The 62415-nt window shown below is 37.7% G+C and overlaps 3 protein-coding genes, 1 long non-coding RNA gene, 1 other non-coding gene and 1 pseudogene across 7 annotated transcripts; 4 read left to right on the top strand and 2 right to left on the bottom strand.

The window, feature by feature from the left end:
- Positions 1-19956: 19956 nt before the first annotated feature.
- Positions 19957-20931, bottom strand: LOC147516745 (Adenine nucleotide alpha hydrolases-like superfamily protein). Its single transcript, XM_086589207.1, has 4 exons — positions 20723-20931; positions 20488-20594; positions 20249-20370; positions 19957-20163 (listed from the first exon to the last, which is right to left on the bottom strand). The coding sequence occupies exons 1-4, from the start codon at positions 20901-20903 to the stop codon at positions 20082-20084; spliced, it is 492 nt and encodes a 163-aa protein (XP_086445333.1). The 5' UTR covers positions 20904-20931; the 3' UTR covers positions 19957-20081.
- Positions 20932-23061: 2130 nt separating this feature from the next.
- On the top strand, positions 23062-24962 carry LOC147516744 (universal stress protein PHOS32-like). 2 transcript variants are annotated; one of them, XM_086589216.1, is made up of 4 exons: positions 23062-23513; positions 23609-23715; positions 23808-23926; positions 24730-24962. In XM_086589216.1, exons 1-4 carry the CDS (start codon positions 23336-23338, stop codon positions 24815-24817), a joined length of 492 nt encoding a protein of 163 aa, XP_086445342.1. In that variant the 5' UTR covers positions 23062-23335; the 3' UTR covers positions 24818-24962. The 2 variants fall into 2 exon arrangements, with proteins under 2 accessions (XP_086445342.1, XP_086445341.1); XM_086589215.1 differs by having other exon boundaries at positions 23257-23534.
- Positions 24963-35052: 10090 nt separating this feature from the next.
- LOC147516742 (uncharacterized) lies at positions 35053-36836 on the top strand. Of its 2 annotated transcripts, none has more exons than XR_015211132.1 (3): positions 35053-35158; positions 35358-35506; positions 35679-36836. It is a non-coding gene; the product is annotated as an uncharacterized LOC147516742 (long non-coding RNA). The 2 variants fall into 2 exon arrangements; XR_015211133.1 differs by having other exon boundaries at positions 35358-35826; positions 35936-36836.
- LOC147516743 (U1 spliceosomal RNA) lies at positions 35355-35514 on the bottom strand. Its single transcript, XR_015214575.1, has one exon. It is a non-coding gene; the product is annotated as a U1 spliceosomal RNA (small nuclear RNA).
- Positions 36837-38312: 1476 nt separating the features above from the next.
- Positions 38313-40004, top strand: LOC147516741 (uncharacterized). Its single transcript, XM_086594618.1, has 2 exons — positions 38313-39126; positions 39218-40004. Exons 1-2 carry the CDS (start codon positions 39043-39045, stop codon positions 39677-39679), a joined length of 546 nt encoding a protein of 181 aa, XP_086450744.1. The 5' UTR covers positions 38313-39042; the 3' UTR covers positions 39680-40004.
- Positions 40005-53466: 13462 nt separating this feature from the next.
- LOC147516740 (small nucleolar RNA R71) lies at positions 53467-53560 on the top strand (annotated as a pseudogene).
- The last annotated feature ends 8855 nt before the right edge of the window (positions 53561-62415 follow it).

The following is a 62415-nucleotide window of genomic DNA, read 5'->3' as shown; positions in this document are numbered from 1 at the left end:
ATTTCACGCAAGAGCAAATCATGCACAATGATTATAAACAACAATCCATTCAATAAAATTAACCATTTTCCATTCACAACTTTATCCAAAAATTAATAGTCTCGTATTGCAATGCCTCGATTGATATCTCACCGTCGGATAGGCCTAAAATATTAATGGGTATGACTACTGTGTGTTATAAATATACATCTCAAATTTGAGCACAATCCAGTATTGGGTCATCCTTCATCTACGCCTAAACGTATGACTGCGCAGTGCCATTTTTTGGCGTAGTATATACTACGACCAGCCACGCTTATGCGTGCCTCGACAGAAACTCCACTGTTGGATTTGTTTAATATTTATATATGTCAGAGTTTAATGTATAAGGTAACTAAGGATTAACTTTGAGAGACATCCGAATAAGGTAAGATCTCCATCTGAACAGAATTAAAAGGCTGCACAGACAGGTTTTATGGAATAATGTTTACTGTTAACTATTCATCTTCTTCACAAAACTCTATACAGTTCATTAATGGCTTTATACTCCCAATATACAATCCATATGATCACACATAACAAACAACATATCCTATTTCTATGGAAACAAAAAAAGAAAGAAATATAACTCACCTTATTAAATCTACAAGATGTAAACAACTAAGAATATCAATAGTACGGTGAGCCCAATACTTTGTGTTCCCCTTTTCTCTTTTCTTCTTCTCTTTTATTTTCTCCTTCTTTTTCAATAGGGTTTTTAGGGTTTTTTTTCTTTTGAAAACGTGGGAGAAAAAAAAGTTAGATACGTGAGTTATCCTTGATAACTATCCCATGTTTCTCTCCTAGTTTTGCTAAACCAAAATTTCTATTTTTTATATTTTTGAAATTTCCAAAAAAAATATATCAATAAATAAAACTAAATAAATACTAATACCACAATTAATTATAATCGTGAAATACTAAATATTTTGCTCTGTGAATCCGATCCGTAACTGATATAAAATTGACTCGCTGGCTTAGCCACCCCGTTATATAGGCGGGTTGGATTTGGGTTTAACAAACTCGACACAATTAGTAATTGGGTCGGGTTTGGATTTGCTCTCCTAACACGTGACCCGAATATGACACGACACGAACCCGACCCAACATGACTCATTGCCACCCCTAATTTAGGAGGACCAAAACCTAACAAATGATGAATTATACTTGAAAGTTGTTTATTTCTTCACTTATTTTCTGCTAGATTACAAGAGAAAGGGTGCGTAAGTGTCCCTTACTCAGTGCAACCTAGAATTGAGGGACATAAATATAATAGATAAGTTATGAAACATATATGAAGTTACTCACAAGGTGGAATCAAGAAGAGACTTTCAGTTGGATGCCCTCTTAAAAGTAATAGGTGTTCATCATTCACCATAATCAATAAGGTAAAGCAATGTAAACACGTACTGCTGCATTAAGTAAGGAACATTTTCTTATATGCACATCTTCTCTTTTAATCTTGCCGAAAATAAGTGAAGAAAGAAACAATTTTCAAGTATATTTCATCATTTTTTAAGTTTTAGTCCTCCTAAATAATTGGTATTTAGGGTTTGGTCCGCACTAATCGACTTATTAGGCTTTGGTCCTCCTAAATCATTTTGGCTAACGCCCTACAAACAATCAACCTAGTCAAGACGATTTAGGAGAACCAAAGCCTAATAAGTCGATTAGTGAGGACCAAACCCTAAATACCCATTATTTAGGAGGACTAAAACCTAAAAGACCCTTTAATATTTTCAGTAGTCTGCCCAGAGATATCTTGTTTGTAATCAGGAAAACACACTACAGTTGGGGACGCTACACACACTTACATCATTGGTTGTTTTAGCCCAAATAGTGCCCCGTAAAATGAGAACGATGGCATTAGTTAGTGTCTTTTTTTTTTTCCGAATCACATCACTTCCATTAGCATATAGCAAAAAGTTGATACAATAATTTAGTCTGGACACTATGAAAACTAACTTAACAGACATAGGCACCATTGTTAGCAATTCGGGATACGACAAAAATTCGGTACGGAAATAATTCGAAAATTATTCGGTGATTCAAAAAAATGGTACAGTCAAAATTTTGCAATACGGCAATTATGCGGTGTTTAATTAATATGCGTTTTAAACGTTTGGTTGCAAAAATTCGGAAGTAAAAAATTCGTGATATTATGTTAGTAAATATTAATAATAGTTGTCATTCTTTACCACATAACAAACATATCTAAACAATTTAGCTACAAAAATATTGAAACCAATTGAATGGTCCACATATGTATCTTCATTTATTTGTTCTTGGATTGAAATTACCATTCAAATTTCAAAATACACACACACCATGACATGATAATTTAAATATTGCCCAAAAAGTATAAAAGCAAAGCTTTTAGATTAATTTATCGCTAAAAAATGTAAGAGTGTGGGACTTAAAGTAAGAGTGAGAATATAAAGTACATAAAAAATAATAAAAATGCAACCGATTTTTTTTTTTTTTTTTTTTTAGAGCCGAATTTTTTTAAAAATTCTACAAAATCCGTATTATTCGTTTCAAGGCAAAAAATCACGAATTATTGCAAATCTTTCAAACATTCGGAAGTATTATACGTTTTGCCCTTCAAAAATTCGATTCGCGAATAATTCGGCGAATTGCTAACAAGGATAGGCACTTGCCCATTACAAACTAACTGAATATTAAAGTTTGCTAAGCCAAAAGGTGGGCATGGTGAATCAGTGCGCCGTCTAGGACAAAAGACACATTTACAAAAACTGGAAGATTGCTTATGAGCCACAGTTTCTAACAGAAAACTCAATAGACTCCGAGACACATCTAACGACACTCCATTAAACGCATTGACAATAGTCTTGTTGTCAGAGCAAACAACAACCTTGCTAATATTAAGCTGAGAGGCATGTTGCAATCCAAGCCTTAGAGCCTGCAACTCTACATCCTCGGTTGAATCTATTGCAACGTGCCTCCTTCCTGCAAGGAGAATTTCACCATTCCAACTATTAATAGTGTAACCGACACCTGTTTTTTTTAAAAATAGGGTCAAAACCTCCATCAGTAGCAAGCATGAAAAGAAGTGGAATGTGAATTTTAGGAATAGATATTTTAGAATAATAGGAGACTTAACATATAAGATAGATCTACAGGCTTGATTAAGGATATCGTTAGTATTTAGTTTCTTATAAGTAGAAACAAAGACAAAATCATTTCTATCTATCTATATAGTGTAAGTTATAGTAGCAAGAATCGTAAGATTCTCTATAGTACAAACCTTAGATTAGCTTTGAGTTATAATTCTATTAAACACGTACATCATTAATGTTGAAGTTCCTAGGCCAATTACTAAAGTTAAGAGCAAGAGGAGATGCAAACCAGATTCTTTCAAGGCATGAGCAACTAAAGAGAACATGTTCAATTGTCTCAGGTTTAGATAAACACCTAAGGTAAGCATCTGAATCACAATTGTGTCTATGAAACAAAACTTTTTTTGTTGGCAGAATACCCTTCATGACTTTCCAAACAAACAATTTGATTCTATGGGGTGCATGCAACTTCTAGATTAAATTCCAAACATTTTTTACAAAACTCAAAGAGAAGGGCACAACAAATTTAGGCAGTTGATTATAAAACCAATTGTAAGTTGACTTGACTGTAAACATACCATTTTTTTTCCAAAGACCAAACCATTTTTTGATCCATATTAGTAGGGTGAATCTAAGTTTTTAAAAGAAAAAATAGACGTTTTGTACCATGAACTTTGCTGGTTTTATCAATTTGGGCCAAGAACTTTTTTTTTGAGCAAATTGGGCCATGACCTTTCTTTTTTGTATCAGTTTGGGCCACCGTTACCATTCCGTTACTTCACATGCTTATGTGGCGTGCCGGATGTATATATGTCCGATCAAATGCTCATGTGTCACCGTTGAAGTGCACACCTAATCACCGGTGATGTGGCATCAAAATTTCAAAGTGTTTCGAACCTGACATTTCACAGAAGTTGCACATGTTTTGAACGCACGTTACATTGCACGTGGTTTGAACCTTGAGGCAAACTCGCACTTAGTCGATAGAAATCCCCAAATTCAGACAGAATTCCCTAATTCCCAAATTCATACATAAATCCCAAATTCCCAAATTCTTAAATTAAAAAACCTAATTAAACCCCAATCCCCAATCCCCAATCCCCAATCCACCAAATCAAGCAACTAATTAAGCATGGATCATTACTGTATAGAACTTTTCTTTGGTCGGAAATTTCAGAGAGACCCAACTGAGCTGTATGATGGGCATAAGTGGTTTACGAAGCACATCTTGTATTACAAGGGTGGGAGAGTTCAATACTTTTACAACATAGATCCAGATAAATGTCATATTTTGAGTTGAAGGGCATGATTGAGCAAGAATGTCATGTGAAAGATATGGTTAAGATGTTCTACACTAATCATAATAAGCCTCTAGACATTGGCCTTAGGATAGTCAATGATGATAAAGATATTATAGAAATGATGAAAATGGCAAAAAATGAGAGGGTAGCTGTTTATGTCGAACATGAGCAAGGTGATGATGTTGAAGAGTTTGAAGATGACAAAGAGGTTGATGTGGGTGATTGTTTGGAAGAGAGTGAGTCTGAGTTGAGCATGAGTCTGAGTCTGAAGCAGCAACTCTGGATCATATTAGTGAAGATGATGACGAATTGATTGAAGTTAGGAAAAGAAATATGGAAATCAAGTATAAGAAGAAGAAATCAGGTACTGAAGAAGTTGATCAAGTACCAGATGAACCACATAAAGAAGCAAGTGAAGCAGCGATTGAACAAGCAAGTGATGTAGCAAATAAACTACCAAATGAGATGGATACTAATGGTGCTGGAGAGGATGAGTCTGACTATGCTGCATCTGATGACTATTTAAGTCCTGAATCTAGTGAAGAAGAAGATGAGGATGTTGCTTCTGTTAAGGAGAGGAAGAGGAATTTGAAGGTTAAAAAGAGGATGTACCCAATTTTCAACCCCAACGTTGAGATGTCCAATATCCAAATTGAGCTTGGCATGAGGTTTGGTAATGCAAAGCAACTTAAAGAATGTTTAAAGAAATATGCAGTCCATAATGGGTATCCAATTCATTTTAACAGAAATGCTGCTAGAAGATTTGAAGCTGTGTGTGTTGGTGATGGGTGTAGCTGGTTTCTATATGCAAGTTACATGCAAAGTGAAAACAGTATGCAAATTAAGACTTTAGAGTATGAGCATAACTGTAAGGGAACATGCAAAGAAGTCAACAATCAAGTCAACAGTGAAACCAACAATGAAGCAAACCAAGAAGTAGCTCAGGAAGTACCACAATCCACCACTGTAAGTTTATGGTCATATATATTATTACTTTTAGAAATTTCTTACTTTTAAGATAGATAAGTTTTAGAAATCAGTTTTAAGTATTAAGCATTTGAAACTAATCATTTGAAATTAGTTTTAGAAATCAGTTATTAAGCATTTGAAACTAAGCATTTGAAATTAGTTTTAGAAATCAGTTTTAACAATAAACTATTAAGCATTTGAAACTAGGCATTTTATAATTCTTATAATTTTCATATAGGTGAGGAAGAGAGGTAAGGAGGTAGCTGTTGAGAAACCTGGGTCTTCAAAGAAAGGTAAGGAGGTAGCTGAGATAACAAAGAAGGGTAAAGAGACAGTTAAGAGTGGGACTACAAAGAAGGGTAAAGAGGCAGTTTAAGAGTGGGACTACTGAAGTCAACAATGAAGCCAACTAGGAAGCCAACCAAGTAGCAGCTGCCACCACTGTAAGTTTATGAAATAAGTTTTAGAAAGAAATTCTTTTAGAAATAAGTTTAAAGTTTATGAAATAAGTTTGTTCAATAAGTTTTGAAACCATAAGTTTTAAGTTTATGAAATAAGTTTGAATTTTGATATAGGGAAGGAGGGAGAATAAGGCTCCCTCATCTAATGTAGGTGAGGGCACGCCAACTGTGTCAAAGAGAGGTAAAAGGGTAGCTTCAACAACTATTGAGAAACCTGGGTCTTCAAAAAAATGTAAAGAGACAGTTAAGAGTGGGACTATTGATGATGTACCTCAGAGAGTTGGAGCTTCAAAGAAGAAAACAGGAGTAAAAGGAAGAAAGGATCATGTACCTGAGGGAGTTGGAGTTTTTACAGCTGAAAGTGGAAACTCTTACTTTAAGGTAATGTTATTTTACAAACTACTTTGCATTTGAAAGATTTCCATTTGAAATGAGGTAGTTGTTTTACATAGTGCATAAACATAACCTAATCTTTTGTCCTTCTTGTGATAGATGTCAGCCACTGGAGCACCTATTCTTATAAATGAAGCAAAGATTTCTGAAGCAAACAACAAAAGAAAAGGTAGACCTCCACTTTCCAGACGATCTAGTAAAGCTCCAGTTATTGGTTTACAGTAAAATCAAGTTTCAAGTGAAGCTCAAGTACCTAGCAGTCAAGGTTCAATAACTGCATCTAAACAAGTTTCAAAAACTTTAACTACTGCTTCTGCACAAGCTTTAACAACTGCTTCCAAACAATCACTGACAACTGATGTCGTGGCATCAAGCAGCAAGCCTAAAACTAGATCTGCAGCTGCCCTAGAAACTCACCATCAAGCAGTGGCATTAAGAAACTCACAATCACTGACAACTGATGCAGTGGCATCAAGCAGCAAGCCTAGAAACTCACCATCCAAGACTAAGCAGAAAACAACTGCTTTGACTGTGAGAACAAGAGCAAATTCCAAACCTAAAATTAGATCTGCAGCTGCCAAAGCCAAAACTAAAGTTTGGAAATAGTTCATGTTTGAAGACTTGGTGATGCAGTACAGATTCTGGGCTTTCTGTTGGGCTTTTGCGTAGTCAGTCTTTGTTTTGTTTGTTTCCTTTTGTAGTATTTTTTCCTTTTGTTGGTGTATGCTGTCATGTGTAAACACTGATGTAAACACTTGGTGTATGCTGTTATGTAAACACTTGGTGCTTATATTTAGGGTTTTTTGTGGTTCAGTGTCATGTTATGTACTACATTGATTTTCTAACTTTCTTTCAGTTATTGTATGCAGTGTATGTTGTTCAGTGGTTCAGTGATTATATTTAGGTTTTTTTGTGGTTCAGTGTCATGTTATGCTAGCTGTTATGTAAAGACTTGGGGCTTGTTGTGACGGTGGTTCTTGATGGTGGTTCAGTGTTTTGTTGTGATTTCTTTTGTTGTATGCCCGATCAAGTACTAAGAAACAAGCATCAAGCACTAAGAAACAAGCACCAAGCAATAAGAAAGAAACAACTAATCTTTGATGTCAGAACTGATCAAGCACCAAGCACTAAGAGCATCTTCAATTGTACTCTATTGTCTATGAAGTTTGCATTACTAAATCAAAGCCACATAATCAAACAAGCAACAAGCTTTCTCTTAAACGGATTATCCGTTAACGGACATGTTATATAGTGTCGTGAACAGCTTATGCAGTGTCGTGAACAGTTTATACATTGTTGTATTAATGGACATGTTATATAGTGTCGTGCACAACTTATACATTGTCGTATATAAGCTGCCTAGGAACAGGTTGTTCAAAACACTATATAAGCTGCCCCTCAAACATGTCCGTTAAAGGGAAAGCCTAAACAAAGCAATACCTCACATTCAGTTGAAAAAACCATTTCACATTCAGTTCAAATAACATTGAAATAATCACAGTGCACTCAAACTCCTTCCACTACTACAATACCACTGGAAATCACAGTGCACTCAAACTCCTTCCATTACAATACCACTAGAAATCACATTGCACTCATCTAATTTTACAATGAAACTGAAACTCCTTCGCCAAACCATCGTCGTCTATTTCAAATGTAATCTTGACTTTTTTTATCTCTTTTGATTTCATCTTTTTTTGAAGATGATATGAAGAGCTGGCTGGGGAAGAGCTTGAACTCGCTGCCGACTCAATGTTGTTCATTAACAGTTCCTCATACCATTGGAAATCACTCCCACACTCGGTGCAATTCACGAATTTCTTGCCTTCATTTTCATTTTTCTTTTTTGATGTATTAACCTTTCTAACCCCTGCGCAATTTGCCTTTCTGCATCTTAAACTCTCCAAAGATACCATTGACGATGCTCTCGCGTCTTCCAACCATTGGAAGTCTCTACAAATGCGGCATGTCAAAAAAAAATTCCCAAGAGAATGGCTTTGGCGAGACTGTTTCAGGATCCTACTTCCGCCACATTTTCGAAAACAACACGGTGTCGATAACCAACAACAATTGTTAGACGAATGATTTGACTCACCACACCTATTACAGAGATTTCCAATAGTTGATATTTTCAAAATTACACAAAATCAAAACCCTAAATTAAAATACCAATGAGAAGACTTATAAGATAATGAAGGAGATGGGGTTTGTTTAAGAGACAAATGAAGGAGACGGGGTTATTTCATCAGGTTCACAAGTCCAGAAACAAATAAATGGAGAGATGGTGATTTAGAAAGAAAGAAATGAAGTCAAGAAATTTTCACGAGTCCTTGAAATTTCACAAGCAGTCTTCCTTGAAATTTCACGTGCTTGTCACGTAAGCGCCACATCAGATTTTGTTAGCTGTCCATTCCAATACCGACACGCCATCTTCCGTTAGCACACATAAGTAGATGTGTGTACACATAGGCAATCGTTTGTACATATAGGCAAATTTTCTAACGGAAATACACCGGTGGCCCAAACTGATACAAAAAAGAAAGGTCATGGCCCAACTTTCTCAAAAAAAAAGTTTTTGACCAAAATTGATAAAATCAGCAAAGTTCATGGTACAAAACGTCCATTTTTTCTTTTTAAAATCTCATCTTGAATATCCTCAGTAAGCGGGGATTTTAACCTATCAATATTCCATGAGTAAGTAACATGATCAATGAGATCATAGACATACATGATGTTTTGATGCAACAATGGTTGAGAACCAAATGGCCTTTTACAAAGGAATGGATAGAATCCAATTATCTTCCCAAATGTCTATCCCTCGACCATTAGTAATGATCCTGCAAGGTATAAAAGAAATCTTATTTTTAATACTAATGATATTTTTCCACCATAAAGAAGCTGATTTTGAAGATTTAGCTTTAAGAAAATATACATTTTTAAAATATTTAGCGTTTATAATTTTTACCCATAAAGTGTCAGTCTCAGTAATAAGCTTCCAACAAAGTTTTGCTAGAATAGCTTTATTCTAATAAGAACTATGTTTAAAGTCTATTCTCCCCACACGTTTTTTTTGCACAACAAGCATTCCAATTTAACAGGTGCATTTTGTGATTCCCTTCCTCATTTAAACCCCACCAAAAATTAGAATTTAACATATTTAATCGATGACAAAAAAAAAATTGTTAAAAAGATTAGTTTGCTATATATAGGAGTAATAGAAGTAACACTTTTAAGTAAAGTTCTATGTCCATTCATAGAAATTAAGAAATTTGTTATTCCAAGATTTGAACTTATCTAGAATTTTTTTCATGATTATAGTAGTACTAATAAAATAGGGATTAGTAGGATTGAACATTGAAGTCAATACCTAGATAGGTGTTATTACAGTTAGATAAAGGGATCTTAAGAATTCTAGAGATAATTTTTTATGTCTATTATGCATATTATGACTAAAAATGGGAGAAGATTTACTAAAATTCACTGATTGACCAGAAATATCACAATACATATCAAGCCACTTAAGAACATTATGTGTTTCAACTAAGTTAGCACTCGTGAAAATAAAACAATTGTCACTGTTTCAACCCCCACCGACGTAGCAAACATCAATTGGTAAGGATCTCCACTTTATTCGTTTAATCGACAAGGCTAAAGCCCAATTTGCAATACCATGGATTGATGTACAGGCCCATTAACTCATGTGTCTAGGGCTGAACCCTAGCCACATGGCTTGCCACTCACGTACATTAATTTATGTCAAGATTCGTTTCTTATCAAAGAGATAATTATCAATTAAGAATTATATTCAATTATAATTACTTGAGCTACAATAAGTCTTTATTCTACACATATAAATACCAAACTTTTTTTCATACAGAACTATGTTCTTGGGATTTGATCACATCGATAATTTGGGTACGTAGGCAATCGAAAGGTACAGTCTCATCATTCACTCAATCACCATCACTTTTCTCACTACTTTTCTACGTTATTAATCTCTTTCGTCACCACTTAGTGTTTTGATCATATTTGGTCGAAACAGTTAGCAAACATTAAATGGGTGATAGGATTAGCAGAGTGAGAAATTTTTATGCCATAAGTGTTTATTAACTAGCAAATTAGAAATATGCCTAGAAAAAAATTCAGTACAAATAATGAACAAAAAAGAGCTTTTCTTATCCCTCTTGATGTAATGAATTTACCAAAGGGAGAACTATTTAGATTTACAGAGGAAAAATGAATTAACTAGATTAAAATCTGTCTTACATCAGTTTAATTGTTGATTCTTTCTAGTTTCTAACCATGAATACTAGGGCTGTCAATGGGCCGGGACAAGTCCGAAGTCCGATTGAATCCAAACCGATAAGATAAGGACTTAGACTTTAAATGTAGCCCGATAAAATTATTGGGCCAGGTCTGGACATACCTATGTCGGATCCGATAATGGCCCGGCCCAAAATCTATAATAATTTTATGTATTTTATATTTAATATTATTAATATATGTATTATATTTATTGAAAGTTGACAGAGAAAATTGGAATCCATATTAGTTAGTACTAGATTTTGGACCCGGGCATACGCCCGGGATCTATTAAATATTTTGTGTCCTGAAAAGGCTTTACAAAATGTCTCACACAAAAGTGAATAGGCTATCTCAATTTGATCTCTTAGTTTCCAAGTACTTATGCACCATAATCGCTGGTCATTAATGTATTTCGGTTTATTTTCAATAAAAATATATTATGATTCAAAAATTTGCCGCCGTAATTTTCAAATAAAATTATTTTCAATTCGATCTAGCTTGTACAATAGTTTTATTAGATTTATGGTGATTTAGCAGCAAATTTTCGAATCAGAATATATTTTTATTGAAAATAAACCAAAATACGTTAATGAGCAGCGATTATGGTGCATAAGTACTTGGAAACTAAGGGATCAAATTGAGATAGTCTCTTCACTTTGTGGTTTAGAATATTAATCCGTAATTTTTAAATGAAATTATCTTACACTCGATCTAGCTTGTATAATAGTTTTATTAGATTTATGGTGATTTAGCGGTAAATCATCACCGTTCGGCTTACATACTAATGTGTATAAATCACTAACACATATTGATTGTTTTCATATCCTCAAAGAATACACTACTCCCACTTGAAAAGATTTATCACATGAACATGTCCTACGAATGGGTGTTGTTATATTAAATTATTCTAAAAAATATTAGCAACTATGCATAGCTATGAGATATGAAAATTATATTAATTACTCATTTAAATTTCTTGCACCACTCTCTATAAAAATGAAGCATCAAACCTTGATAAAACTCATCGACTTTTTTTATTGTTAGGTTTAATAATAGAAGTTTGATTGAAGTTTTGTGAGAATGCCCAATGTGGCGAAGATAATATTGAAGCTACTTGAATAGCTAGGCATTCCCAATCACAATAAAAGAATTATAATAAATACTACTTGAAATGTAAAACTATATTTGTCGAAACATTTATTCCCCCTATATATAATACAAATATGTTTTAGGGTTATTAGTTCAATGTATTTGCATCAAGTTTCTGATTTTTCATTAATTATTCTTTGAGGTTAGTTTAATATATTACGTTGCATCCAGTTTCCAATTTCTCATTAATTATTTTTTTAGGTTAGTTCAATGCAGTTTCATCAAGTTTTCGATTTTCTGTTAATTATCATTTGAGGTTAGTTCAGTGCAATTGCATCCACTTTATGATTTCCCATTAGTTATTCATTAAAAGGTTAATTCAGTATAGTTGCATCTAGTTTTCGATGTTTCGTTAATTAGTGTTTGAGATTAGTTCATTACATTTGCATCCAGGTTCCAATCTCCCGTTAATTACTCTTTGAGGTTAGTTCAATACATCTGCATCCAGCTTCTGATTTTCCGTTAATTGTTTTTCTAGATTAGTTCGATAGTTTATAATTTCTATACAGTTTGCATATATGTAAGAGTCTGTTTTTATAAACTCACTCTTGTTTTGGGTTCCTAATTACTCATAATTACTCATGTGAGGAGGCTAAAAAATTGAACATTTATGCTTTGAGGTTAGTGCGATGCAGTTACATCCAACTTTCGATTTCTAGTTAACTATTTTTTTAGGTTATTTCAATGCATTTGCATCCAATTTTGGATTTCCCGTTAGTTAATCTCTGATTTTAGTTTAATGCAGTTGCATCCAATTTTTAGTTTTCCGTTAATTATTCTTTAAGGTTAGTTCAATGCAGTTGCATCCAATTTTCGATTTTATGTTAATTGTTCTTTGAGGTTAGTTCAATGCATTTGCATCAAGTTTTCGATTTCCCGTTAATTATTTTTTGAGGTTAGCTCAATGCAGTTACATCAAATTTATAATTTTCCGTTAATTATTCATTTAGGTTAGTTCAGTACAGTTTCATCCATTTTTTAATGTTTCGTTAATTAGTCTATGAGATTAGTTTATTGCATTTGGATCCAGTTTCCGATTTTCCATTAATAACTCTTTAAGGTTAGTTCAATACATCTGCATCTAGTTTTTTATTATTTATACTTTTAGGTTAGTTCGATACAATTATATTCGGTTTCTGATTTCCCATTAACTATTCTTTGAGGTTATTTCAATGCATTTGTATTTAGTTTCCGATTTCCCACCAATTATTCTATGAGGTTAGTTCAATGCAGTTGCATTCGATTTTTGATTTTCTGTTAATTATTTTTTGAGTTAAGTTCAATGCATTTGCATCAAGTTTTCGGTTTCCCATTAATTATTATTTGAGGTTTCTTTGATGTATTTGCATATCGTTTCTGATTTTCCATTAGATATTTTTCAAGGATTTGCATCCAATTTTTAATTTCCCGTTAGTTACTCTTTGTCGTTAGTTTAATGCAATTTGCATAAAGTTTCTAATTTTTCATTAATTACTCTTTGAGCTTAGTTATATATTTGAATCCAGTTTCCAATTTCCTTATAATTATTTAATGTGGTGTATAATACCAACTTCTACTTATTCATATGTAGTGTCCTTGCAAACATGACATAAAAAGTAAATTATGCTTAATTTACTATGTGCATGGGATCATCGAAGATTATGTAGTTCCCGATTTCTCGTTAATTATTATTTAAATTATGCATGACTCACTACGTGGAATCTTCAAAGATTATCTACGAACGGGTGTTGTTATATTAATTATTCTGAAAAATATTTGCAAATATACATAATTATTATATATTAATATTATATTAATTACTCAACCAAATTTCTTATAACGTGAAAACCTCACTCTCCATTAAAAAAAAACTCACCTTTGATAAAATCCTTCAACTTCATTTTGTTGTTTAATAATAGAAGTTTGATTGAAGTTTTGTGAGATTACCTAATAAGGCGAAGTTCATATATATTGAAACTACTTGAATAGCAAGGAGTTCACAATCATACGGAAAGAGATAAGATAAATACCATTTTAAATGCAAAACTATACTTATCGAGACATTCCCACAACATATAGCCCAACTATGTTTTGAGGTTAGTTCAATGTATTTGCATTCAGTTTCTGATTTTCTGTTATTTATATTTTGAGGTTAGTTCAATGCAGTTGCATCCAATTTTCAATTTCCGTTATTTATTTTTTGAGATCAGTTCAATGCAGTTGCATCTAGTTTCTGATTTATCGTTAATTATTCTTTTCGATTAGTTCAATACATTTGCATCCAATTTCCAATTTTTTGTTGTTAATTGTTATATTATTTGAGGTCAGTTCAATGCATTTGCATCTAGTTTCTAATTTCCCGTTAATTATTTTGTAAGATTAGTTTAATGCATTTGCATCCATTTTTCGATTTCTCATTTATTATTTAATAAAGTTGCATTTTCATCTAGTTTCCGATTTCCCGTTAATTATTGTTTGAGGTTAGTTCAATGAGTTTACATTTAGTTTCCGATTTTCCGTTAATTATTTATGGAGGTTTTACACCAGTTTATTTTTTTAGATTAGTTCAGTGCAGTTGCATTCGGTTTTCGATTTCCCGTTAATTATTTTTTAAGATTAGTTTCATGCATTTGCATTATGTTTCCAATTTATAATTTTTTTTTTTTTTTGAAGTTAGTTCAATGCAGCTGCATCTAGTTTTTGATTCTCTGTTAATTTAATCTTTGAGGGTTAGCTCAATGCATTTGCATCCAATTTCCAATTTTCCGACAATTATTTTTTGATGTTAGTTTAATATATTTGCATCCAAGTTTTAATTTTCCCTTAATTATTCTTTGAGGTTAGTTTAATGTGGTTCTATCCATATTCCGATTTTCTATTATTTACTTTTTAAGATTAGTTTAATGCTTGCATTTGCATCTGCATTCAGTTTCCGATTTCCCGTTAAATATTAGTTACGTTGTGGTTAGTTCGATGCATTTGCATCCAATTTTCAGTTCCCCATTAATTGTTTTTTTTTTACATTAGTTTCAATCAATATTATATATATTTTAAAATATTTGTCATTATTGTTTTGCCGTTATTTATTTTTTTTATTTTTTATTATATATTTTGTGATGTTATTTTTTGTATAATTGCTTTTAACTATGTTTTGAAGCCATGTTAAGGATATATTTGAAATAAGTCGGTGTTTTATCATAGACACTAAAATTGTATAATTTGTAATAGGGAATTAGTTTTTATAAATCACCTATTTTTTTGCAATTTTTTTTATTTGATCAAATATATAATAATTGGAACACTAAAAGTGTTTGATTCGTAATAGGAAATTACTTTCTACACATCACCTATTTTTTTAGCAATTTTTTTTTATTTGATCAAATATATAAAAATTAGAAATACACTCAAACTTTCTAAATACAAGAATTAGAAATACACTCAAACTGTCTAAAGAGGTTCAATGTACGTGGGATTATAGGCTATTAGAAAATATTATCTTTCATACTAAAGTGTCACATACGATAGAGAAAAAACTAACTCTCATATTAGAGTGCCACATAGGAGAGAGAAAATCTTCTTTTAAAGGTCTCTACTTTAGTATAAAGACTAGATTTTGGACCCGGGCATACGCCCGGGATCTATTAAATATTTTGTGTGCTGAAAAAGCTTTACAAAATGTCTCGCACAAATTTTCGAATCAGAATATATTTTTATTAAAAATAAATCAAAATACGTTAATGAGCAGCGATTATGGTGCATAAGTACTTGGAAACTAAGGGATCAAATTGAGATAACATATTCACTTTGTGGTTTAGGATATTAATCCGTAATTTTTAAATAAAATTATCTTAAACTCGGTCTAGCTTGTATAATAGTTTTCTTAGATTTATAGTGATTTAAAGGCAAATTTTCGAATCAGAATATATTTTTATTAAAAATAAATCGAAATATGTTAATGAGCAGCGATTATGGTGTATAAGTACTTGGAAACTAAGGGATTAAATTGAGATAACCTTTTCACTTTATGGTTTAGAATATTAATCCATAATTTTCAAATAGAATTATCTTAAACTTAATCTAGCTTGTATAATAGTTTTATTAGATTTATGGTGATTTAGCTGTAAATCATCACCATTCAGCTTATGTACTAATGTGTACAAATCACTAAAACAGATTGATTATTTTCATATCATCAAAAAATACACTACTCTCATTTGAAAAGATTTATCACATGAACGTGTCCTATGAACGGGTGTCATTATATTAAATTATTCTAAAAAATATTAGCAACTATGCATAACTATGAAAAATAAAAATTATATTAATTACTCATTTAAATTTCTTGCACCATTCTCTATAAAAGGAAGCACCAAACCTTGATAAAACTCATCGACTTCTTTTTATTGTTAGGTTTAATAATATAAGTTTGATTAAGTTTTTTGTGAGAATGTCCAATGTGGCCAAAATAATATTGAAGCTGCTTGAATAGCAAGACATTCCCAATCACAATAAAAAAAATTATAATAAATACTATTTAAAATGCAAAACTATATTTGTCGAGACATTTATTTCTCTACATATAATACAAATATGTTTTAGGGTTATTAGTTCAATGCATTTGCATCAAGTTTTTTATTTTCCATTAATTATATATTCTTTGAGATTAGTTTAATGTAATACGTTGCATCCGGTTTCTAATTTTTATTAATTATTCTTTAAGGCTAGTTCAATGCGGTTGCATCAAGTTTCCAATTTTTGTTAATTATTATTTGAGGTTAGTTGGTGCAATTGTATTCACTTTATGATTTCAGTTAGTTATTCATTAAGGTTAATTGAAGCTGTTTGCATCCAATTTTCGATGTTTAGTTAATTAGTCTTTGAGATTAGTTCATTGTATTTGCATCCATGTTCCAATCTCCGTTAATTACTCTTTTGAGGTTAGTTTAATACATCTCGTATCAGTTTTCGATTTCCTATTAATTGTTTTTCTAGGTTAGTTCGATAGTTTACAATTTCTATACAGTTTACATATATGTAAGGGTCTGTTTTTATAAATTCACTTTCATTTTGGGTTCCTAATTACTCGTAATTATTCATGTGAGAAGGCTAAAAAAGTGGACATTTATGCTTTGAGGTCGGTCGCGATGCGATTACATCCGACTTCGATTTTTAGTTAACTATTTTTTGAGGTTATTTCAATGCATTTGCATTCAATTTTTTATTTTCCATTAGTTAATCTCTGATTTTAGTTTAATGCAATTGCATCCAGTTTTTGGTTTTCCGTTAATTATTCTTTGAGGTTAGTTCAATGCAGTTGCATCCGATTTCCGATTTTATGTTAATTGTTTTTTGAGATTAGTTCAATGCATTTGCATCAAGTTTTCGATTTCCCATTAATTATTTTTTGAGGTTAGTTCAATGCAGTTACATCAAATTTATAATTTCCCGTTAATTATTCATTAAGGTTAGTTCAGTTGCGGTTTCATCCATTTTTCAATGTTTCGTTAATTAGTCTTTGAGATTACTTCATTGCATTTGGATCCAGTTTTCAATTTCCCGTTAATAACTCTTTAAGGTTAGTTCAATGCATCTGCATCTAGTTTATGATTATTTATGCTTTGAGGTTAGTTCGATACAATTATATCCGTTTTCGATTTCCGTTAACTATTCTTTGAGGTTATTTCAATGCATTTGCATTTAGTTTCTAATTTCCCACCAATTATTCTATGAGGTTAGTTCAATGCAGTTGTATTCAGTTTTTTATTTTTTGTTTATTATTTTTTGAGTTAAGTTCAATGCATTTGCATCAAGTTTTTGGTTTCCCATTAATTATTATTTGAGGTTTGTTTGATGTATTTGCATACTATTTCCGATTTTTCGTTAAATATTTTTCAAAGATTTGCATCCAATTTCTAATTTCCCATTAATTATTCTCTGTCGTTAGTTTAATGCAATTTGTATAAAGTTTCTAATTTCCCATTAATTACTCTTTGAGCTCAATTATGTATTTGAATCCAGTTTTCGATTTCCTTATAATTATCTAATGTGGTGTGTAATATCAAGTTCTACTGATCCATCTGTAGTGTCATTACAAACATGACATAAAAAGTAAATTATGCTTAATTTACTATGTGGGAGCATCGAAGATTATTCAGTTTTCGATTTCCAGTTAATTATTCTTTAAATTATGCATGACTCACTATATGGAATCGATCTTCAAAGATTATCTACGAACGGGTGTTGTTATATTAATTATTCTGAAAAATATTTGCAAATATGCAGAACTATTATATATTAATATTATATTTATCACTAAACCAAATTTCTTATAACGTGAAAACCTCACTCTCCATTAAAAAAAAAACTTGCATTTGATAAAATCCTTCAACTTCATTTTGTTGTTTAATAATAGAAGTTTGATTGATGTTTTGTGAGATTGCCTAATAAAGCGAAGTTCATATATATTGAAGCTACTTGAATACGAAAAGAGATAAGATAAACACCATTTTAAATACAAAACTATATTTATCGAGACATTCCCACAACATATAACCCAACTATGTTTTGAGGTTAGTTCAATGCATTTGCATCCGGTTCGATTTTCCGTTATTTATATTTTGAGGTTAGTTTAATGCGGTTGCATCCAATTTCCAATTTCGTTATTTATTTTTAAGATCAATTCAATGCCGTTGCATCCAGGTTTCGATTTATCGTTAATTATTTTTTTTGGTTAGTTTAATACATTTGCATCCAATTTCCAATTTCACATTAATTGTTCTTCAAAGGTCGATTCGATGCATTTGCATCCAGGTTTTTGATTTCCGTTAATTATTCCGTGAGATTAATTTAATGTATTTGCATCAGGTTTCGATTTCTCGTTTATTATTTGATAAAGTTGTATTTGCATATAGTTTCGATTTCCGTTAATTATTTTTTTAAGATTAGTTCAACGATTTGCATTATGTTTCTAATTTATAATTAATTTTTCTTTGAGGTTAGTTCAATGCGGTTGTATTCAATTTCCGATTTCTCGTTAATTTAATCTTTGAGGGTTAGCTCAATGTATTTGCATCCAGTTTCCGATTTTATGACAATTATTTTTTAATGTTAGTTTGATGTATTTGCATCCAAGTTTTGATTTTCTGTTAATTATTCTTTGAGGTTAGTTTAATGTAGTTGTATCCATATTCCGATTTTCTATTAATTAATTTTTAAGATTAGTTTAATGATTGTATTTGCATCCAGTTTCCGATTTTCCATTAAATATTATTTGAGGTTAGTTTGATACATTTGCATCCAGTTTTTGGTTCCCCATTAATTGTTTTTTTTACGTTAGTATCATTCAATATTATACATATTTCAAAATATTTGTCATTATTGCTTTGTCGTTATTATTTTTATTTTTATTTTTTTTTTATTTTCTATTATAGATGTTATTTTTAGTATAATTGTTACGCGTTAAAGATATATTCGAAATAAGTCGGTGTTTTATAATAGTCTCATAGACACTAAAATTGTATGATTTGTAATATGGAATTAGTTTCTACAAATCACTTATTTTTTAGCAATTTTTTTTATTTGATCAAATATATAAAAATTAGAACAATAAAAGTGTTTGATTCGTAATATGAAATTACATTCTACAAATCACCTATTTTTTAGCAATTTTTTTATTTTTATTTTATCAAATATATAAGAATTGACAATACACTCAAACTCTCCAAATATAAGAATTAGAAATACACTCAAACTCTCCAAAGAGCTCCAAATATAAAATTAGAAATACACTCAAACTCAAAAGAGGTTCAATGTAGGTAGGATTGTGAGTTTTATTAGAAAATACTATCTTTTATATTATAGTGCCACATAGGATAGAGAAAAATCTAACTCTCATATTAGAGTGACACATAGAAGAGAGAAAATCCTCATTTAAAGGTCTCTGTTTTAGTATATAGATAGTAGATAGTAGATTGTGTCCGCCACACAGGAGATGGGTTCGATTCCTGCCACTTACCGGCCCGTTTTGTGATTGGTGGAGTGTAGAATTATGGATGCTGATTCCAAGAAAAAATGTCGTACTAGCTTGATTGGATGCCGAAATGTACATTAAAGTTGTCGATCAATTTTGATATTTTGCGTTGTCCGAGTTAGTGATGTGATAGGGTGTGCGTACATTAAGAACCGCAGCCTCCCTTTGTCTGAAATCGACAAATCGTAATAAAACTGGCACTGGCCCAGATATGGACAAGGCCAAAATCTGATTAAGGTTTTGGATTCTTTTAATTTTACATTTTTACAACATTTCAAATCTCAAAATCTTATTTACATGCTTGAACTGATACACTCTTAAGAAGATGATGTTTTCAATCATCTAAACAAAAACAGAAGTTGATATTTTCACAATGGAATACTAGACGATGCATTCTTTAAGTTGTTGGCCGCTTCACAATGAGTACAGGACATTTTGCCGTCTTAGAACAATAATCGCTTACACTTCCTAAAAGGGCCCTGCAACGAGTCAAGGACAGAAACACATCCTTAGAAACAATTAGTCCTTCCTTTTTTTAACCCCTGCTGTATAAAATGCATTTACCTTTTAATACTGCCATATCCATGGCTCCCTATAACCAACATGTCAGCTCCCAGCTTCTCTAGTATTTCACATATTTTGTCCTTTGCATCTCCACTGCCCACTTTCTTTTCTATTTGAATAATCTAATTACGAAAATTTATCATTAGACGGGTGATTAGTCAAATTAAACTAATATATATATATATATATATATATATATATATATATATATATATATATATGTATTTAAAGAAAATTACATTGGGATAGTCATTGCAAATGACTTGTGCCCTGCCCATTACTGAATCCGCCAACTCTTTTCCATACTTTTCAATTGCTGCAATTATATCACTTCCGAACAAGTACCCTGATGATATACAATCGAAAAAAAATTATTAGATAAAAAGCCGGGATTTCGAATTAATCATAAAATACAACTGAAAAGGACTATGAGAATTCTGTAAAAAAAATAAAAATGAGTGAAAGAGCTGGTACCTGTAATATCTAACGACGAGTAAACGAGAGGGGGAGGTTTGATGTAGAGAAGGATAAGGGTATATTGGGAATTTAGATCAATGTTGATGTTGGTGAGACACCATGACAGAGCATACATGCTTTCTTCACTTTCGTTCACTGCGACCACTATCTTACGGCGTTTAACTTCCAAGTCAGCCATTAAAAAAAAGTTTATTGGGTAGACGGTTTCTAAAAGTTTATTTATATAGAGGCCGAGTATAAAGATCTCTATAAGATAAGATTGTGTGCTATCAAATAAAAAACGTATAAGATTGTAATTAACACAAAACATATAAGGATAGATCATTTTTTATTGAAAGTTGTCCTGGTTTTGACTCGTTGCGTTCACGGTTTCGAAATTCAATACAATGTGCGAAACCTGCTACGCACTTACGTAGTATAAACTAATTTATTTATGTGGCAGGAGAAACTTTTGAAATGTTATTATTAAAAAAAGGATTAATTAGACTAAACTCTTCAAAATAGGTACAAGTAGTTCAGTTTAAATTTCATATTGTTCAAATGCAAAATCTAGAGTGCTGTACGTAGGCCTATCAGCAAAATGTGCGTGTGTACTGTACCATAAAGTCTTAAATCTCTCCAAACAGCAAAAGGTGCATGTGTACTGTCCCACAAAGTCTTAAATCAATAGATGATAATCCAGCACATTGATGCATCTAGTTTACTCTAGAATCTATGTTGTTTACATCATTATATTTAAGAGCACTACTTCGGTGCGCGAGATGTATCGTGCGCAGGAAGTGAGGGCCGTTGATCAGTACTTCTTGACACAATACACACGCACCCCCCTTGTGATGAGTGGCCGAGATGTGAGGGCATAGCCTACATCTCGCGCACAGTAGATTTAGCCTATATTTAAATACCCAATCTAATTGATGTTTCACTTAATTCCACAGCTATTATTATTTTTTTTCTTGATTACTCTCCTATTTTATTTTTACTAACATTACCACCATATTTATACAAAATTATAACTCGAGTACTAAGAATTTGAAACAATACTTATTTGGTAAATTGTTCAAACTATATTGTAGCCGCTTTGAGTTCTCTTAGAACAGAAAATTTTAATTTGTAATCAAAACTCACTCAATCCAATTTGTTTTGGACTAATAATCAGAGTAATTGAGTATTTAGAGATTGAAATTGAATGTCACTGAGTTTACTTAAGGTTTGGTATGTTATTGTTGTTGGGTTATAAGATTTGGGTTGTGATGGATTGTATTGTGGAATCAAGTTGGGATTGGGTCATTGGGGAGGACGAGTCATTAGTGGAAGATGGAAATGTCAAATATAATAAAGATAGTTTTGGAATTAAGTGAAATAACAAACGTAATGAGTATTAAACAAGAAATGAGATTCAACCCCTTGGTTCTAACTCGGTTGAGTATAAACTCCCTCCCATCGACCCATATCACATAATCTCTCTATTATTTAGGTCTCGTTAAATAATCTCCCTGTTTTCCAAAAAAGAGATGAAATCCAGTCTGTTTTTATTTCTCATTTTATCTTATTTTCTTTTTTACCCTTTTGGGATTGAAAATCTCTGACTATATGTAAATGTATTTTTACATAGTCACACACACACACACACACACACATATATATATATATATATATATATATATATATATATATATATATATATATATATATATATATATATATATATATATATATATATATATATATATATTTGCATAGTCATTGGAGATTTATAAAAACTTAAATGTCATACATATGTAAAACTATATTTATATAGTCATTGGAGCTATGAAAACTTAAATTTACATATTAACTTTTGGGATTGAAAATTTTCCGACAACACCAGACAGAATATAAATTTAAATTTTTCCATGAAAAAAAATTTCATATGAAAATTTAAATTTAAATAGGTTAAGAAGACTATGTAATTTTATATTGTCATATGTAAATATATTTACAAATTTACATAGGATGACGTCAACCCGGTTTGTCCTTAAGCCGAAATTATAAACAAAGATTGATGACATCAGCCCAGTTTTCACAGGGATATTTTTGTTTGTTTTGACTTTGATGTTATGTTTTAAATAATGAAAAATTTGTATGCGTTTGTTTGCTTATAGGGGGTCTTTGTGCAACCATTTAAATACCAGGGAGATTAAACCCATTATCTGGAGTATTAAAATCTAATGATTTAAACAACACTAAGTTTAATCTAAACGGGTGCATACTTTGAGAAGATAAGTCAAATTAACCCTTAAAAAATTATATACATAGACCGTTCTTAAGAAAAAATACCTATATTAAGCAGGCGAAGTGTCAAAGACATGGTTTGTTGGTGGTTTCGAAATTTTATTAATTAACAAAGGTTTTCAAATACTTGATAGATTTACTCTTTAAAAAAATTGAAAAGGAGATAATCATCAACGCATCCACTGTAAACAAAACTAGAAACCAGAAACCAGAAACCAGTAACGACCTAACGTAACACCTTTCTCCTTATATAAATGTATTAGTGCAATACTTTCCCCACACTCGTAAAAAGTTCTGGTCGATCTAGCGAAAGGACAACAAAATAAACTACTGGTACAGATGGCTAATGTGGAAGCAAAAGCACGGAAGATTCTCATTGCTGTTGATGAAGGAGAAGAAAGCTTGTATGCCTTATCATGGGCTCTTAGCAATGTAATTTCTGAAAATTCCAAAGATACAATTATTCTTCTCTATGCCAAACCACCTCGTGTTGTCTACAGTAGTTTAGATGGAACAGGTAGGAGGATGAACTCTCAAGGTATATTTTTGTGATTATATTACTTGATGTGTGCTTTTTGACGACTATTTTTGTAACTTCTGATTTGCATACAGGGTACATGTTTTCTTCTGATATAATTGCAAGTATGGAGAAGTATGGTCATGATGTGGCTGATTGTGTTATGGAGAAAGCTAAAAGACTTTGCAAGGACCTTCATGATGTATGTCATCAATTTCTCTTATATTGGGGGTTACACCATATTAGTATCATAGTCTAAAGTGAATTATGTTTGTTTGTTTTTTTTTTATTTAGGTTAAGGTGGAGACAAAGGTGGAGAATGGAGATGCAAGAGATGTGATCTGTGAAGTGGCTGAGAAGTTGGGAGTTGATATCTTGGTCATGGGAACACATGGTTATGGTTTGATCAAGAGGTCAGTTACTCCATTTTTCTCTCTCTCACTCAAATGCTAATTAGCAGTCCAATCAAAATATTGCACCTATGCGACTTTGGGGCCTTTTGTGTATATATATTTTTACAAAATTTATAACAATTCACAATATATACCTCCCTAAATCCTTACCCAACTCTATATCACCTACACGATGTAAGGAACTTGGCGTATGAAAAAATTTATGAGTTATTTGCTTCTGGCGATTTCGGATCTCTAATTCATTGTGGATGCTGCACATGTGCGATGCAACAGTCCGAATAGCATGAATTGAAAATTCATTCAAGTTCAAATGTCCAATACAGCACGAATTGAAATATTCTTCAGAGTGATGCCTGTATGGTCATGGGCCTAAGCGTATCGTTATCTCCAAAATTGGACTATTTGAAGAAATTCTGATAAAAATCTTCAAATCTGATTGTAATATTTTATCAAGCCAAAATACTTTTGGTGTTGGTTCAAATAGATATGATAAACAAATTCTTGAAATGCCTTGCTGCCGCTTATTAGCATTTTCCCTTTTAAACACTTGTAGTGTTGTAGTTACATACTTAGGAAAATAGTTAGTGTCTCTTCGTGATTCCCTTGAGCTCTGAAGTGCGCCAGTGCGGTAAAGTATGAACTCTATGGTACACATAATATGTTTATCCAAAGGAAAAAGAAAAAGTATGATACACTGAATATAATCCCCAGTGAAGATCGCGTCTCTTTTTCTTCTTATCCCCATCTTTTATTTGTTTATGTTTTTGAACTAACTTAAGATTTGATTGTCGTCCATATACCAGGGCATTCCTTGGAAGTGTAAGCAATCACTGTGCTCAGAAGGTCAAGTGTCCAGTTTTGATCGTTAAAAGGCCTAAATCAGTGGCTTAGTTCAAAATTTGTAAATGTTGTTCTCAGCATTATCTTATGATTTTCTGGTCCGTGTTTCTTGTAACAATTTGTAGTTTGTGAATATGTATTAGTTGTAATAGAATTGTTTCTCGGGCTGAGCTGGGGCATTCATGAAGCACAAAAATTGTGTCAAATTTATGCAAATCCATGGATTTGCATGAAGCTGGTGAAGAATGCAAGCAGATTATGTCCACACAAACACAAACGCTAGCTAATCTGTTCCAAGGTGAGGACGCATAAAACTTTACAATGTCCATGTGTCCGACAAGCTCTTATTTTCTTCGATGCCGTCAAGATAGATATGCATTACATCGTTTTCAACATGCATTCGAAAAGTCCAGATTGTGATGAGTGTTACAGACTTACAGTAATAACACCTGAATGCATTCTTTCAGCCACCAAAAGAAAAATGCTAGAAATTATGGAAAATCACAGGCAGAGACGTATATGCAGTGTCAAACTCAGATTAATTACTAGGCTAAATAAGAAAAATATATATAGCCTTCTAGGGCAAAAGTCCAAAGTGAAACTTAAAATTCTGTATTCGACTTACCTGTGCCAGTTAAAATTGGGTGGTAAAGCTTGAGAACACAATTCGAAAGACAAGTATAAAAGACTAATCAGGAGAACGGACTTCAAAGTTCTGTTCCTATGCCTTGCGCGGCGCACAAAATAGGATTCCAGACCATGTTTCAATTGAAGATATTTGCGTTCACGTGCACTGAAAAATCAATCTTAATTTTGAAATGGAGAAGACCAACAGAAAGGCAGGCTAGCTAGTAGCCGCTCCACATCTAAACTTGTTGTCAATGGTGAAGCTCTATATCCACCAAACAGTACAGTACCATCCCTTGGGTTTTGATGCCAGTCAAAACGTTAATTTGTAATCTTGTTCATAAAAAGAACAAAAGGTTGATCAAGACAAAAGCATACTCCCAATTGCCTATTAAGATCATGAAAATGTAGACATGACTCATACTTATACAGCCTCAAATACCAAATTAAAGACTGCCTAATGTATTTCGCTTAACTGAAAATATGTTTCCGTTTTATGATCTTTGTAGTGGAATTTCGATGTTAGCCAAGTTCTACCTGCAGTATACCAGTAGACATACTCTGAGATGGGCAGTTAATACATAAAACAAACTTGCATCTATGGCATATCACAAGTATGAGACTTCATATAAATTGTAGTTGGTGTCTGTAAAGGAGCGTTTTAGCTTTCTCCTGATTACTGTAGAGGAGAACGAGATGGGTTTGGACTTTGGATGGGACCGAGGTCGCTGTGAGCGAACTGCCTACGTATCTTCTCTCGTTTTTCCTTTTGTTGGGGAGAGAAGAATCAGGTCCGACGTAGTTCCAGTAGATGGTATTTATAGGATTCTGGGGGTGGAGATCCTTCAGACACGTGTACCCTTTATGTACAAATGTAGGGCAGAGATCGTGAATGAGTGCTGGAGTGGTTTTGGTGTGAGTCATACTCTGATTGGGAGTTGGCGCGGTAGTCCCTATTTCCCGGTGGTGGGAAATGCAAATAAGATTTTGCAATGATTACATCTGGTGGGGCGCGTTCTGTCTCTGGCCAAGTGTTCGTACTGAAGTATCTTCGTTCGTACCACCTACTTGTAAGGAGTCGCTCGACGATCGGTCTTGGAGGTCGATGCGTTGAGGTCGCCAGGCTTTCGGCCCCGCAAAACACACCTATTTGTAAGGAGTTGCTCACGATCGGTCTTGGAGATCGATGCGTTGAGGTCGCTTGTGTTTCGTCTGCAATGTTCCTTAGTGGGGATATTGCTCCCCTACACAGCCCCCTCTCAGTAGAATGGCTGGGTTCATGCAGGCGATCTGCTGAGAGAAGACGCAACACTTGGGTGAAGCATGAGCGAGCTATGGAGACCGTTCTGTTTGGGATGCCGCTGAGTTGGAAAGGGAATTGGCGGTTGTGACGGCTTATGCGAAGAAATGTCGGTGGTGGGAAGGCGAAGAAGGCGATAATCGAAGCCTCAGATCGCCTATGCCGCTCTGGACGAAAAGTATGACACGCTGAGGTCAGCTCGACATACTGCTTCGACTAGCGCAGCCCCGGAAGACAAGCATGTCATTACTGAAAATTGATAAGGTGATCATCATCTGACTCTGTCAGTCGTAAGTTGTGTGTATAGTCTACATTCCTCTCTCTTATACGAGAGCAAACAATAGAGCTGTGTTTTCAGGCTTGCCTGAGCAGTTCGCCTTTTTGTTCGGAGAACTGGTTTCCACGAAAGTGGCAGTTCTATACTTTGTTTATTTTGCATGAGACGCCGATCTGGATTTTCTGGGTAATCCCAGCAGATCGGTGGGCATATCTATTGCAATGCTTGATCGAATATTGTTATGGCTTGTGTTTCACATGCATGTTATGTGTTCTGTGTATGATGCATGTAGCGTTGCGATAGCTGAGTGTTTGCTCGTGGAGAGCGTTCTCGTTTTAGTCGATCCTAGAAATATAGGTCTTCGACGTTACAAGAATTGGAGAGGCTAAGTAGCTTGTGAGCTCCTGAGAGCTGTCTGCTCGCTGAGAGCGTTCTCGTTTTAGTCGATCCTAGAAATATAGGTCTTCGACGTTACAAGAATTGGAGAGGCTATGTAGCCTGTGAGCTCCTGAGAGCTGGCTGCGCTGTCTGCTCGCTGAGAGCGTTCTCGTTTTAGTCGATCCTAGAAATATAGGTCTTCGACGTTACAAGAATTGGAGAGGCTATGTAGCCTGTGAGCTCCTGAGAGCTGTCTGCTCGCTGAGAGCGTTCTCGTTTTAGTCGATCCTAGAAATATAGGTCTTCGACGTTACAAGAATTGGAGAGGCTATGTAGCCTGTGAGCTCCCCGAGATGCGCTTGCGCTTTCCGAGAGCGTTCTCGTTTTAGTCGATCCTAGAAATATAGGTCTTCGACGTTACAAGAATTGGAGAGGCTATGTAGCCTGTGAGCTCCTGAGAGCTGTCTGCTCGCTGAGAGCGTTCTCGTTTTAGTCGATCCTAGAAATATAGGTCTTCGACGTTACAAGAATTGGAGAGGCTATGTAGCCTGTGAGCTCCTGAGAGCTGTCTGCTCGCTGAGAGCGTTCTCGTTTTAGTCGATCCTAGAAATATAGGTCTTCGACGTTACAAGAATTGGAGAGGCTAAGTAGCCTGTGAGCTCCTGAGAGCTGTACCAATGCAACTAACTGGAGTAGATAGTATCAGTCAGCACAAAAACTTGTCTTACATTAATGAAAACAAAAGATTTACAACATGAATGACGCTACTGATAAAAATTTTTCAGTAGATAAGTATTCCAAGGTCGAGGCAACATCTTCCCCTCTTGGGTTCTTATCCAGTATGCTCCATTGCCAACGACGCGTTCCACGATGTAGGGGCCTTCCCATGTGGGGGCTAACTTGGAATCGTCCTGCGTCTTTTTGAGCACTAGGTCTCCAGGTTGAAAAAACCTAGGATGAACTCGCTTATTGTAGGAGTTCTTCAGAGTTTGCTGGTAAGATGCGACTCTGACGGCAGCTAAGTCTCGCTTTTCTTCCAACAGGTCGACGTCTCGGGATAACACGGAGTCGTTATACCCTGACTCAACAAGTTCTGATCGAGTTGTAGTGACGGTCAGCTCGGTGGGAATTACGGCTTCTGTGCCATAACATAAGGAGAATGGCGATTCGCCGGTACTGGAGCGAGCTGTGGTGCGGTGAGCCCATAGAATGTTTTCCAACTGGTTTGGCCATTGGCTCTTATTCTTTTCAATCTTTTTCTTCAAATTTTCCAAGATTGCTTTGTTACTGGCTTCTGCTTGGCCGTTACTCTGAGCGTACTGCGGAGTAGAGAACGCATGAATGATCTTCCACTTGGCTAGGAACTCTTTAACTGTTCGGCCTTTGAATTGAGGCCCGTTGTCCATTACTAGTGTATGTGGTAAACCAAATCTGGTGATAATGTGAGTCCAGATGAAGTTTCGGACATGGGACTCTTTGACGTGGGCGAGAGGAATGGCCTCGACCCACTTGGTGAAGTAGTCGGTGGCAGCTAGGACAAAGCGGAAGCCGCGACTTTTACGTGGAATGAATGGTCCCATGATGTCCATGCCCCACATGTGAAATGGCCACGGGCTCGCTATGCTAATCAGTTCGCGAGCAGGTTGGATGATATTGTGGCCGAACGTTTGGCATTTGAGACATTTGAGGACGATGCTTTAGCATCGACCGCATCCGGGCCGAAATATCCTCGAGAGATGGCCTTGGGGGCTAATGGCGGCACGGCGTGATTTCCACATTCGCCCGTGGATTTCGCAAAAATCAATCGACCCCGCTCGGGTAATGCATCGTAAGTGTGGGCCACCAACGGATTTCTGAATAGCTTTGTTTGGACTAAACAATAACGCCGAAGCTTGATAAGAGACCGCGGCTTGGCACGCTCCTCGGGGGCGCCGCGGCCGGATATAATCGATGATGGGCTGCATCCATGTTTGGCTCAACTGACTGGCGGAGAGAGGAAATAGGTCGCTTATCATCAAGGTATGGTCGACTTGGTATGCAGTCGGTCGGCGACTTCTATGAGAACTTGTCGGGAACGCATTTCGTGGTCCGGGTAGCCAAATAAGCTAAACTGTCTGCGTGGCGGTTCTCCTCACGCAAGAAATGATGTATGTGTACCTGCTTAAAAGAAGGCAATAACTGATGAACGACCTGAAGATACTTGGAAAGGTTACCTTCGTGGGTAGTGTACTCTTTTGCAACCCGGGCTTAACCGATACCGCGAAGTCACTAAAGACTTGGAGCTCTTCGACACCGAAGCCGCGGCGGGCCATCCGTAGTCCCCTAATTAGCGCCAGACTGGGCTTCATTGTTAGATGTTGCAAAATCAACGCGGATCGACTTTTCAATCATATTTCCGTCGGGGAAACTAAGACGACTCGATGCCGCTTCCACCGAGATTACTCGAACCATCCACAAAAGAGAGACCAACGCGATTTGACTCCGCTTTTGTGTCCGGGAGCTCGGTTTCTTGTTCCCGTTTAGGGTCCTCGACGGAAATCTGCTAGGAAATCGGCGACGACCTGACCTTTCTGAGAAGTGCGGGGGACGAACTCTATGTGGTGTTCTCCGAGTTCTTCGGCCCAAACTGCCATTCGAGTAGTCTTGTTTTCTTTGTGAAGGACTTTCTTCAATGGAAGGTCGGTAAGAACTTTAATTTGATGTGCTTGAAAGTACGGCCTGAACTTCCGTGCGGAATACAACAAAGCAAGTACGGCTCGTTCCAGGAAGGAATAATTCTTTTCGGCCGGCGTGAGTGTCTTACTCGTGAAGTAGATCGGCTTCTCTGAATTGTTCTCCTCTTTAAAGAGAACTGAGCTGATGGCGAAGTCGGAAATGGCCAGATAAAGCCCCAGTGTCTCTCCATATACTGGTTTGGCTAAGACGGGAGGCGTGGTGAGATACTCTTTGAGAGTAGCGAATGCATGATGACATTGATCGCTCCATGAGAACGGCTCGCCTTTTTTGAGGAGCTGCAGGAACGGTCGACATTTATCTGAAGCCCTTGATATGAATCGGTTGAGCGCCGACCATTCCCCGACAACTTCAGTATCTGTTTCTTTGTGCGTGGATCGGGCATATCTAAGAACGCTCGGATCTGGTCGGGATTTGCCTCGATCCGCCTGCGACACGATACCCTAAAACTTGCCGGAGGAGGGCCCCAAAGAGGCATTTTTCGGGTTCAACTTCATGCCCGTGACGGGCGTAGTCCGAGAACGCTTTGTTCTAAGTGGGTGAGGTGATCACCGCTTTTTGCTTTTGACCACCATGTCGCCAATGTAGACTCCATGGTGTCGCTTTTAACATGTCTTGGAACATATCCGTGACCAGGCGTTGGTATGTCGCTCCAGCGTTCTTTAGACCGAACGGGAGGACGTTGTAACAATAGATCCCTTGCTCCGTAATGAACGAAGTCTTCTCTTGATCTTCCTCGGCGAGTGGGATTTGGTTGTACCCACTGTACGCATCCATAAAGGAGAGGAGTTCATGACCACAGGTTTGGTCGACCAGTTGGTCAATGCGAGGCAAGGGAAAGCTATCTTTAGGCGTGGCCTGATTGACATTTGTTAAATCGACGATAAGTTTAACCGGGCCATTCTTTTGGGGGGGCGACAATATTGGCAATCCACTCGGGGTAGTCTACCTTTCTGATGAAACCGACTTGCTTGAGTTTTTCGACCTCGTCATTGATGGCTTTTTGAAAGCGCAGGGATAGTCGACGAGGTCGTTGTCGAACTGGTCTAGCATTGGGGTTCACGTTTAATTTGTGGCAAGCGAGGTTAGGATCGATTCCGGGCACATCGATATACGACCAAGCAAAAACATCTTTATTCATTGATAAGAAATTTACAAGTTGGGATCCGAAAGTGTGGGGTCGAGGTTAGCCCCCTACATATACAAACTTCGGTCGCCTTCGCGCAAGATTCACTTTTTCTTTTTCTGCCACTGGGGGTTTTACAACTGGTGGCGAAGCACTACTTGGCGACTCACTTCCAGAGAAGGGTGGAACTGCTGGTGGGACGATCTGACTGGTCGCTGATGGTGGAGCGACTTAATTGCTCGGGCAAGGCGACGAGGGTAGCCACTGAACCGGGAGTGGGACCGGCTGCAAACACATTGATGGCGCGGCTGCTATTGGCACTGTGGCGACGCTGCATGGCATGAGAGGCGATCTCGAAACTTTAATCGACGGCCACCGTCATTTGGGTCAAAGCTAGAGGTCTTCGATTGAGGACTCGGCGCGAAAGTGCAGGTATCGGCGTTGAGAGAACTTCTGCTTGGAAGAGCCCCCAGCGTTCTGCTTGGCAGTTCGGGGTTGGACTTCTGCGACTAAGTCACGTGCCATTGTGTAGCTGGAGGGCTCCTGTATGGTGGGAAGCAATTCACGAGCAGGTGCATCTGTTGATTGGACCTGGTTACAATGGTACGCTTCAAGTTGATTGCTTCTAAGCTCCATCATGCCTCGAGGTCCGGGGAAACGGAGAACTTGATGTAAAGTGGACCGGTACAGCCTGCATCTGATGAATCCAGCGTCGTCCGAGGATGGCATTGTATGGCGACTTGCTGTCGAGAACGCAGAACCGAGTATTGCAGGTAATCTTATCCTCTCGAGAGCCCACCGATACTGGTAAGATAATGTCACCAACGGGGTCGGCTCTGGAGCCATTGAACCCATAAAGGGGAGCGATCGGGTCGACGAGAACGGACTTGGGGAGGTTCATCTCTTGCATGGTGTGGTAAAATAAGATGTCACAGGAACTGCCAGGGTCGATCAGGACGCGCTTGACTGTCCAGTCGCTGATTTTGACATGAACGACCAATGCGTCATTATGAGGAAGGCAGACTTTGCTTAAGTCGGCCTCTGTGAAAGTGATATCGCCTGCGCTGCGACCTGAACCACGCGGGGCGTGAGCTGCCTGTGAAGTAAAATGATAGACTTCCTGAAGAGCGCCGACCCGACGTCTTTTCTCTCGGGAAGAAGTCACGGAATCGTCCGGAAAGGTAATCACATGAATAGTGCGAGCATTGTCACGATCGGACGAGTGCTGCCTTCGCTCGTGGCGAGAACGCTCACGGGAACGTCCTCTACTGTGAGGACGAGCCTGTATCCCTTGGCGGTGACGGTGAGGTGGAGATCGACTACGTACACGACGAGCCAGCAACTTGTGGCGCAGGTCGCCATCAGGAATGCTAATGTAGTGTTTGATATAACCAAGCTTCCACCAGGTCTTGGAGATAATGCTTGAGCCCCCAGAGATGCATCGGTTTCATGGCACTTTGCTTTATGAAATGCAAAAAGGCTTGCCAGTCGATCTGCGGGCTGCCTGATTGTCGGCCGGAAAAATGAGGCGCGCTTAATCTTATCCAGTATGTGACTGGGAGAACGTGTCAGGACAGTGAACTCTCTGTTGTTATCTGATCGTGCACGAGCTGCGGGGGCATGCGACCTGGCGCGCTTCTTGCCCCGAGGGGAACGATCTGAGACTTCGGCGACCTCGTGGCTCTCTGCTAAACCATGGAGTTTTAAAGTTTCTTGCAACTTGATGTACTTATCCACGCGAGCGTAGAGCTCGGACAGTGTCTCTGGGCGTTCCTTCATCAACGACCTAGCTAGGTCGCTATTCCGCACTCGGCAAGCATTGGAAAAGGCCAGTGTGGCGAAAGATTCTTTCAAGCCACTTTCCATGCACAGCAGTTCGGCCTTGAACCGTCCGAGGAATTCACGAATAGTTTCGCCCTCCTTGAATGATAATTGAAACAGAGAATCAAGATCTGCCTTCTTCCGCTTTGTTGTGGGCGATCGGCCGGGCTTAACAAATCAAGAAGTCGCTGTTCGAAAGTGTTTATAGAATCAGACTCCAGTGAAAAGAACCAATCTAGAGCGCCATCCTTGAGGCTGGCTGGAAATAATCTGCAATGGAGATAATCGAACTTCGGGTGAGCTATAGAGTGCCAAACTCGGATATAGCGAGCCACATCGACGGGGCATGTAATGTACGCCGCCATCATACATGGGGAAGCGTGGCTGGGTAAAGTCGTGTGGAAGGATTTTATCGAGGACCCTCTGCGGTGAACGGGGGATCGCGCGACACGTCTTAAGCATCTTGTGCAATAAACTGGGTCGAGTCCTTCTTCGAGAGGTCCGCCAATCCTTTGGGATAACTCGTTAAGCTGCTGATTAACGTCATTGATGCTGTGTTCGGCTCCGTTTCCGACTTGTTGTTGCTGATAACTATCCACCTGAGCACGTAAAGTAGCATTTTCCTCCCTGAGCAAGGAAATGCTCTCATTCGTTATTCCTAACTGGTGGGCGAGGTTCTGAACTTGATCTTCTATGCTAACCATGCTTCGTGGGCTAGAGAGTTAGAGATGGATGAACTGATCTAAAGTGGCTCTCCAGTAATCGAAATCACAGACGGCGCCAATGTAAAGGAGCGTTTTAGCTTTCTCCTGATTACTGTAGAGGAGAACGAGATGGGTTTTGACTTTGGATGGGACCGAGGTATGCGGAGCTTAACCGCCTACGATATCTTCTCTCGTTTTTCCTTTTGTTGGGGAGAGAAGAATCAGGTCCGACGTAGTTCCAGTAGATGGTATTTATAGGATTCTGGGGGTGGAGATCCTTCAGACACGTGTACCCTTTATGTACAAATGTAGGGCAGAGATCGTGAATGAGTGCTGGAGTGGTTTTGGTGTGAGTCATACTCTGATTGGGAGTTGGCGCGGTAGTCCCTATTTCCCGGTGGTGGGAAATGCAAATAAGATTTTGCAATGATTACATCTGGTGGGGCGCGTTCTGTCTCTGGCCAAGTGTTCGTACTGAAGTATCTTCGTTCGTACCACCTACTTGTAAGGAGTCGCTCGACGATCGGTCTTGGAGGTCGATGCGTTGAGGTCGCTTGTGCTTCGTCTGCAAAACACACCTATTTGTAAGGAGTTGCTCACAGATCGGTCTTGGAGATCGATGCGTTGAGGTCGCTTGTGTTTCGTCTGCAATGTTCCTTAGTGGGGATATTGCTCCCCTACAGTGTCCAGCTAATATATCCTTATTTTTGTCCCCAGTCTCCTAAGTTTTCCACCCTGGAGTGCCTTCTGGCTGAATGATTAGTGTGGTTCTTCCGGAAGAAGTTCAGAAAAAGAACCTTGGAGGCTTGGACTAGCTTTATCCAGTACTGTTGCTCATTGGCGTGCTGTAGTTGGTACAAGCAGAACGAAGAAAGCATTATTGTTCAAAAGAAAGTTAACACTGACAAGCATAGTACAAAATATCCCGATATATCCCGATATTTGGGGATATCTATCCATATTTCAGAAAAAGATATTTAAATATCACGATATGTTTAGAGATATATACGATTGTAAATATCAGTTATATTTCGATAATATTTACGATATTTAGGGATATTTTGTGATATTTGGCGATATTTTGTATATATAACAATTTTATTTAATATTTACCATTATATTTCAAATAAATATAAATAATGTATCATGATATATCAATAAATATCCATAATATCTACGATATTTGTCGATATTTTGGATATATCCACGATATTTGCATCTGAACAATGTCAAATATCCCCAAAGAGGGGGATATATCCACGATACATATCCAGAAATTGAATATCGATAAATACCCATATCCTGATATTTTGTACTATGCTGACAAGTGATATCAAGGAATTGGATCAACAAGAGCTAGCTACTTCAAATTAGGATAAACACAATATGCTTTTGTGGTATTACAAGAGATCTGGTGACACAAGATGTAAGAAATTTTATAGTTAGTGATATCTCTGAAAAATTATTGTTCAGATGTTACGTGTACTTTGCCACTCATAAACTAAAAAAATCAGCCACGATTGCTAGATAGACAATACAACATGCAAATTTAACATTTTTTAATTTTGTAGGGGCCGCGCGAACGACAATACAACATGCAAATTTAACATTTTTTAATTTTGTAGGGGCCGCGCGAACGCGTACCCCCTTTACAACAAATTATGATGTAGATTATCCCACTCGGAGATATCTTAGGCAAGCACCCCTCCTCTGTGCAATGGAGGTCACTAACCTAGGCCATGGACCTTCTTGATCTCCCATTGACCCCATCCAGGTAAGTAAGTTTCAATGCCGCATCGTGATCAATATATACCCCATATTTTCTTTACCCAGCCAGTAGCTTTTAGATATGGGACTAACTATCAAAAAAATTGGGCAAAAGGTTGTCTAAAGATCTATGAAGCTCCGTAAAGAACTAATGTCTTATTTGTTTCTTTTGGCTACAGGAGAAAAGGGACCATAAACATTGACACATTCCAGTCGCACACCACTTTATTACAGTCTATATATGATTTAGTGTGGAATCCGTAGCCGGAACAAATAAATTGTATAGCCATAAGCTCACGAGACCTTATAATGAAGCCACTCCTGTGGGTAATGGTTTACACTTTCAAGATTACAAGTTATCGGGTGGGAATTGCACAGTAGCTATATTTACTAACAGGAATTGGATTTAATGGTTTTTGTTTTCGCTGTTGCCCAGCCCGGCCTCAAAGCTTGAGGGAAGTGTAAAAGAGCGTTTTAGTCTTCCTTTACATTCAAGGGAGGAAGGAGAATGTGATCGAATTTGGGAAAAACCAAGTTCGTTGATGAGCGAACTGCCTACGTATCTTGCTCTCGATTCTGGGGGGAGAGAAGAATCAGGTCTGGCTTAGTTCATATGGGGAGTATTTATAGGCGATGAAAGTGAATCTTCACCCAACACGTGTAAATATCAGTACAAATGTAAGGTGGAGATTGTTGATTCGTGTGAGAACTGTGCTAGTAGGTTTGCTATAATGATGGGGATTAGTAACATGGGTTAGTAGCTTGCGGCAGTGGTTAGTAGCTGGCGGCAGTGATTTGTGTACGTGTAGTTTTATACATGATTGCTTCTAGAAGGTAAGCTGAGTCATGATATAGAACGATCTGTGTAATGATACGAACTGTTCGAGAGCGATCTCATAGCTTGTAGATGTGATCTAGTGACATAGGTCGACAAAGTAAGTCACATGGGCCAAAATATCGCCGAGATATCCGATATCTCGCCGATATATCTCGGTAAATTGGTACACCGATATCGATATTTCCGACATATATCCACCGAATATTGAACCCCTTTTTTTCCGAGATATATCGGAATTTCCGATATGAAAGTTTATATCGCCGATATAATCGATATTTCCGAGATAATCGATATATATCAGTTGACTTTTTGACCAATTGTTAATAATTTAATATTGAAATTTCCGAAATATCCGATATATCCGATATATATCGGTGAGATATCCGATATTTTAGAAACTTTGGACTGGTCACCAAAAAAACCGAGATATCCGATATATCCGAGATATCCGATATATCTCGGTTTTTGGGTACACCGATATATTAACCGATATCGAAATTTTGGGCCTTGGTAAGTCAGAGCTTGGTGTGGTATTTCCACCATGCTGAGCATGTGCTTGATATTCCTGGCGGAGAATATCACTCCCTTACACAACCCCCTCTCAGTAGGTCGTGCCGCTCGATGAAGCGATCTGCTGAGAGAACACAGTAGCACGTGTGGAGCATGCACAAAGAGACAAACTAGTGGAAGTGGAAATACCCAGCAAACTATGGAGATCGATTTGTGCTCTCTGGTGATCGGATGTGCGATAACATTTGGCACGTGTACGACACGTGAGCAAATCTGAGCAGTTGCAAAGAAAACGTGCCGCCCCATTTTTTCAGGATTTGAAAAGACAAGACAGCTTGTTGGAAGTCGTGTGCGGCTAGGGCTAGGATGCAATCATAACGCTTTGGGAACTGGAGGGGCGGTTATACAAAAACCACGCTGGCTATCTGAATCGCCATTTTGTTGCTTCACTTTGCAGAAAAAATCTCACTACCCCAAGAGTCTTTAGGTTAGTTTTCTGGCATTGTTGATCTTCTGCTCTCTGCTTCGTTCTTGCTTCTTGTTATTAAGTTGTTAGGTTGTTCACTTTGTTGCTTGCGGTTAGAGTTGTGAGTAACAAGAGAGAGATGTCTGACTTAGACGACACGCGATCTAATAAGGTTCACGAAGTTTCGCTTGGTTGTGATGACGCGGAGGAAGAGAAGGAAGAATCAATTTGTGGGGTGAGCGAGGGTGACGATGAAGATGATGATGTTGGTGAGGCGAAATGTGGGGAAGATGATGCCTGATCTGCGTCTGCTGTTGCTGTAACTAGCACTTCAGGTCGCGATGAGAGGTCATCGTCCAGTGGGCTGCCTCCTAGGGCTGTAGACAGACACGCTTTGAGGGCGTTCCCCTACTTAAGAGAGACGTATGGGATAACCATAAGCGGTCTGGAGATCCATGAGCCCGAACAGGACGCGCGGGTCTTTAGCGATAGATACATCCCACCAAACTATGGGGTTATAATTTGTGAAGGGCAAATGAGGGTGCATATGATGATACCGTTCTCTAAATTGGTTTGTGAGTTCTTGAACTTTTGTGGCAAAGCTCCTTGTCAGTTTGTGGGTAGCACATGGCGGTTGCTTAAGGTATTCGACCTGTTGAACGCCAGCGGTGAGTACCGGATAGAGGTCTCTGATATTATTGAGCACTTCTCGGTAAAGCGATCTCGGGCGCTTAACTTTAGTTTGCAAACACGAGCTACGAGGTCGAGCATTATGTATGGTGTGAGTAACGAGTCTTGGGACAAAAGACCGTTGCTGTTTGTTGGGAACTTCTGTGCTAGGGGGTACAGTGTGGAAAATAGGATATGTGAACTTCTATCGTGGGTACCAAAGATATTGTTTGATTGCTCGATGACACTTCGTTGATTTTTATGCGAAAATGTTTTTCTTTGTTGTCCGTGCGTAACTTCGTAATAGAGAGGAGATCGACGCCAGTGATCGAGAAGTTCACGAGGTTGAATCGAACTCAGAAACAGGTGAAACTGCCTGAAGTTGCACATTTCTTTGTGGAACGTAGAGGACCTGCGATTAGGGAGAAGAGGAGGGTTCAGAAGAAGAGAGCTCGTGGAGAGGTGATCGGTGGAGCATCTAGAAAGTCTGCAATGGAAAAGCGTAAGAGTGGCTTGGTGATGAGGGAAGATAAGAACCGAAGTCATGTTAGGCCAAAGCGACCCTCTGGAGGTGCTGGTACCTCAGGGGTGGAGTTGAGTGGGGTCAAGAGAACGCACCCTTCAACCTGGATGAAATCACCTTTGAGATTCCTGAGCGAAGTCGCCTGCCGAAGAGGAAGAGCAACGATCTTGAGGCCCTACCTGCTAAGGTTGCAAGGGTAGTTGAGGCCGCACTTGGGAGTAGTTCTGGAACTGGTGGTGAAGGGCGAATTGGGGGGAGGGCGGCTCGCTGCTCGAGGTCTAGGCCACTGCTTGACTTCAGTGTTCTGGGTGAGGAGACCACGGAGGTCGTTCCGCCTAAGGTCGCTGGAGATACTTCCGGGAAGATGAAGGGGAAGGCTGTTGTGAAAGAGACTGGCAAATGTCACTCCAGTGGTGGGAAAGATGAGTTAGAGCGCAACTTAATGTATGTAGGGTGGTATTTGGCAAAAAACACTTTGTGAAGAGGTCGGATTGTAGCTACAAATCCGCACCTATAGTTGCTTGTTTGCTGGAGGAAATGACGCTGGATGGTGATAGGAAGGACTTGGATTCCAAAGAGCTGGAGTCGAACTTAAAGGGAATGGATAAGGCGTGGTGCCTGGTAAATAGTTCTTGTATTATGATTTGTTTGCCTTGTTACGTCTCGTGTTATTACTTGATACTGATGTGGTGCACTGTGCTTATTGCCGTAGCTTATTGCTGGGTACCAGAAGTTGAAGACGGCCACTCAGTTCCCTGAGATAGAAAAAACGGAAGTCGAGTCGCTGAAGAACGAGCTCTCGACTCTACGAGAAGTGGAACAGTCTGAGAAGAAAAAACTGGATGTTCTGAAGACGCAGCTTACTTCATTGACTTTGGAGAAGACGTCAGCTGTCAACGAGTCAGTCGAGCTGAGACATGAGGTGGACGACCTGAAGAAAAAGTTAGCCGCAGTGAATGCCTTTGCTGAAATATGCAAAACTGCCACGCTGCAAGTGAAGGAGACTTATTTTGGCATTCGTGCTGAGGTAGAGGAGCTGGAGAAGAAATACGAGGATTTGCAAGAGGAACATGAACGTGGGGCTTTGGGTGATCATAGGAACGAACCACTAGAAGATGCTAGTAATGTTCCTGAGGTCATGCCTCCTTCTGCTACTGGTGTATTGGCAGATTAGCCCCATGCTTCAGGCGACCTGGATATGACCGTAACTGATGCGGCTGTGTTCTCAAGTGTTGGATGTCTTTCTCACTGAAAGCTTTGATAATGTTATTTAGAAATGGCGTTTTAAGGTTGTGTTTTTGTGTGGCCTCTGGCCTGAAACAATAGAGCTGGTTTCCTGGGGTAACCTGGGTAGTTCGTCTTTCTTTTTGTTTGTGACAATGATAAGTTTAGCTTTAGTATAAGTTTAGTTAGTTTAGTTTAGTTTAGCATTAGAATCTAAAATCTCTACAATTATAGTTTTTAATCCCTCAAACCCCCTTTCCAGTCCTGTCCTTCATATAAACATACACTTAAAAGTGGAACGATACCCTACTCATCCTTTACTTATTGAGGGATAATTAGGTTTTGATACGCTTTTTTTTGTTCAACGACCATCATCTATCTACATCATCCATATACCACATCTCACACACAAAAAGAGGCTGGTCAAATGGCGCCGCTGCCGTTTTAAGTTGTTTATGTTTAACGCTTTCTTTCAAGATTAGAACTTTGGATATTGAAGTATAATTAGCCGCATCATCCATCCTTTTGAGAAAGAGAGAAGCTTGAAGGGCATCTCGAAGACAAGATCTACCATCCAGGTTAGTTGAATCTTCATTCTTTTTATTTCATTCTTAGTATAGTTGCATCGTAGTTTAGTTTTATTGGTTTTTTAGTATAGTTGCATCATAGTTTAGTTTTATTGCTTTCTATTATAATTGTATTTAGGATCTTTTCAACAATTGAAGTTGTAAGCCAACACAGCGAAAAATCAAACTCTAGTGTTTCTTGTTTGAATCTTGACAAACGGACTATCGTCTGTGGGCAGTGATACTTAAGCAATCCAAGTGATTCACCATAACCCTAGAAGAGACAGCTTTAGACAACGGGCGAGATACTAGCTGCAAAGCCCAACCCAGTTGAAGGAAAGTAGTTTTACATTCTAGTATAATTTAGAATAGTTGCATATTAGTTTAATTGCATTCAAGCATAGTAGGATAGTTTTTTGTTATTTTCGCATAGAATTTTCTAGTGTATGCCCCGTCGTCCATATCATCGTCCAGTAAGAACACAACAGTGGACAAGGTTTAACAACCGACTCACAAGAATACTAGACGAGATTGATACAATGGCCACAAGAAATGATGGAGGTGTTTTGAACAACAATAATCCTGAAGCTATCCCTCCCATGCAAGCACAACAGAGGAAGAAGCTGAGTGATTTCTATTCACCAATCATTGGAGACCCACCAAGCAGTATTGTTTTTCCAGAGACAGAAGCTAACCGGTTTGAACTTAGAGCATCGGTAATCTCTATGCTTCCAAAGTTCAATGGTTCGCATAATGTTCAACCTTATGTTCACATGAACAAATTTCTATCGATCCTCGGAACTTTCAAGAACGAGAATATCGGGGATGAGAGTATCAAGTTAATTCTTTTCCACTCTCACGAAGGTAAAAGCATCCGAATGGTTAAGCTGCACGACCGATCAATTCAATCAACAACTGGGAGAAATTAAGAACAAAGTTTATGAACAAGTTCTACCCACCCTGAAGGCGAGATGCCATGCAGCAAGCCATCAACAATTTCAAAGGGAAGGTGATCAAGAATATCATCATCAAAGTGGGAGAAATTCAATAATCTGCTAGTCTCATGTCCACATCATGGTTATGATAAAAGACATAATTGGCTCATTTTTTTCTTTTCGAGGACTTTCTACTATGAACAAGTAGATGATGATACCAATGCACAAAGGCAAGTTTACATCAATGGATGGAGAGGAAGCTTACAACTTTCTCGAGAATTTAGCTGAAGAAACACAACAATGGACTACTAGCAACGAGGATGTCGCTAGCATGGAGGGGGAGCCAAAACAATTTGGTTACCAAGCACATGAACAATCAGATCAAGAACTGAAGTCTACATTGGCCACTGGCCACCAAAGATTGAAACTCTGAGTAAGAAATTTAATCAGTTCTCTATGAATCCCTCCAAGTTCAACAAGTCTCAAGATAAATCTCTCCTAGTCATGCAAGCTAGCCAATACCGCAAAGTCTGTTCGGACACTTCCCATGCAACTCTAGAATGTCCGGTTACTATCAACATGCATCGGTTGAGAGTACAATATAAACTCATTTCGGAGGCCCAACCAAGGTGGTAATAACTTTCAAGGTAATTATTGGAGAGAGAATCTTTGGACCCCTAGGTTCTCAAGATCAAAGTTATATTCCATGCACAAGTCAAGTTTCACAGTTGGTCCCTCAACAACAATTATACTCTCAACAAAATTCCAATAAAAGTGGAGAGTTAGTGCCTGATCCTAGGAGAAATTATGCCGCACCTGCCAACCTGGAGAATGCAATTACTTTGCTATCACAGAAAAATAAGAAGTTTGAAAGTGTTCTAGAGCTTCTTGCACAATCTCAGCTCAATCTCCAGCAATCTCAGGCAAGTCAATGTTCTAGAATGGAGTCTCTAGAGGCTAAGGTCGAATTAACTCACCAATTGCTTTGTGCGTCAGAAGACACAAGCCACTCAACCTAGCTTATTGGAACCAATATTGAAGAGTGAAGATGTATGCCACATTAGGACAACTTCTAGTACTGATCAACTCCATGATCATGTCAACTCAGTTACTACTCTCAGATCAGGATTGAAGATAGACAACAAGGTTGACTTACCTTCTCATGATGACATTGCTACAGAGCAATCAGTCAAGATTTCAAATGAAGTTCGAAAAGAAGTGGGGGAAATCCTTTCCACTCCTAATTGTCAAGATGAACAAGACAAGATATGCAAGAATGCCAAAGAGAAAGAAGAGCAAACACATGCTGATGAGTTTGTACCAAAGGCACATTTTCCTATGTTTTTTGCTCAAAGCAAAAAAGACAAGCAATTTTTAGAGATAAAGGAGGCATTTGAGAAAGATAACATCAATATCCCCTTTCTCAAAGAAATCAAGCAGTTGCCATCATATGCCAAATTCTTGAAGGATGCATGCAACATAAAGAGAAGTACTCATGTTCCAAAGTGAGCATTTCTAGCTGGACAAACAACATCTATTATCCATCAGCAAGCTCCAGTCAAGCTCAAAGATCCAGGAAGTCCTACAATATCATGCAGGATAGGAGAAAAATTCACGGGTAATGCTCTATTAGACCTTGGTGCTAGTGTTAATCTCTTGCCATATCATGTGTACCAAGCGTTGGGCCTGGAAAACCTAAAGCTTACACAAGTCAAATTGAAGTTAGCTGACCGCTCTACCAAGATTCCCAGAGGCATAGTTGAGGATGTTCTTGTTCAAGTAGCTGATTTCTACTATCAAGTGGATTTCATTGTAATAGACACCAAGGAGGCCTTTGATAAAATTCCAATTATTCTAGGTCGACCTTTCCTCGCTACCGCAAAAGCTTTGATAAATTGTCACAATGGTGAAATGAAGATCAACTTTGGTAAGATGTCCATGGACATAAATATCTTTCACCTGTTGCATAAGGATTGTGATAACACCGAAGGTGGAGAGGTGTACTTCCTTGATAGCATGATACAAGAATCCTTCCCATTCGAAGATACAATTGAGAGTGCTCAATCTACATAAAACTGTGATGAACCTGAGAACCCCACCACAAAGGCGTTGCTAGCCATGTTCTTAGAATCTATGCAGAAAATTCAGGATTTAAGTGAGCATAATGGAAAATTGACAGAGAGAGTATCATATCTTGAGAAGATGAACTCTACATTTCGGGATGAACAACAAACTTCGCCTTGAGAAAAATCGGTTACTAGAAAATCGGCTTTAAAGAAGTTTTGGAAAAAAACGAGAATCTAGAAACTGAAATGAGTCTTCTAAAGCAGAAAGTGAACCATATTGATAAGGAGAATTGCACTGTTGAAGCTTCCTCTACACCATCATTGTCTAAACAAGAGAAGTATGTGAACCAGTCTACTGCCCACCCTGAGCGTAGTCAGCTAGACATCCATTATCATCACTGTGGTGGTAAAGGGCACATCAGATACTATTGTCCTGTTAGAAAGAGAGATTTTCGTCAACCTTCTACACAGGGGAACCATAAGGCATATCACACAATCATCAGACTTGAAATAGTTCAAGGTAGAGAAGCAACTTCACCAACAATCTTTCCAGAGTATTTTTGATGACCCACAAGGTGAGACCTCCTCGCCCTCCAAATGTTCGTCAGATTTGGGTGAGAAAATCTGATCTCCACACTCCAAATTGATAATTGATAAAGCATAAAATTGATTAGTTTACCTACGAAATGAACGATGAAACTTAAAATGTAAGTAAACTAAAACTAGATTATGTGTCTATATTTTATCAAAGATTCTACTCTCAATCCTATGAGATATAGTGGAGTAGAGTGATTCGTTCCACTCCTAGTCCTTCCGCATGCTGTGTTCTCTACGTATAAGTATTCTTAACTTTAAAGTCTAATTAGAGATTTACGAAGTGGCAACTAGACTACGATGCAACTACCCACAAAATGCAACTAGTCGACTATTATAACAACTATGGGAATGCTACATTGATTCTATGATAAGGAGTTAGAGGGGGATTGATTCCACCTTAACTCGACTTAATCCTACTAACCATTTAATCGTAAGTAATCGAATGAGCGCCCAGAGAACAATATGGTTACTCCTAATCCCTAATTACACATAACATTCCTATCAATTCATAACTAGTATGTGAATGATTAAACCCATTCTCATGGTGAACTAATCGTTTCTAGAGTGGAAAGGAAATTACGACGACTCTACAATAATCGGAATCAAGCTTTCATCAAGGCTTCTCAACCCCCTCAATGGAGGTTTAGCCGAGAATCATCACGCTATCATTCCCAATTAAATTAAAACTAAACATACTATAAAGAATTGAAATTTACTAATCTAATTAATAATTAAGACATGATATCAACAAGAATTTAAACTAGATCTATAAATGTAATGACAGGAAAACGAATTGAATAAGAATGTACTAATTTATTTATCTAATCAATGAAGATCAATGATTTAAGAGTTTAATCTAAAACAAGAATTGGATTTGAAACTAAACTTAATTAAAAACAATTAAATCTAGATCTAAAAGCTATTCTAATGGCTACTTTCTATTCTAAGCTACCTTATTTTTTAACCTAACTATCTACCATTAAACAAGAGTGAAGCTTTGGTTTTTATACATTCAGATCCAAAAATCGTGCATGGGCTTGGAGCCATGTTTTGGGCCAGAGAATCAGGCCCAAAACCCAATTATTTCAGTCCAAAAAGGCCTCTTCAGTTGCAGTTGTCTTCAATAGACTTTTCGTCCACTTTTGCTCCTCTGATTGGGTCAAGGCTTGGACCATTGGAAAGCTCTTTCCGAGCTGGTCGTTTTGACATAATGTAGGCCCAATTCTGAAGTCTGAAGCCAAAGATACGGCCTTCGAAAGTTCTGCTGACTTTGTGTGTTGTTTCTGCCCGCGTCGACTTTTCAGCTTTTGACCGGGCTTTAGAAAGGCTTTGTCTTCTTCAATCTTGGCCTTTAATTACAGAACTCCTTAGCAACCGACCTTTGCTTCTTTATCTCGCTAAAGTGGCACATTTCTACACATAATGGACTTTAATGGACTTTGAAGCCTGAAATGCATAAAACAACAATGTCGGTGTTAACTCTTAATTATTACTCACATAATTGGTCTAAAAAGTATGATCTGTTACGGGGTTAAAACTACAGTTTTGGGCTCTTATCAAACCACCCCCAAAAACAGCATTTTGCTTGTCTTCAAGCAAAATGAAATTAGAATAAGTGACCCAAAAATGGAGTTCTAACTACTCTCGCGTTTATTTGAGTCGCGATTGCATTGACCATATGCAACAAGGCCTTAAACCACTAGGAATTCCCTAGTGGACGAGTTATAGCCCTCGTGAGAGTTTTCGATGAAGGTACTCACAAACTTCATCTATACTACAACGACTAAGAAATAAAACTATTGTTTCCTTATTCATGCTCTAAATTAACTATTCCTCTCACTAGCAATGCATATAAAGTAATCAAGTCAAAACCTAAGCTAATATATGCATAATAATCAATCATCTACAATAAACATATATATAATGAGTAATACTATGAAATGCCTAGCAGGTTAAGTTTCAAACTTCGGGATAGCGTCCTTAAGTAGGTTCTCACAATAATAGTCAAGATACAACACTGATTTTTCCACTCAAGTTTATTTACTCCGATTAATGCGGTGGGCACACTTTACCTTACAATCTCAATGACAACAAGGAAGTTCGGAGTCGATCAAACACATCTGCCACTTACTATCACACTAACCTATTCTTAATTGAGCTAGAGGTCTTTATTAGGTGTTCTTGGGGGATTAGGAGATGGTTTAAGAAGGAAGGAAATGGATATTCAAAAGGACAAGTCCGAGATAATAGAGTCTTTGATTATGTAACTAGAGAAAACCTTGTTATTTACTTTTTGCTTCTACACTTTGTTTCCATCCCTATATATATATATATATATATATATATATATATATATATATATATATATATATATATATATATATATATATATATATATATATATTTTTTTTTTTTTTTTTCTTTGGCTTTTGACTCCCTTTTATTCTATATTTTTCGAAGTTTTTATTTTATTTTTATATTTATTTTTCTTTTCTTTGGATGGAAACTTCTTTTCTTTATTTTCTGAAGCCATTAACTAACTTTGTTTACACAAGTTTTTCTCTTCTTCTTTCTTCCTCATTCTATTTTCAGACTTATCTAAATTGGGTAGGTTGAATTTTTTATTTTGTTTTGTTTTGTAACAGGGTAAAGGATTTGTGGTTTATGGAAGGCTAAAGAAAGGCTCAGAGGGGCGACTAGCGGAAAATAATTCATACGTTTGAATTTCTGGCTATATCGATCCAAAGAGGGCCTAAATTCTCGCTTAGGATATGACATAGTGATCAATCAAGTGGACGTGTGATTTCTCTATCCGGATTTTACTTCTCCCTTGTGTCATTTCTCAATTGTTTTATTTCATATAAGGCTTTAGGCTATATTCTCTCGAGGATTTGTAGAATAAGTACTCTAGCCTAGAGTTCAGAAAACTTATCTTGCTAACAATCATAGATACTCATGTAATATATTTATAGATAGATGCAAAGATTATTACCTACATATTAACCTAAGTTTCTAAAAATTATTCTAATGCAAAAGCTACGTGAGACTTCTAGATTATTAAGAGCATAGAGAAGGAAAACAATACCACTATTCCTAAGTGTATAGCATGAACTTATTTATTTATATTTTTGAATTTTTGAATTTTTGACATTTTAACTAGAAAACAAATGCATATTATACATATCTATATCCTAACAGATGCCTTAATTACATGTGTTTCTATGCCCCCCCCCCCAAACAAGAAGCATGCTTTGTCCTCAAAGTATTGTAAATAAAGAGGGTAGGAAAAATACCATTGAAACGTGTGAAATTCAGGAACATCTGCAAAACAAAGTTAGAACGTACTTATCTCCCGCATTACTCATCATCTTCCTCATCCTCTTCTTCCATAAAGAAGTGAGGTTCCTTCGCGTCTTGCCATGCCATGATAATTTGCCAGGCTTCCCGCCATTTATCATCTATTATTGCTAACCTATTAAGAGCCACTTGGTCTGACGGGGTGTAGGGTGCAACCTGATCCTCCACCTTTGCCAAGTCATTGCACGGAAAGATCGAATAATACTATTGGTGGGTCGTACAGTGTCGACCGTAATCCAATCCGTGAAACATGTACAAAAAACAGGAAAGAAACATAGCATAATACGGGAAATTAGAACAGGCATAAGAAGGTACTTATGCCTCATGCTATGGGATCGAGCTAAACTAGACATCAAGGTTCGGGGAAGGTCATGACACATACGTCCCGTGTCTAAAGCAAAGAAAAACGCCGCAAGTGGCATCATTAACGTAAAAAAAACGCCATTCCTTAAAATGTTTAGCATGATCCAAAACATAACAGTTCCTATGTTCATGGATTGGGCTACCAAAGGCGACGTTATAGTCCCCTTGGTCCTCGATCACGAAAATGCCCGCCCCATGTAGGACTCATGCAAAAACTCATAAGTGTAGACATACATATTATCTACCCAATAGCACCATGGGTCTTGTATTTCAGCGGGCATAGCAAGTCTAAGAACAAATGCTAGCAAGAACCTGGTAATTTCCATTGGTTCATTATCAATGTTGATGGAGAACACTTGTTCTCCATCTGGTTTTTCAAAGAAAATGCAGTTATCGTAAAAATAAGATGCTAGTGTTGGAGAATAAAGTGCATCAGGTCTTACCATAAGCGGTTCCCAGCCTACATATGTGATCGCTTCGCGAAACCAAGCACCGTAAGTAGTGCTTTGGAACAAATCTTCGAAAGACTGTTCCGGTATCAATGTAGGAGATGTCATCTCAAAATTATGCTCTGAAATAGCTGCGAATGATCTGGGAACACCCCGCGAAAAACTGGAATTTTTCGGTCCACGCGAAGTCGTATGCCGAAGTCTTTCTGCTTGAAGCTTGAGCACACTCGAAGATTTTGGAATTCCAGTGTTTGGCTGGTCAGCTTCACCTTGAAGCGAAAAGGCCTCGACAAAAAAATCTGAAAAAATTGCAGAGCACGAGTGCGCTCCTCTGAAGCCTTGGCAGCGCTTCGGAGGTCTTGAAACTTCGAAAATTAAGACGAAACGTGGGAATCGTGGGAGTGAAAGGTGAGTGATGGAGGTTAGGTGTAGTGTGAGTTGTGAGTGTAGAATGTATGAAGTTTATATAGGTTTTAAGTTGCTAAACGGATCGGGAAGTTGCCAAAAGGTTTTTACGGCAGTTTCAGGAAATACCAAGATTTCCAAACCCAAGCGGAAGCAACTCATTTTCTTGATTCTAAAACAAACCTAGTATCTTTTAGGTTGAATTTATGATAGAATCTACCTATTTAATCGATATCTCATCCTACCATGATACTTATTCATAGATATGCCTAAACGGCCATATTTTCACCTTGACTCCGCAATAAATTCTAAGACGAGGGTCATATAAAAATCATGCTGGAATAGATAACACCACCCCCAAACAATTTGGGAAGGTGGGATCAATATTAAACAACCACGCATAATGAAAATAACCGCATTATATTAAAATTTTCATTCGAAGTATACATTTCACTACAAAATTCAAATTACGGAAATAAAACTTACATTAAAATAAATGGCAATAATGAAACTACAAATAAAAATAGAAACATCAAACGATACTATCCCTAATCACTCCGGTACTGGTAGCGGAGGGCACACGGTCCGGGGATGGCTCCTGAGCTCCCGATGGGCCAGCACCATTCGTCTTTCGGCGATGACGCTCGTGCCTCGATGGTGTGTCCTCAGAAGGAGAATCCCCGTGAGGTGGGAATCGTGCAAGCATGTCGACCCAGAACTGGCGCTGAGCTTCTAGCTCGGCCCTCATCTGTTCCCACCTCTCATCCTCTCTCTGGGTACGGATCTTGAAGTTATGATGGATAGTTGCCTGTCGAGTCGGAGGTCTTCGCAAAATAGTGTGTTTAACGCGATGCCACGATGAATGAATTACATGCGTTGCGTTTCTCGTGATCGACCAACACCTCCGGGGCATCCGTGATCAAAACAAGTCAAGTCCTCCTCATCCTCCTCGAGGCATTCTCATTTCCACCATCCTTCTCGGCGTTCTCGTTTCCCCCATCCTCCTCGTCCTCTACCCTATCCTCAGGCAACCTCCAAACTCGTTGGACACACTCCTTATAGATGTGAGGATTTTGTGTTGTAAAACCGTCGAACTAAGTCTTCGTGGTAAAAGGCTTCAGTCGAGTACCACAAGCTATTCCAGTCTCTACTGATCATTTCGTCACCGTAAAACGGCACGAAGTGGTCGCCAGTAAAAGCTTGCTCCGGCAAAATTCGACGTTGTTGAGCCATTTTAGTGTTTGGAATGTAGTGGGGGTTTAAATGGGATGTGGTGTTGGAATTTGAATCAACGGACTTAAACAAACTGTGGTGGTAGCGCGGCGGTGGCGCGGTAGTTCAAAATTTGAAATTTTCGGTGGTTTTGGTTATTTAATTTGGTGGAGGTGGTGGTAGAAAGCTTTTAGATTAGATTGGAAGTAGATTTGAACTGTGGGCGTGGGTTAATTTGGTTTTCTTTTTATTTATTTATTTTTTTAGGTTTTTGGAGCTTTGGTGGGCGTTAATGGCGGTTTTGAGAAGATGAACGCCATTTGTTGGGCTTAAGGTAAGGTGCGCTTGTCTGTCGGTGGGCTGGTTGGGCCCAAGCCCAATTCAAATTTTGAATTTTCGATTTTTTGCGAAACTTCAAATCACAATTGCCGCTTCGTTACCGGTCCGATTTTTGCGAATGAGATATGGAAATGATCAGGAGAGAATTTCCAATCCAATATTCCATAAAACACTCTATTCCGACCGTGGATGACATATAAGATAGTGGAAAATGCCTCAAAGTGCGTGCATGACGTACGTTATGCAAAGGACTGAACTCTAAATTCATGATTATGTCAACCCGGATCGAAATACTATTAAACGACCTAAGCAACTGTAATGGGACATAAACATTCTAGGGCCGAATATTTAACACCCCACCCCCAAACAAAATTTTTTTACAACGAAGCTTAGAAAATTTGTTTTTAGCAGTGGGTCTTTTAAAGTCAGATTCCCGAGACTTCCTAGATTACTATGTTTATTCATTAATATATATATATATATATATATATATATATATATATATATATATATATATATATATATATATATTACTTTTATAATGAAAAACAATAAACAAGAAAGACATAATTCACCCCATAGAGAAACATGACTAAAAAATCCGAGAAAACATGCAAGAGTGGAAAACGTGAATTATGTTAAACGTGGACTTAGGATCCGGTACTTACAGCCACACACTCCGTAGGGAGGGCCCGGTTACCTTAATGGTGCACTCACCAATATATAGAAATGAAAGGAAATGCACCAAACACAAAAGTTGAGTCGTTTATCGTCAGATACTCGAGACTTTATCTAAACATATGTATGAACATGCAATTTATCATATATCAACAACCGAAATAGTTGTGGATCATTCCATAAATAAATATCACAGAAAACATATCCAAACACAATCAAGCACCAAGATTTCCTATGACGCAACCTAGTGAAATAAAAGCGAAGTCGGATAACCCTATTACGTAACCTAGCATGCACCTTCTTTTTCATTTTTGAACGAGTGGGTGTTCTAGTGAATAAGTGTGGAAAAGTGAATGGTTGTGGAGAATATGGTGGATATGGATAAGTTGTAGAAGGACAACATGTAAACAATGAGGATGTGGGTTTAGCACAAAACTCATTCATGGTGTGTGTAGGGACTGTTTCAAGTCTAAAAATGAAGGTGTCAAATGCTTTTGTCTTCTGAAGTATTTGTTTACTAAGTGGATTTAAAAAATTATGAAGCACAGAAAAAACAAAAGGATCGAGTGCAAACTCAAGATTCCTTTGAAAGGGTGGAAGGAGGGAAGTCGAGGTGGATGTTGTGGAATGTAGTTCTTGATAGGGTGAATCATCACCTGCTCTAAGAAACTCATCGAATTGCTCATCTAGATTGGTCATATCCTCGTTACTATGATAGTCCTCTACGTCTTTGAGAAAGTCATCTATCTCATCCTCATCCGTAATATGTGTATCGACTAGTGTTGGGATGGAAATGTTAGAGTCTGAACTTCCAAAGGAAAGAAATTTGGGCATATGATTATCATGGAACGTGTTGTTGAAATAATCTCGAGCAAAGCTCTCGATCATGCTAACCTCTCCATCCATAGGCTAATCGTAATAGCTTGTGTCTTTGTTTTAAAAACATTGACTTCAAAACAACAAGATGGCCAAAAGACATGGACATTGAACCATCGCGGGAATTAATGAGCGCATTGGCAGTTTGCCGGAAAGGGCGCCCTAAGATGATTGGGACAGAGTCGTTAATCGACTTCGTATCGAGGATGACAAAATCAGCGATAGTAAAAAATCTGAACTTTTACGGAACATTTTCGACGACACCCTTAGGATACTTAATAGACCGATCGACTAATTGCAACGTCATTTTAGTGGGTTGCATCTCGTCTAGACCTATTTGTCTATACAAATAAAACGGGAGTAAGTTAACACTAGCCCCCAAGTCTAATAACGATGTCGTCGATAAGAATCTCCTAAGGTGCATTTATGCGATGGGGCGACCGGGGTCCCTTGACTTAACTTAACAATTCCATTATGTTCGGATAGAGTTGTGAATTGTTATGTTAAAAGGCGTCTTTTGGTATATTGGTCTTACGCCTAGTAGTACACAACTCCTTAAGAAACTTAGCATGGTGTGGTAGCTTTTAATAGCCGAGGAATGGAAGGTTTATAGTTAGATTCTTGAAAACGCCCCTAATCTCCTCATAATTAGTATCTAGTTAGTTAACACGGCTAATTTTTGTGGAAATGGTGGTTTTGTCTATATTTAGGAATGGTATCACTGGATGTTTAACCGTGGCTTTCTATTTCTTAGGTTGTATTTGTGGCTGGTACCTCTACAGTGATAGGCTCTTGGGTTTCTATTTCGGTATCTAGTAAAATAGCGGTGTAGGTTACTCTTGGTGGGGTAACTATAGGCATAGTTACTTTGTTATCAACCACTCTACCGTAAGCGGAGAGTGGTGCTTAAAAGCAGTGGTGATGGGCTTTAGCTCACCTACATTTTCATATTCATTACTAGTATTATCGGTTACCTCAAAGGCTGTATTTGTTGTTTTAGGATTAGGTATTTTCGTGACACGGAAACACACCTTTGGGTCGGGCTTTATCTTGAGCCAAACTGTTGGGTTAAATTATTAACGGATTGTAGAAGCTGTTGGTTAGATTGAGCCATGGTTTGGAAAAGTTTTTGGCTCACTTGTATGAAGGTGTCAAGACGATCCGGTTGTGTGGGTATAGTAGTCACGGGTGGTGTGACTGGAACTATTTCACGTGAAATATTTATGGGTGGATTTTGATAATTATTATTTACCGGAACGATACCTCTATTAGCATTATAATTATTATAACTACCTTGACCTTGTCGAGGTTGCACTTGGTTGTTATAATTATTAAAATTACCCTGACCCTGTCCTTGTCATGGTGGAGCTTGGTTAAAACTGTGCGTTGGCCTAACATATTGATTATTGTACCCTGGAGGTGTGACGTGTTGGTTATTTCTCCAATCGAAGTTGGGATTTTGTCTCCAAGGGCGTTAGGTTCACTATTAATGGAACAAGCCTGTTCATAGGCTATAGGGACGATGGAAAGTCGGGATGTTCGAGGGCTCCAACGAAACTACATGGATTTGAATTTACGTTCATGACGGGGATAGGCTTTTGTTGAGCAGAAATGGCCTCTACCTTTTTAGTGAGTGATTCGATTAAAGTTTTCATTTCGGGATCGTGTTTAATTTCAAACATACCGGCCGCCTTAATAGATTAGAAGAACTAGCGAGCGGTGGATATCGCCACTACCCCCGGTTGTTATTTTCGCTTTAGTTTGATCCTCTAAGAATTTATAAGCCTCCGAGGCTCCTTTGCTTAAGAAACTACCACCATTCATTATGTCTAGGACTTCTTTATGGTGGTGTAGAAGTCCTTTGAAAAAGGCACGAACTAACGTGTCTTTCGCTAAGTTATGATGTGGACACTCTATAAGGAGATCGGTGAAACGATTCCAAGCCTCTGAAAATGATTCATGAGGATTTTGTCAAAAGAAATGAATCTTGGAAAGCATCTCATCCGTCTTTAGGGGTGGGTAAAATGTTCCATAAACAATTTGAACAAGTTTAGCCCACGAGTCCACGAAATTAGGGCTTTGGGCGGTTAACCAAGACGCCTTTATCGGCTATTGTAAAAGGGAATACCCTTAGTTTAATTTGTTTCGCACCAACCGTAGGATGGTGGAATGTTGTTAGGACTTGTTCAATCCTACGCATGTGCTGATAAGGTTTTTCTTGGTCTAATCCATGAAAAACGGGTAACAAATTAAAAATATTTGGGGGGATTCGGAAATCTCCCATTGGGTCTGCTAGAACGATGCAAGATTTGGGGCTATCGCTCAAGGCTTTGTAGAAGTCAAAGAGAAGAGTCTCTCCTTCGTCGGGCATTATGTCAGGTGATGTGTGTGAAATAGTAGTTAGAGGTGTAGTGGGTGGTATACTAGATAGACTTGTTTGTTGACGTTGTTGTGTAATTACGTTCGGTGTTTTTGTCCGGCCAGACTTTAATCTCATACAAGGCTAAAACCAAACTTAGCTAAACACATCAACACTCCAAACAATTCTGATATACTAGTATAAACCTCTAACAGGAGATGCGAGATGTGGAAGAAAGGAATACCTGATTGCGTCCTTGCTTCGCTTATGAATAACGTCTTGTTTACGCGTGTTTAGTGTATATAACAAGTTAGAACACTGAAAAACTTGAAAAATCAAAGTTCGAATCAAAACTGTAGAAATCCGGAAAAATCTAGCTTAGGGCGCGGGTGCACTCGCATAGGGCATGGTCGCGCTCCGTGTAACTTCAAGTTACAGTGATTTAGTATGGTCGCTTCGGTGTTCCAGCTTATGGGCAGGTAAGCCCTCCGTCGAGTCTTGGTGCGCTTCGGTGTAATTTCGCGGGACTTTTCAACGATGAAACGGAAACCCACAGTATGAATCAAACAAGGGTGGGTGGGTGAAATGGGACTTTAAGAAAAGTACTTACACTACAAAAACAATGCGAAAGTGAAACTAAGATGGCAGCGGCGCCATTTGATAAAGCATAAAATTGATTAGTTTACCTACGAAATGAACGATGAAACTCAAAACGTAAGTAAACTAAAACTAGATTATGTGTCTATATTTTATCAAAGATTCTACTCTCAATCCTATTAGATATAGTGGAGTAGAGTGATTCGTTCCACTCCTAGTCCTTCCGCATGCTGTGTTCTCTACGTATAAGTATTCTTAACTCTAAAGTCTAATGAGAGATTTACGAAGTGGCAACTAGACTACGATGCAACTACCCACAAGATGCAACTAGTCGACTATTATAACAACTATGGGAATGCTACGTTGATTCTATGATAAGGAGTTAGAGGGGGATTGATTCCACCTTAACTCGACTTAATCCTACTATCCATTTAATCGTCAGTAATCGAATTGAATCGCCCTGAGAGAACAATATGGTTACTCCTAATCCCTAATTACACATGGCATTCCTACCAATTCATAACTAGTATGTGAGCGATTAAACCCATTCTCATGGTGAACTAATCGTTTTTAGAGTGGAAAGGAAATTACGGCGACTTCTACGATAATCGAATCAAGCTTTCATCAAGGCTTCTCAACCCCTCAATGGAGGTTTAGCGAGAATCATCAGCTTATCATTCCCAATTAAATTAAAACTAAACATACTATAAAGAATTGAAATTTACTAATCTAATTTAAACAATAATTAAAATCTAATTAATAATTAAGACATGATATCAACAAGAATTTAAACTAGATCTATAAATGTAATGACAGGAAAACGAATTGAATAAGAATCTACTAATTTATTTATCTAATCAATGAAGATAAATGATTTAAGAGTTTAATCTAAAACAAGAATTGGATTTGAAACTAAACTTAATTAAAAACAATTAAATCTAGATCTAGAAGCTATTCTAATGGCTACTTTCTATTCTAAGCTACCTTATTTTTTAACCTAACTATCTACCATTAACCAAGAGTGAAGCTTTGGTTTTTATACATTCAGATCCAAAAATCGTGCATGGGCTTGGAGCCATATTTTGGGCCAGAGAATCAGGCCCAAAACCCAATTCTTTCAGTCCAAAAAGGCCTCTTCAGCTGCAGTTGGCTTCAACAAACTTTTCATCCACTTTTGCTCCTCTTATTGGGTCAAGGCTTAAACCATTAGAAAGCTCTTTCCGAGCCGGTCGTTTTGACATAAGGTAGGCCCAATTCCGAGGTCTGAGTCCAAAGATTCGGCCTTCGAAAGTTCTCACTACTGACTTTTGTGTGTTGTTTTACAGCGTTGACTTTTTCAGCTTTTGACCGGGCTTTAGAAAGGCTTTGTCTTCTTCAATCTTGGCCTTTAATTACAGAACTCCTTAGCAACCGACCTTTGCTTCTTTATCTCGCTAAAGTGGCATATTTCTGCACATAATGGACTTTAATGGACTTTGAAGCCTGAAATGCATAAAAACACGTAATCAGTGTTAACTCTTAATTATTACTCACATAATTGGTCTAAAAGTATGACTGTTACAAGGTTAAAACTACAGTTTTGGGCTCTTATCAATAATGCATGATATAAAGTCTTGAGAATCTGACTTTGAAAGACTCACATTACGTCTTAGGGATCTGACGTAAAAAGACCTAAAAATTCGGCATCAATGGTAACATCTTCCCTTTTTCTCATTCATTTCATTTACTTAATTTCTATACATTGAGGACAATGCATATGTTATGTTGGGGGAGGGTGTACTTGAGAAATGAATTTCCAAAATTAGTTTTCACAAACAAAAATATTTTTGTTTCTATATCAGCAGCATGAGAAAAATGAATTTTAATGATGAGTCTGGGATATATATTCTATACTGCTTAGTGTTGAGTTTGATAGATAGTTGATATTATTGATTTCATTACCGCTTAGACTATTTATTATGCTCGGACATAGTTCTTGTTGATAGAATTCTTTATCAAGGCACCACCATAGTACTTGGTCGGGTTTTGTGTACTTTTGCTAGAAAGAGATTTAAACCCCTAGTAAAGCTGGAAGTAGAGTTTTTAGACTTAGCGTGAGACTTTAGCTTTATACCCATTTTTGGAGAGTTCTTACGAGAAAAATCCGAGTCTTAGTAGTAACTCAACATCTTTCAGTTCTTTATGTCGTTGTAATATAGTCTCATTATTTTGTTGATTTGGTTAATCACGGTGACATCAATTTGGAGAGATAGCCATTAGGTCTTATAGTCTATTCGAAACAGAGTATCATACTGATAAGTCAAGTAGTAAACCCATTCAGCCTTTATCCCACCTAGTAGGACCATCATGTTAAACCCTTTTGCGCCTTATAATAAGCCATTTTCTTTCATAAAACCCTCTACCCTTTACCCAACTCCAGACAAGGAGTATAGCCAAAATCTTTATCAGCCATACCCATATGTTTCTGAGAATACGAGGGGCACAAGGAGGAAGAAAGAGCACAAAAGGAAGATTACAAGGAAATATCAGAGAGATACAATGAAGACCATCATTCTGTTTAAAGTGAAAGAAGCTAGTGGAAAACAAGTATATCCAGTATTAATCAAGGATATACCACTGAAAAAAAAAAAAAAAAAAAAAGTTGAACAGAATGGATGGAAAAGCTAAGACAAAGGAAGATTTTTTTCTGCAATACAAAATTTAAAGAAATCTTCCAAAGAAAGAAGCAAAACCCTTAGTGTTTTTCAGAAACAACCTTAGAATCCTTTTTACCTTTCCTTCATAAACCAATACCGAAGCCAAGTTACAACCTATGGCTTATCACTATAGTATGGTACGAAGTCTAGAATAGGTGAGAGGATGCAAAAGTGAAGGACCCGACACTTCATATGTGATTGACATTCTTTCCATGAGACTACTTTTATTCAGAAGTTTGTTTTTCAAAGTAGTATGTGGGATGTTCATATGCATTATTCTTTTCCCCACATACATGAGGTAAAATAGTAGACCATCTTCTGAGAGATTCTTTTCTGAGAGTATGACCGGTGAGGATTGAAAGTTGAGATTATCTACCTATGGTAAACTAGGAATTCCGTTTCTTGGATAGGAGAGTATAGGAGATTGACTAAGTACACACATAAGCCTTGATTGCGAATTTTGTCAATTTTTACTATCTCCCATCATAATCTATGAGTCTTTGCAGCAATGTAGTTAGCAATGGATACCGTCTGTTGGAGTAAGCACTAAGTGGGTAAGGAATTTCTCTCTCTGAAAAATACTATCATTCTTGAACATGCTATTGATTGATTTTGTGAGTATATCACCTGAAAACCCTCACGAGACTATAACTCGTCCTTTTTGGGGAACTTAAAGGTTTAAAGCCTTTTTGCATATGGTAAATGCAATCGCGATGCCTGCAAAAATGAGTTAGGATTTTATTTTTGTTATTAGGATGTGATTTTGATCACTTATCTATTTTTTATCTTATTTGCTAAGAGACTAGCAAATGGCTAGTTGGGAGTTGTGATAAGTGCTCAAAAAGTGCTATTTAACCCTCGATTATGCCTCTTGTTTAGCCATCTTAGTGGACTAATAATGTTTATAAGTTGTGTTTTAAGATTCTACAAGTGAAAAAGAGAGTTTTGTAGAATATTAGAGAAAAAGGGGTAAAATGGAGCAATTTGGAGCATTAAGAATCACATGGGAAGCCCGTGGACAATCATGGAGAAGGCCAAGGAATTGGAGCTATTAAAGATGCGACTTGGACCTATTTTAAGCCTATTTGGAACCCCAAGGCCAAAGGATTCGTTGCTTGGACCAAAGCCCGCAAAAGAGGATAGAAGGATAGAGCAGAAGAGAGAAAATAGGCTTATGCATCTGGGACACATGGATCGAGCATCCAGACGCATTGATCAAGTCTGGGACGCATAGATCGAGCGTCCAGACGCATTTATTAAGTCTGGGACGCATAAATAATGCGTCCAGACGCATGAATTAACACTGTAGCCAATTCCTTCTCAGTTTTGAAGACGAAGTCGGACTCTGGAAGAAGTCTATTTGTCTTAGGAAACAAATGATGGTTTGGAATGCTTCTAGAGCTCATTGTAACCCCTATAAATAGAGGACCTAAGTGCCTCATGTAATTTGCCAATTCACTTTATATTCTTGTCTCCTTAACTTGAGGAGAGAAGAGATTAATAATAAAAGATCGGTTTTAACTAGCTGAGTCTTAATAAATTAGTCTTTCTAGTCTTATGTTCTTCGACTCTTCTTCTTCTCGTTCTTCGTGTTCTTCCTTCTATATGGAAGGCTAATCTTCTCCTTTAAGGGAGGAGATGAAGCCGGTGCTTAAGGTTTAATGATTCTTCTGGTTTATGGTGTTCTTCAATCAGGTTAGTTCTTTATGTTTTTAGTTATTAAGGTTTTTATTTATTACAATTGAATATCATGCTAGTTTAGGGTTTTATTTATTGCAATTGAATATTTGCTAGTAACATGCTTTTATTTATTGCAATTGAATATAATACTAGAATAGAGTTTTATTTATTGTAATTGAATATTATACTATTATTCTATACTTTTCTTCTAATTGTGTAGTGTTTTAGAGTAAGGGAAGTATTCCTTGTGTTTGCCTTAGATGGTGATTCATTGAATAGCTGCCCAAGCTCACATAAAAGGAAAGAAGATACTAGTAACATGGACATAGGAACAACCTTAAGTAGAGTTAATTGTTTAACGATGTTTCACCCAAAAAGGCATCTGCACTCGCTCGATTGCCCGATTGTAGTCTACTTAGAGAACAACATGAAGCAAAAAGTCATTGAATCAAAAGCATTGGTGGATTTGAATCTCTTGAATCTATCTCTCTCATATTCTCTCCCTATTTCCAATTCTTAGCTTTAATATAAGTTTAGTTAGTTTAGTTTAGTTTAGCATTAGAATCTAAAATCTCTACAATTATAGTTTTAATCCCTCAAACCCCCTTTAGGTCCTCGTCCTTCATATAAACATACACTTAAAAGTGGAACGATACCCTACTCATCCTTTACTTATTGAGGGATAATTAGGTTTTGATACGCTTTTTTTTGTTCAACGACCATCATCTATCTACATCATCCATATACCACATCTCACACACAAAAAGAGGCTGGTCAGCGACGTGGAAGTGCTGTCGGTGGTGATGAGGGGATGAGGGAACCCTCTCCCCTTGTGATGGAGGAGATGGAATTTAGACCCCATCATGATGGAAACCCTGGTAAGTGCAAAGCTGTTGACTCGGATTATGAGAAAGACAAGCGTTTGAAGGTGGAGGGACGTGGGCAACCTAGAGGTGTTGTGTTCAGGTCTCCTAGTCGTGGAGGTGACAGCGACCTGAACCAGGAAGGACATGGTAACTTGGGGCGAGGTCACAATGCTGTGGATGGCAGTTCGTCCCCTCGTTATGGCGATGTGGGAAGCGACTTCTTCTACATTGGGCGTACGGGGAAGAAGCGCATGGTTAAATGTTCTGATTGCAGCTTCCATTCGGCCTCTATAGCGAGCTGCCTCCTGGAAGGGATAGTGCTAGATGGTGATAAAGCCGAGCTGGAGAATGAAAGTTTGGAAACGACTCTGAAGACCACAGACGTGGCTTGTTGTTTGGTGAGCTTTGTACTTGTGCCAATTTGTTGTGGTGTGAATGACAACTATTAATCATTAGCGTTCTTTGTACAGTTTTTGGTGGGGTACTACAGATTGAAGCGAACTATGCAGCGTCCTGGTAGCAGCGATGGTGGCTTGGCTGAGCTGATTAGGATGCGTACTGCCTGGGAAGCTGATAAGAAAAAGATGAAGGCCCTGAGGAAAAAAAAACATCAGGACGCGCTGGAAGAGAAGGTTGTACTGGTTAAGTCAATGATGGACCTGCGGGAACAGCTGGCGTCTGTGAATAAGTACGCCAAGCAATGTCAAGTGGTGGCACGCAAAGCGCAAAAGGAATATGATCAAACTTGTGAAGATCATGCTGTGATGGCCGAACTGTACATTGAACTGCTGGAAAAGCAAGATCGTGACGCTGAAGAAACTGCTGCACTTGTCGTAGCACATGAAGTGAGTAATATCCCTTCTACCAGCGCCGCTCTTACTGATAAACATGTTGTTGGTGATGCTTGACTGTGATGTTGGATTTGTTTTCTTGTAAGTGAAGAGGAATTTTTGGCTATTATGTTAGTTATCCTCTCTGTAAGAGAGTTAAACAATAGAACTGGTTTCTCAGGTTTGCCTGAGTAGTTCGCCTTTTGATATAGATACTCAACGAGCTAGTTTCCACGAAAGTTGCAGTTCGATATTTTGCAACACTTGTAAGAAATACCGATCTGGATTTCCTGGGTAGACCCAGCAGATTGGTGCATTCGCGAACTGGTTTCCTGACCTTGGGCAGGCAGTTCTATTGATGAAAGTCTATGGAATACATGTTTTTGCTTATGCCTGATTGCTTGTAGCTAGTGTTTCGTTTATGATGCTTGTGGTGTATAGTGGCTAGGGAGCCTGAGATTTAGCTTAAGAAAATGTTTTGCTTGTTAAGTATTGCTCAAGAGAGCGTTCTGCTTCGCGGAGAGTGTGTAGGCTTATGAAAGTGTATTGCTCGCTGAGAGCATTCTTATTTAGTTGATCCTAGAAGTATATAGGTCCTCAACTAGTGAGACTTGGAAAGGCTATAGAGCATGTTAGCTCATGAGAAGGTGCTTCTCGCAGAGAGCGTATTTAGCTTATGAAAGTGTACTGCTCACTGAGAGCGTATTTAGCTTATGAAAGTGTACTGCTCACTGAGAGCGTTCTCACTGAGTTGATCCTAGAAGTATAAGTCCTCAACTAGTGAGAATTGGAAAGGCTATGGAGCCTGTAAGCTCAAGAGAGCGTGCTGCTCACGGAGAGCGTATGTAGCTTATGAAAGCGTACTGCTCACTGAGAGCGTTCTCACTGAGTTGATCCTAGAAGTATAGGTCCTCAACTAGTGAGAATTGAAGAGGTTATGGAGCCTGTAAGCTCAAGAGAGTGTGCTGCTCGTGGAGAGTGTATTTAGCTTATGAAAGCATATGGCTCACTGAGAGCATTGAAACTCCTGAGAGTGTTAGAAATGTTCATCCACTGATGGTGCTTTTCGTGCAATGTTCGGTGTTTTGTTGATGAAATTGGATGGAGTAGATTGGAATACAAACACAAGTAAACTAAACCTGAAAAATAAAAACCATGGAATGTACAACAAAAACATTTTTATTGATAAAACCTCTTTAACAAATAAGTGTTCCAAGGGCGTGACAATGGTTTCCTTTCTTGGGTCTTAATCCAGTACGCTCCGTTGCCAACAACTCGCTCCACTATGTATGGTTCTTTCCATGTTGGTGCTAGCTTGGAGTCATCTTGAGTCTTTTTCAGAACTAGATCACCAGGTTGAAAAGAGCGAGGATGTACTCGCTTGTTGTAAGACTTTTTCAGAGTTTGATGGTAAGATGCCACTCTGATGGTGGTTAGGTTGCGCCGTTCTTCCAGCAAATTGACCTCACGAGATAGGACAGAGTCATTGTGTCTAGATTTGACGAGTTTTGATCGAGTTGTAGTGACTGTCAGCTCGGTGGGGATGACGGCTTCTGTGCCATAGCATAGGGAGAATGGTGACTCGCCAGTGCTGCAGTGAGCTCTGGTGCGATGAGCCCACAGAATGTTCTCTAATTGATTTGGCCATTGACTCTTGTTCTTTTCGATCTTTTTCTTTAAATTTTCTAAGATCGCTTTGTTGCTAGCCTCAGCTTGGCCATTGCTTTGAGCGTACTGAGGAGTGGAGAATGCATGGATGATCTTCCATTTGGCCAGAAAATCCTTGATCATTTTTCCCTTGAACTGGGGCCCATT

This window comes from Coptis chinensis, chromosome 2 (genome assembly GCF_015680905.1).
Source record: "Coptis chinensis isolate HL-2020 chromosome 2, ASM1568090v1, whole genome shotgun sequence".
In the NCBI taxonomy this organism is placed as follows: domain Eukaryota; kingdom Viridiplantae; phylum Streptophyta; class Magnoliopsida; order Ranunculales; family Ranunculaceae; genus Coptis; species Coptis chinensis.
Note: the sequence above shows the minus strand (reverse complement) of the source record. Positions and strands in the feature narration are given on the sequence as shown.

What these genes read in the sequence shown, in the direction of transcription:
- LOC147516741 (XM_086594618.1), top strand. Translation starts at nt 39,043, where the DNA reads ATGACGCTGGATGGTGATAGGAAGGACTTGGATTCCAAAGAGCTGGAG. An exon ending in TGGATAAGGCGTGGTGCCTG is followed by an intron (nt 39,127 to 39,217) that starts GTAAATAGTTCT and finishes TTATTGCCGTAG; the next exon opens with CTTATTGCTGGGTACCAGAA.
- LOC147516745 (XM_086589207.1), bottom strand. Translation starts at nt 20,903, where the DNA reads ATGGCTGACTTGGAAGTTAAACGCCGTAAGATAGTGGTCGCAGTGAAC. An exon ending in TTTGCAATGACTATCCCAAT is followed by an intron (nt 20,371 to 20,487) that starts GTAATTTTCTTT and finishes TTTCGTAATTAG; the next exon opens with ATTATTCAAATAGAAAAGAA. An exon ending in GGATATGGCAGTATTAAAAG is followed by an intron (nt 20,164 to 20,248) that starts GTAAATGCATTT and finishes GACTCGTTGCAG; the next exon opens with GGCCCTTTTAGGAAGTGTAA.
- LOC147516744 (XM_086589215.1), top strand. Translation starts at nt 23,336, where the DNA reads ATGGCTAATGTGGAAGCAAAAGCACGGAAGATTCTCATTGCTGTTGAT. An exon ending in TTTGCAAGGACCTTCATGAT is followed by an intron (nt 23,716 to 23,807) that starts GTATGTCATCAA and finishes TTTTTTATTTAG; the next exon opens with GTTAAGGTGGAGACAAAGGT. An exon ending in GGTTATGGTTTGATCAAGAG is followed by an intron (nt 23,927 to 24,729) that starts GTCAGTTACTCC and finishes TCCATATACCAG; the next exon opens with GGCATTCCTTGGAAGTGTAA.